This window comes from Triticum aestivum, chromosome 1D (genome assembly GCF_018294505.1).
Source record: "Triticum aestivum cultivar Chinese Spring chromosome 1D, IWGSC CS RefSeq v2.1, whole genome shotgun sequence".
Taxonomy (NCBI): Eukaryota; Viridiplantae; Streptophyta; class Magnoliopsida; order Poales; family Poaceae; genus Triticum; species Triticum aestivum.
In genome coordinates, this window is record NC_057796.1 from 250,087,009 (window position 1) to 250,159,097 (window position 72,089).

Genomic DNA, 72,089 nt, shown 5'->3' on the forward strand with positions numbered 1-72,089 from the left:
ATAGAAATTTGCAAAATACATACGGATCTGAATGTGGTAGACCCGTTGACTAAACTTCTCTCACAAGCAAAACATGATCACACCTTAGTACTCTTTGGATGCTAATCACATAGCGATGTGAACTAAATTATTGACTCTAGTAAACCCTTTGGGTGTTGGTCACATGGCAATGTGAACTATGGGTGTTAATCTCATAAAGATGTGAACTATTAGTGTTAAATCACATGGCAAAGTGAACTAGATTATTGACTCTAGTGCAAGTGGGAGACTGACGGAAATATGCCCTAGAGGCAATAATAAAGTTGTTATTTTATATTTCCTTACATCATGATAAAAGTTTATTATTCATGCTAGAATTGTATTAACCGGAAACTTGATACATGTGTGGATACATAGACAAAACACAGTGTCCCTAGTAAGCCTCTACTAGACTAGCACGTTAATCAAAGATGGTTAAGTTTCCTAACCATAGACATGAGTTGTCATTTGGTAAACGGGATCACATCATTAGGAGAATGATGTGATGGACATGACCCATCCGTTAGCTTATCATAATGATCGTTAAGTTTTATTGCTATTGTTTTCTTCATGACTTATACATATTCCTTTGACTATGGGATTATGCAACTCCCGGATACCGGAGGAATAACTTGTGTGCTATCAAACGTCACAACGTAATCGGGTGATCATAAAGATGCTCTACAGGTATCTCCGAAGGTGTTTGTTCGGTTGGTATAGATTGAGATTAGGATTTGGCACTCCGAGTATCGGAGAGGTATCTCTGGGCCCTCTCGGTAATGCACATAATGATATGCCTTGCAAGCAATGTGACTAATGTGTTAGTTGCGGGATGATGCATTACGGAACAATTAAAGAGAATTGCCGGATTGAACTAGGTATGAAGATACCGACGATCGAATCTCGGGCAAGTAACATACCGATGACAAAGGGAATTACGTATGTTGTCATTGCGGTACGACCGATAAAGATCTTCGTAGAATATGTAGGAACCAATATGAGCATCCAGGTTCTGCTGTTGGTTATTGACCGGAGAGGTGTCTCGGTCATGTCTACATAGTTCTCGAACCCGTAGGGTCCGCACGCTTAACATTCGATGACGATTTTGTATTATATGAGTTATGTGATTTGGTGACCGAATGTTGTTCGGAGGCCCAGATGATATCACGGACATGATGAGGAGTCTCGAAATGGTCGATAGGTAAAGATTCATATATAGGACGATAGTATTTGGACACCGGAAGTGTTCCGGGGGTACCGGGTACATATCGGGTCACCGAAAGGGGTTCCGGACTACCCCCGGCAAACTATATGGGCCAAGAGGGGAAACGCAGCAGCCAACATGGGCTGTTGCGCCCCCCTTGCTGGCCGAATAGGAAGGGGGAAGGAAAAGGGGAAGAGAGAAGTAAGGGGAGGCAATTCGCCCCCCCTTCCTTCCCTCCTCTCTCTCCCTTCCTTCCCTCTCCGGAAAATATGGTAATGGGGGGCCGAATTGGACAAGGCCCCCAAGTAGGATTCCTCCTACCTGGGGCGACCCATGGCTGTCCCCCTACCCCTCCCACTTATATATATATGTGGGGAGGGGGCGCCTAGAACACACAACAAACATTGTTAGCCGTGTGCGGCGCCCCCCTCCACAATTTACGCCTCCGGTCATATTCACGTAGTGCTTAGGCGAAGCCCTGCGCGGATCACTTCACCATCACCGTCACCACGCCGTCATGCTGACGGAACTCTCCCTCAACACTTTGCTGGATCAAGAGTTCGCGGGACGTCATCGAGCTGAATGTGTACAGAACTCGGAGGTGCCGTACGTTCGGTGCTTGATCGGTCGGAACAAAAAGAAGTTCGACTACATCAACCGCGTTGTCAAACGCTTCCGCTTTCGGTCTACGAGGGTACGTGGACACACTCTCCCCCTATCGTTGCTATGCATCTCCTAGATAGATCTTGCGTGAGTGTAGGATTTTTTTTGAAATTGCATGCTACGTTTCCCAACAGCATCTAGATCAAACCCTAGCTGCAGCTCTGATCTAGCTAAAGGAACAGAGAGAAAGGGGGATTGAACTCACAGAGGCCATGGCTGCAGCTCGAGGACAAGGGGGGGGGCGGTCGTGGAAGATCAACGCCGGCCGGTGAAGGAGGGCCGACACCGCGGACCGCCGGCCGATGAAGATGCGCCAATTACCTGCTCGTCGGTGCCGATGCACGTCGGCGGGAAAGCTCGAACGGAGGGAGAATGGTGGCGGGAGTTGGGGCGGTGAGGGAGGGGGCTAAATAGGTGTGGACTCGGCGGGAGGTGAGCCGAAATCCTCCCGCCGATTTTTCGGCGACGCGGGCGAGCTCGCACCATCTCCCTGGTCGCACGAGGAGAGAAGCGCGTCGCCCTCCCCCAGTAAGCGGAGGTGGAGTGAACAATGAACCTCGGATTGCCGATACTGCAGAGCAAATTTATGCGCCGACTGCCGGATTAATATTTTTTTTGCGATCAGATATGTAAAAACTATGCATACTTATCTCTTTTTAGTTTGATCGGGTGCATTTGAATTTCAATTGACAGGACCTAAACGGACATTTAGGATACAGTTTTGGATGGCCAGCTCCCATATCAGTCTGTTAACTCATCCCAACCAATCTTTGGACAGATACGTTGTTGTCCGATTTAGGGATCAACGTTAGAGATGGCCTAAAGCTGTTTTTATAAAGAGAGAAAGAGTTACGGAGTTGTTTTCTTCGAGGCGGTGACTCCGGCTCCGTGTTAAACTGTTAGAGCATCTACAGTTACATATGACAAATCCGGTCCCTCAAAAGCCCGCAGACGCGCTCAGGCGCATCCGTGGCAGTGACCGAGCACACCTTATATTTCATTTGTTGCATTCGGATATCTCATACTCGATTCTTATATCCATACAAAGACAAGACATGTGAAAGGAAAATAGAACCTACGTACTACGTCAATCCTACCTACTCCTCGTCGGAGATCACGATGATCTCCGTGCCCAGCTCCGGTAGCATGGGTGGCAGCTGCAGCTCCGGCTCCTCCGGCTGCTCCGCTCCGGCCTCCTCCGCGTCGAGCTCGGACTTAGAAAATGCCGAGCCGGAGCTGCTTGGCATTGAGCCTCCGAAGCCGTCGGGCCATCGTCTCCGCCTCTGTCATTTTTTTAAACCTGGACCATAGAACAATCATTCTACGGTATTTTCAATGTATTCAAATAAAAAGTTGCATATACAAGTGAGATTACAATGGGAAAATCATCCAATTCTAGTTCTAGGCATCATAGATATCATTTTATAGCTGCTGAACTATCCAACTTTCAATCTGTTATACCTTGGCTTGTTTAGCTCTTAGTTTGACGTTCTAAAGGCCTTCCTTGAGATAGAAGTTCCAAGAGTTGAGGTGTGGTGGTGCAGATCTGAAGATTTTATCATTTCGTACCATCCAAGTACTCCAGCAACCCATGATTGTTATCTCCATAGCAATATCTTTGGGAAGTTTGCAGAAGGTCAGAAGGATCTCATCATATGCTCATATGCCTCATTGCTTGGTGGGTATTAGATGTGACCAACATCTGATAGAAAATGGGCAATTCCAAAACAGATGGATCAAAGTTTCTTCCGTTGCATCTGTGCATAAAGCACAGTTATAGTCCTCCAAGTACATATTCCTGTGCTGCAATAAGTTCCTTGTACTCACTCTATCATGCAATAAGAGCCAAAAGAATATCTTGTGTCTGAGTCTGCAGGCAGTGTTCCATAGCAGTTTGAAGATGAAATGAGCTTCATTCTTCCCACAGATGCTCTTGTACATCTTCATAGAGGAGTATTGGGGAGAGGTCCATGAATATGTCCATCTGTCATTGTCTTCAGTAGATTCTGTGCTGCGCATTTGGTTCTGAATGGAAATGTATTATGTGTAAGCCTGTTGTGAAAGTGGCATGTGGAACAGTTGACTGAATTCCAGTTGTTCCAGAGCTTTAGCCAATGTGATTTCTTTGTTGATAACAAATGAGAATAGCTCAGGGGACTTGTTTTGTAGAGTCTTCCCCATCCCCACTTATCTGTCCAGAAAAGTGCAGTGTCCCCATTACCAGGCTTACATATGGCATGTTTCTTGAAAGTGGGCAGAGTTTTTAGAATTGCTTTCCACCAAAAAGATCCCACCATTTTCTCACCTGAGAGACTGTTCTGATAATGAGCTTCCCAGATGACCTTGACCCAGGGTGTATTCTCTTTGTTGAAGAACTTGTGTAAGAATTCATGAGCAGTGCCTGATTATGTGCATGAATATTCAGAACCCCAAACCCCCTTGTGTTTTTGGCTGACAAACCTTGTCCCAGGAAATAAGAAAATGGTGACCGCGCTCGGTGGCATGCCCACTCGAAGAGACGGCCTCCTCGTCGAGCACCCGGCGGTGGTGGGCGAATTGCGCAGACCCGTCGGACCCGCCCGCCATCTCCCTAGCCCTCTGCCTCTCACGGCGGACAGCTCGTGCCTCCGACTCCGGAGTCCGCATCCGCGGTGTCGGCTGAGCGGGCACTAGAACCCAGCGCTGCCCGCGCGGAGCAACGGCCGGAGGTGGAAGAGGCCATCAGGCGGGAGGGGCAGATCTGGCAGGCCTCGCAGATCCACGTGCGGGGCGGGAAGGGCCGGCGCCGGCATCGGCGCTGGCGCGACGGGCGACAGGGGACATCGCACCGGACCCGGAGCTGCCACCCGTGTCAACCCTCGAGCGCGATACGGAGCGCCAGCTCTTCCTCGTCTCTGGAGCTGCCGTCGGAGTGGCTGCCAGTGCTGGACATGCTCGCTGGTGCAAAGGATTTGGCAGATTGGGGAAATGGGAGCGTCGAGAAGGGAAGGGGAGGGGAGGGGAGCGGAGCGGAGTAAGCTAGGGTTTTTGCCGGATGGGGTTTTTTGTGGGGTCGGGGTGGGCCAGCGATGGGCCGGGCGCGCCTGGGCGTGCCCGGACCTTATATCTGCCCTACATTTGGGACGGACATGAGGGTTATCGGTCAGCCCGGACGTTTGAGGCCTGTTTGAGATCTCCGGTTGAGTCGGTATTTTGTGACCGGTCAGTGACCAGATGGCCTGCCTAGATGTATGAGACAGATACAGGACGCCTGGTTGTAGATGCTCTTACGCCGACGAGACCATGGAGTGGAGTGCTGGACTATACCTTTCTGTTTGGGAATATCACACGGAATCGTCGTGCGCGTTGTTCCACTGTGCAGACCATCTTTTAAGGAGACTTTTGTTATTCTTTGGCACAAGATCTCTGTTTAAAAGTATAGCTGATCTCTGCCTTATACTACTATAGCTCAGTGAACTGGGAGGAACATGTACTATGTTCTTTTGCTCTTTCCTCCGAGCACAGCTGCACTGATGTGTTCTGTTGGCTTTTGATGCGAGCACGTCTTCACGGCATGACGTGGGCTTCCCTTTGCCCGATGGCCAACCTCTAACAAAAGAGCCATCGACCGTCTAAACAACGGTGGTTGGGTGATACGGCCGATTAGTCAAACATGTGTAGCCGAAGCTTCTCATGATGATTTTGCAAAAAGAAAAAAAAAAGAAAAATCTTCTCATGACTTGCATTAAAATGGAACAAACCTTAGAGCATCTTCAATATATGATGTAGATGTAGAAATAACTATTTTTTTACACCACGAAGGCTTCCACGCTCGTCGCTCCACCGCCGCTGCTCGAGGGCACCACCGCGACCGTGCAAGAGAGAAAGAGGGGCTGACATGGCCGTCTTAGTAATTGCGGAGAACAAATTTATGGTGCGGCTGCCCTATTTTACATCTCTATTGAAGCACTAGTCTCTATTTTACATCATTTGTAGGAGTTGGCACTTTTTGGTGATCCAAAAAAAACTTTTGGTTGATGCAAATTTTACTCAAGCACAAATTGATGATGTATTTTACATCATCCATTGAAGATGCTCGTACACCATCTAGATTATTTAGTACATATCTTTTTATATTTTGCACAACGTTGATCTAGTAACATCGATGCACCGGCGTTGATGGAACTAGATGCACGGCAAATAAACCAAATTTCTCTTAACCCAAAGTTTACCGAATGGGTCTCGGTTGCCAGCACACCTAAATAAAAAAAATGGCAAAAAATCAAAAGTTTTTAATAATCATGGTCTAGTATTATACTCATGTGAAATGTTTCGCGACCAAGCGGCGAGTTTGGTAAGCTACCAACAAAAATTGCAAGGAAAGGTTCAATGAAGAATGACTTTCGTGGTATTTTAGATGAAAATAAAATAAATTTGATATTGTTACTATTCACTTTTTTGTGCTTGTATTTTTTTGGGAAACGATAATTTTCAACGGATCGATATTGTTACGCGTCACGTGGGCCACACACACCGTTTTTTCCTTTCACTCCTCAAGCTTCTCTCGTCCACTCACGTGGGTGAAACCCTTGGGCCGGCTTCGACGTGCTCGACGAGCATGTCTTTTCGTAGATCAAGAGGTGTTGGGGGGCCAAGAGGTGTTGGGGGGCCGGTGAGAAGCTCATCACGGAGAAAGCGGTTGCCGGATATGTTTTGCCGCTGCTTGCGCGATATTGCAAGCATTTTGCGGCATAATTTTTTAGGGGGGTTTCGGTATACAATTTTTTTTTGCGGTTTTGATTTTAGCGGATCTTCTTGAGATGCTCTTAGTCGCTCGAAATTACTAATTAAGGAGTACCTCTTGTAAAGGTCACTCTCATCTTTTCAGGTTGCGACAAGTGACGCACTGCATGTGCTTCATATGTTGTAACCGGTGAGTTTTTTTCATAGATTCGTCTATTCAAAATGTTTATCTCTTAAACCGTGCGCCTAAATCCTGAACCGTTTTCATCGTTGAATTTCTTGCGTCGAGATTTATGACACTAGATCCCATGTTAATAGGTTTCGATGGATTTTTTTTACGAAAAAATCCGTAAGACAAAAATGAGCTGGAAGCACGGGTTTTCCCCATTTTTTTTCTCCCGCGGGAGCAAAAAAACACGTCTTTTTTTCCTTTCCGAGAGGCATTGTTGTGGCTCTCGCGAAAGCAAAGTTGTGCCTACACGAGAACAAATTTGTGCCTCACGAAAGCAAAGCTGTGCCTACACGAGAACAAATTTGTGTCTTACGAAAGCAAAGTTGTGCCTACACGATAATTTTCCTTTCCAAGAGGCACAGCCGAAGCAAATCCTTGCCTCTCTGTCGGGGATATCGTGCGACATATGTCAGGGGGTGGCTTATCATGGATGCGGACAAGAGTACATCGCCGGGCTCTAGAAGCGGGAGTGAGCGAGACCGCATACACCTGCGAATCTTACCCAGGTTCAGGGCTCTCCTCGGAGATAACACCCCTAGTCCTGCTTTACGGGGTCTCCGCATGATCACTATGTCAACAAAGTGGCTACAAGGTTGCTCCTTGAGCTGTTTGGCTAGAGGAGGAAGAAGGGCAAGGATAGCTCTACTCCTCTCTCTACGTGGTGTGTCTGATCTCTAAGGTTGTGAACCCCTTGCATGAGGAAGCTTGGGGGGTTTATATAGGCCTACCCCCCAAGGGTACAATGGTAATCCGGCCGTCAGTGTCTCTGGTCGCCGGCTTCTCCGCCGACTGCTGGAGCCCGCCGCCTGGTGGGTCCTGCCGACTGCCGTGATCTCGGCCGACCGGTAGGGCCCGCCGCCTGCGGGCCATGTTGATTGCTTTACACTATAGCCTCGCCCCTGATGACGGAGGCTTTGTCGGTGGGAGCGTGGCTACAGTCCCGCCGCCTGGCGGGCGCTCACTGTAGCCATACCCGTCTCATCTGGTTAATGGCGCACAGACTCCAAGGGGGAGAAGGGCCGCCTGCTAGGAGTCGGCCCACCCTCGTTGCCGCATGCTGGGGGTTCGCCGTCTTCTGGTGGCTCGCTGACAGGTAGGGCCGCCTGCGGGCCGTACCGACCGCCCGTCGTGGGAGCATGGCTCCCTCTGGCGCACGTGATGTCATGGGCGGCGTGGCAACAGTGCCACGCCGGGCGAGGGGTATCCGCCTGGTACACCGCATTGTGGCCACGATCCGCCCTGGATACGGGGGTGGCAGGTTGCACTGTAGTCACGCCCCGTCTCATCGTGGTAACGGGGTGCTAACTTTGAGGGGACGAGGGGCCGCCTGCCAGGAGTCGGACCCCTCGTGGCCGCCTTCTGGGATCTTGTCGCCTTCTAGTAGCCGGCCTCTTGCACCAGCCGGCCCAAGAAGGTGTTCGTGCTTCCGGGAGGTGTGAGAGGCGCAGTTAGCCCCGATGTCTTGAAATACCATGGGGGCTGATGAAGCTACCTGTGGTCATTTACTCCGACACTCTCGCAGAAGCAAAAAAAACGCGCGAAAGCAAATTTATGCTTCCACGCGAAGCAAATCTGTACCTCTCACGGAAGCCAAAAACACATGATTTTGTGCCTCTCGTGGAAGCAAATTTGTGTCTCTCACAGAAAAAAACATGTTTTTTCTTTGATTTTTTTCTCGAAAACCTATGAAAAACCGGGCAGAAGCCGAAAAGCCGAGAAAACTCCAAAAAACATCTTGAAAATGCGTACCAATAAAGAGAAAAACTTAAAGGAGCGTCCGGCAGGTATGGGATACCCCTCGTTTAGTTAATTTTGTATGTCATTGAATGGCGACGTGTAGTTATATTTTTTTTAGGTGATACATGTAGTTATATGGGCCAAGACTTTGTGGTGTTCTAGCTAGTAGGCCGTCAGCACGTGTCCATCCATCAGCTACGTCGGCCAGGTCTCTTCCGGCCCACATACTCTCTCTTCTCCCCTCGTCGTCTCTCATTTTCCAATTTCGGATTCCAGGTCCTTTTCGAGGGCACGAGACGATTCCCCACCACGGGTCTGCCGGAGAAGGGGTGGTAGGTGGTGAGGCGGGGCCTGGGGCGGTTGCCGGCGAGGAGGTCGCCACCTAGCCTTCGCGTCGGCCCGGCTGCTGGCGGCGGCAGATTCTGGGCGCTTGCGTCGGAGGCCTCAGACAGTGAGGAGGAGCCGGAGGAGGGACGTGTCCTCGTGGCGCCTTCAGGCCCTAAGGTAAGTGATTTTGTTTCTTTTGCAGCGGTGCGGCCTGCTGGTGGTGGTCGGTGTCGGCGTTTTGCTCTGGGAGGTGGTGGCTCGCACGCGGTGACGGCGCATGCGTGGCGTCCGCCGGCTGCTTCGCCTTCGAGTGGGGACGCTGCGGGGGCGGTGGGTGTCACTATTCGGGCCCGTGCCGCGGCTGCGCTGACGACTCCGGCAGCCCAGGTCGGTGCAGTGGAGGAATGGCCTGCTCTGGCCTCCCTTTCCCCCTCCTGTTCGGCAGCGATGGCGCAGCTGCCTGCGGGCGAAGCGCAAGGGCGACGAGATCGGGGTCTCCGTTGCCTAGGGTTGTCGCAGCAGGGGTGCCGGCCCAGGTGGGCCTTGATGGGCCACAGTGCCAGGTGGGCCCCCCTTGTGACGCCCCCAATTTGACCGTACACTAATCATGCACGCAAATGTGTACGATCAAGATCAGGGACTCACGGGAAGATATCACAACACAACTCTAAAACATAAATAAGTCATACAAGCATCATAATACAAGCCAGGGGCCTCGAGGGCTCGAATACAAGTGCTCGATCATAGACGAGTCAGCGGAAGCAACAATATCTGAGTACAGACATAGGTTAAACAAGTTGCCTTAAGAAGGCTAGCACAAACTAGGATACAGATCGAAAGAGGCGCAGGCCTCCTGCCTGGGATCCTCCTAACTACTCCTGGTCGTCGTCAGCGGGCTGCACGTAGTAGTAGGCACCTCCAGTGTCGTAGGAGTCATCGTCGACAGTGGCGTCTGGCTCCTGGACTCCAACATCTGGTTGCGACAACCAGGTAGAAAGGAAAGGGGGAAAAGAGGGAGAGAAGCAACCGTGAGTACTCATCCAAAGTACTCGCAAGCAAGGAGCTACACTACATATGCATGGGTATATATGTAAAGGGCCATTATCAGTGGACTGAACTGCAGAATGCCAGAATAAGAGGGGGATAGCTATTCCTGTCGAAGACTACGCTTCTGGCCATCTCCATCTTGCAGCATGTAGAAGAGAGTAGATTGAAGCTCCAAGTAGCATCGCATAGCATAATCCTACCCGGCGATCCCCTCCTCGTCGCCCTGTTAGAGAGCGATCACCGGGTTATATCTGGCACTTGGAAGGGTGTCTTTTATTAAGTATCCAGTTCTAGTTGTCATAAGGTCAAGGTACAACTCCGGGTCGTCCTTTTACCGAGGGACACGGCTATTCGAATAGATAAACTTCCCTGCAGGGGTGCACCACCTAACCCAACACGCTCGATCCCATTTGGCCGGACACACTTTTCTGGGTCATGCCCGGCCTCGGAAGATCAACACGTCGCAGCCCCACCTAGGCTCAACAGAGAGGTCAACACGCCGGTCTAAATCCTATGCGCGCAGGGGTCTGGGCCCATCGCCCATTGCACACCTGCACGTTGCGTACGTGGCCGGAAGCAGACCTAGCCTAGCAGGCGTTCCAGTCCAATCCGGCGCGCGCCGCTCCGTCGCTGACGTCAAGAAGAGCTTCGGCTGATACCACGACGTCGAGTGCCCATAACTGTTCTCGCGTAGTTGGTTAGTGCGTATAGACCAAATGGCCAGACTCAGATCAAATACCAAGATCTCGTTAAGCGTGTTAAGTATCCGCGAACGCCGACCAGGGCCAGGCCCACCTCTCTCCTAGGTGGTTTCAACCTGCCCTGTCGCTCCGCCACAAAGCAACAGTCGGGGGCCGTCAGGAACCCAGGCCCACCTCTACCGGGATGGAGCCACCTGTCCTTTCAGCCCCCTCATCAGAACCACTTGCGGGTACTCAATGAGCTGACCCGACTTTAGTCACCACATGTGTCATGTATATAAAGTATATAGTATATACCCGTGATCACCTCCCGAAGTGATCACGGCCCAGTAGTATAGCATGGCAGACGGACAAGAGTGTAGGGCCACTGATGGAAAAAAACTAGCATCCTATTCTAAGCAGTAGGATAGCAGGTAAGGGTAACAACTGTAGCAACAATGGCATGCTATGCAGCAGAATAGGATTAACCGAAAGCAGTAACATGCTACACTCTTCTAATGCAAGCAGTATAGAGAAGAATAGGCGATATCTGGTGATCAAGGGGGGGCTTGCCTGATTGCTCTGGCAAGGAGGGGTCGTCAACAGCGTAGTCGGTCGGGGCACCAGCAGCGGCGTCGGTCTCGTAGTCTACCGGAGAGAAGAGGGGGAAGAAACAATGAATACAATGCAAACAGATCTATAACGATGCATGACATGACAAAGCGTGATGCTAGGTGTGCCCAAACGCGGTAGTAGGTGATACCGGCGAAGGGGGGGAACATCCGGGAAAGTATTCTCGGTGTTTCGCGTTTTCGGGCAGATGAACCGGAGGGGGAAAGTTGCGAGTTCGATATGTTAGGGAGGTGTGGCGAACGAACGGACTGCATATCCGGATTCGTCTCGTCGATCTGAGCAACTTTCATGTACAAAGTTTTTCCATCCGAGTTATGGGTTATTTTATATTAATTTTAAAAGATTTAAATCATTTTTAGGATTAATTTAAATATTTTAATTCAATATTATCCAGAACAGTGTTTGCTGACGTCAGCATGACGTCAGTAGTCAACAGAGGTGTTGACTGGTCAAACTGACGTGTGGGTCCCACCTGTTAGTGACACATTTTAATTAAACACATTAATTAACCTAAACAGGATTAGTTAGGGGTGGGCCCCATTGTCATTGACTACTTAATTAACTAATTAACTAATCAGGTTTATTAGGTAACTAATGTGTAATTAGTTTAATTAATTGTTTAATTTAATTAACCAAAATTAATTAAGTTAATTGTTTCTTTATTTAATTAATTATTTATTTAGTTTTATTTTTATTTTTATTTACGTTCTGGGGGCGGGGCCCCCGTGTCAGTGGCTAGGGGGGGTAGCGGGCGCTAATGGGCGTCGAGCGCAGCCCGATCTGGCGCAGCGGACGCCCGCCTGAACGGGCAAAATCGGGGCGCGGGCGGGTGGCTCGCCGGAGCCCGGCCACGGACGGCACCGGCGGACGGCGGCGGGTCGGCGAACGGCAGCGATGCTGGGTAGCGCACGGTGGGCGCGCACGGGAAGGAGGCCGCGGGCGTGCCCGCAGGCGAGGCGCAGGGCGCGGCCACGCTCCGGGCGCGGACACGGCGAATAGGGGCAGGCCCGTGGCGCGAGGCTTCGCGATGAGCAGGGGGAAGGGCGGGGGAAGACGGGCACGGCCGGTCGGTGTAGCGCGTGGCCAGGGCGCAGCCGGCCGCGGTGAGCGCGGTGACGGAACGCGCGAGGCGCGGCGACAGTCGCGGGGGGGGGGGAGGGAGTGCGAGGAGAGGGGGCGGGAGCCCGGGGCCTCACCGCGGGTCCGTAGGGAAAAGGGCAGTGGGCTTGGGGAGGCGGACGGAGACGACGACGACGCAGGGGAGGAGGCGACGAGGTCCGGGTGGTGGTGGTGCTCCGGCGACGGCGGGTCTTCGGGCGGCAGTGATGGCGAACGGCGACGGCGCGAGGTCACCGGTCGGGGTGGAGATGAGGTCGGGGCGACGGGGACGAGGCAGTCCGGCGATGGTGGCGGGCGGCGCCGGACACGACGAGCGGCGTCGGCGCGCCGGGGTCGGGGGTAGCGAGGTTCGGCCCCTGGGCGCGGGCGAGCGTCCAGATCGAGCGGGAGGGTGGGGGCGCGTGAGCCCTGATCCGAGGTGGATCGGGGGAAAGGGAGAGGGGGGAAGTGGGTGTCGGTGAGGGGTTAGGGTTTGGGTAGTGGGGGTTATGGGGAGTGGGGGTGGCCGGTTCGGCCGGCCTGGTGGCCAGCTGGGCCACGGCCCAGCAAGGGGCTTCGTTTCTCTCTCTTTTTTTTGTTTCACTTTTCTGTTTTTCTATTATAGTTTCATTTATTTTAATTTTATAAAATACCAAGTTAGTACCTAAATTAGTATAATTAATATAGGCCACTACCCAACCTAGTTTTGACTCAAAATAAGTTAACTTAATATTTTTATAATTTAAAGAGCAATTAAAATGTTATTTAGCCACTGTTTTTATTATTTTAGTGTCTTTAATTATTTTATAAAAATTTGGGTTCTCCACCATTATTACTAAGGATTTATTGGTCACATTTAGCACATTTTAGGTTTTATGTTCGAAAACTTTTATCGTTTGACTTTAATTCAAATTTGAATTTGAATCGGTTTCGAACTAACGCGAGACTAACAACAGTAACCGAGGTGACGTGGCATCATTAAAGTATGATTACTGTAGCCTAATTATCCGGGCGTCACACCCCTGGTGCCCGTGGGTGGTGCCTCGCCTGGTGGGTCGGTCGAGACTAGCGTCTCGCGTGCCATTGGGCCCAAGGCAGGCCGCCGGCCCATTCTGCGTCGCGGCTATATATGGCTGCGCAAGGGATGCCGCGACCTGCCTTTAGGGTTTCCCGCACCGCCTCGCGAGGTGCGGCGACTGTCCCATTTGGCGAGCTCTATCCACCTACTTCCTCCTCCTCCTCCTTCTCTCTCCATTTCCTTCGCGGCGGCGGTGACGGGGGAGCAGAGAGCGGACAAGCGACCGATGGTGGCGGGGGAGCAAGAGGCGGAGCTGCGGCGGGAGAAGGCTCTCCGTGAGAAGGCCAAGCGCGCCATGAGCAACAGACAGAGCGGGCAAGATGGCCGCGAGGAGCGCGAGGCGCGCGGCTCCTCGGCGGCGCAAGAAGGGCGCAAGGGGGATTGGGGTCCCCCTCCCCCTTGGTGGATCCAGCAGCAGGAGCGGAAGCGGTTAAAGAAGGCGGGGCGCAGGCAAAGGGAGCTGGAGCGGAAACCCATGGCGCACCCCAACTGTGGTGGTGGCCATGGCGATCCCTTGGCCAAGAAGCCACGGGCCAATGCGGAGCCGCTCGTGGTGGCTCTTCCAGCTGCCTCCAAAGGTTCGGCCGACGCACCCATCCCGGTGGAGGAGATCCCTGATGTGGAGTGCTTCAAGTGCGGTCACTTGGGGCACTACCAATCCAAGTGCAAGAACAAACCTCTGTGAGTGCTGTGCAAGGAGGAGGGACACGCCTCGGCTTACTGTCCATCACGTGGGAAGGCTCTGCACTTGCAGATCATGGGCATTGCTATCTCAGGGGAGGGCTTTTTCTGCCTGCAATTCGAGGAGGATGAGGAGGCGGATGGAGGCACGGATCTGAAGATTGACAATGCAGCTATCATCTTTGCTGATCCGGGTCGGCTGTCGCTCCGTATTCTCAAGCAATAACTAAAGCACATGGTGGCCGACGATTGGGATTGGCAAATTGCCCAGGTGGGGGACAATGACTTCTTTGTAATCTTTGCCTCGGCCGATCTGCTTCATATGGCCAAGACCAGTGGAATGACATTACAGCAAGGGTGAGGGAGTCCCTACATGAGTAGGTTGTTCCACTGGTGATGCCGGAGGCATGGGTTCGGCTCCATGGCATCCCAAGGAAGCACCGCCATGTGGAACGCCTGATGAAAGGCCTGAAGATACTGGGGCAGCCCATAGTGGTTGACGAGCTATCCCTCATCCGGTTGGGGCCGGTGAGAATGAAGCTAGCATGCAAATCGCCGGACAAGCTTAATGGATATGTGGAGGTGTAGTTCAATGGAGAAGGGTACCAAATCAAGGTGGAGGTGGAACGGCTGCCGAAGCGTATGGGCGAGGCTGGCCCAAGTGGCGCGGGCTCATTTGAAGCAGCCGCCTCCATCCTCTGACAATGCTGGGAGGCCAAGGGAGGCTGGCCCTGCCCCAAACCAAGTGGTGGTGGCAAGGACTCGGCAAAGCAGCCGACGGGCAGGGCGCCCGAGGCGGCGATGCCCCAAGATGTGGAGATGGGTGGACATGAGGACGAGCTTGATGATAGTATCCATGATACCTCGATCGATACAGAGACTTGGGACAAGCTTGGGATGCTGAACGGGGGCTCAATGGCGGTTGCTACGCAAGATACGGCTGTTAGCCTTCCCCCGCTGGCCCGTACTCTTGCTGGCACGTTCGATGAATATGGTTCTTAGCTTGGGTCGTCAGCCCTGGTTCCCATGGAGGTTGATGTGCTCTCTAGCGACTTGGGTGCTGCGGCCCCTCGTTCCCCGGTGGCCACTGGCGGCGTCGACGCAGGATGTGTGCTTAACGAAGACTCTCCTCCCACTCCATCCTCGGGACGCAGAGGCTCGGATGGCTTGAGCAGGCCCCCCAAGAAGACGGCGGGCAGGAAGCCAGCGACAAAGGAGAGTGCGACGAAGGAGGTGGAGCCGATCCGGGGAGACCTGGGCGCGGCGCTGGCGTCGGTGGGTGTAGGTGCAAAGGCAAAGCGGTCCAAGGCGACCCCGGTGCCGCTACGTGCCCCCAGCGCCAGATCCAAGGCCAAGTTGGGAGACCTGTCCTCCCTGGAGAGCGCCAAGATGCGCACCACTGACAAGAACCTGGAGGTCTCAGGTAATCCCCTCCCCTCTTATCGCATTCTCAATGCTTTCTCTGATGCCCATCTGTCACGCATTTTGGTTGATTGTGGTGTGGTCTCGTATATCCCTAACGGCGAGATCATCTGACTTGTGCGAGCTCGTGAAGAGGCCCAAGCGGCGCTGGCCGAGGCTGCTGCGCGTTATGTGCTTGCGAGCTCGTCGGAGCTGGCACCAGTAGGGGCTGGTGCCACCTCCTCCTGCCCCGATGAGGAAGCCGAAGCAAGGGTTGCTTCTGGGCTTCCTTCTTCCAGCCGTGCTACGGCCCGAAAGCGTGTGGCCAAGGCGGTGACATCCCATGGGATCCGCCTGCGGAACCGTATTATTTAATTTAATGAGATACATGTTTTGGAATATAAGAGGTTGTGGCCACGAGGGACGGCGAACACTACTTAGGGAGTATATGGCCATAGAACGAATAGATGTAGTTGCACTTCAGGAAACGATCAAAGTTGATTTCTCTTATCGTGATTTGCTGGCTTTTGATCCCCTTAATCGTTTTGATTGGCACTGGTTACCCTCGTTAGGATATTCGGGTGGTATCTTGATGAGTTGTAATCACGACATTTGCGAGGTCCTTTCGTGGGAAATAGGAACATTCTTTGTTGCGGCTACCATTAGGCACAATATTTCTAGGCTGATTTGGGTGGTGGTGGTCGTTTACGGGCCTGCCGACCACTCGCGAGCGGCTTCCTTTTTGGAGGATGTCACGGCCTTGGTTGGGGACAAGCGCATGGTAAACCTGCCCTTGATAGTAGGTGGTGACTTCAATTTGATCCGCTCGGGTGCGGACAAAAATAACGACAGGGTTGACTGGGCAAGGGTGTCTATGTTCAACAATGCTATCGCGGCAGTTGCGTTGCGTGAAGCGGCTCAGACGGGGGCTAGATATACTTGGACTAACAAGCAGTTAGCCCCGGTCCGTAGCGTTCTAGACCGTGTGTTTTTCATGCCGGAGTGGGAGGCCCTCTTCCCACTCTGTATCCTTGGTGGCGGAGACCAGAATTGGTTCAGACCACGTCCTGCTCATTTTCTCTTCAGGGGAAGAGAGGGCTCAGCGTAGTAAGCGGTTTTTCTTTGAGTCGGCTTGGTTTGAAGCAGAGGGCTTCATCCCCATGGTGCAAGCGCGTTGGTAGTTAATCCTAGCCCAGCAAGGGACCCAAAGGGGACCGGTTGAAGGTTGGTCGGTAGCTGCTGCGGTATTGAGAGCCTTCCTGCGTGGGTGGGGGGCCAACCATGGCAGTGACTCCAAGCAAGAGCGGGGCGGGCTCTTAGAGGTGATCGCTGATCTTGATGCCCAGGCAGACGCTCGGCCGTTCTCAAAAGCTGAGTGGGCCCACCGGTATGACCTAGAGCATAAGGTTCTGGCGATCCTCCGTGCGGAGGAGGAATACTGGCGTCGTAGGGGCGGCATTAAGTGGGTGACTAAGGGAGACGCAAATACGGCATACTTCCATGCGTATGCCAATGGCAGGAAGCGTAAGAGCGCGATTCTTTGCCTCCAGTCGGAGCAGGGCCTCCTTCTCTCCCAGGGAGACATCTCCCGCCACATATATGACTATTTTGTGGGTCTGTTGGGCATGGCCGACAAGAAACATCTCCGTCTCCGTGAGGATTTGTGGGATCCTCAGGACCGAGTGTCGAGTCAGGAGAATGAGAGCTTGGCGCTTTCTTTCCTTCCTGAAAAGGTAGATGCTGCCCTGATGGGTATGAAGAAGGGCACGGCTCCGGGGCCAGACGGCTGGCCGGTAGGATTATTTTGTAGATTCTGGCCCATGCTTCGGCCCATCTTCTTTGATATAGTGAATGGGTTCGCCCTGGGCACGGTGGATATCTCCCGCTTGAACTACGGGGCTACCAACCTTATCCCTAAAGTCGAAGGGGCTGACAACATAAAGTTGTTCAGACCAATCACTCTTATCAACGTCCCCTTTAAGATTTGTGCCAAGGCTTACGCGACTCGGTTGGCCCCGGTGGCCCAACGGGTTATTCTAAATAGCCAAACGGCCTTTCTTAAGGGTCGTAATATTCTGGAGGGCCCTATTGCTCTCCATGAGATAGTCTAAGAGCTTAAAGTTAAAAAACAGCAAGGGGTGCTGCTCAAGCTCGATTTCGAAAAAGCCTACGATCGTGTAAACTGGGAGTTTGTACGTGAGGTCCTCCTCAAAAAGGGTTTTGAGGCAGGTTTTGTCCACCGTATTATGAATTTGATTAACTGTGGACAAACGGCAGTTTCAATTAATGGGGAATTGGGTAGGTTCTTTCGCAACAAAAAAGGCCTAAGACAAGGAGACCCGCTGTCCCCGCTTGTCTTTAACTTTGTTGCGGATGCCTTGTTGGCTATGCTAATTAAGGCTCGGACGGCTGGGCACATCAAAGGGTTGGTGCCCCACCTGATCCCGGGAGGTGTGGCACACCTCCAATACGCGGATGACACGATGTTGCTTTTTGAACCAGATGACACTAGTATCGCTTCAATCAAGCTTGCTTTCGAACTATTATCTGGGCTCAAAATCAACTTCCTCAAGAGTGAGGTTATAACCATGGGGATGGATAACCTAGAGAGTAGGAGAGTGGCCAACCTACTAAACTGCAAGCTAGGGAGTTTGCCTACCAAGTACCTGGGCCTGCCCGTTTCACATAACAGGCTGTCCATTAAGGAGTGGGAACCCCTTTATGGTAAGGTTGCGGGTAAAGTGAGCCCATGGAGGGGGAGGTTTATGTCTTCTGCGTCCAGGCTAATTCTAACTAATTCTAGCCTCTCCTCTCTCCCTATGTTCACAATGGGAATGTTTCTGCTAGCGGATGGGGTGCATGCTAAACTTGACACGCCGCGATCTCGCTTCTTTTTGGAAGGAACGGGCATTAAGCGGAAGTACCACCTAGTCAAATGGGCCGCGGTTTGCCGGCCCAAAAAAGTTGGGGGATTGGGCATCGAACTCCAAGTTAATGAATGTGGCGCTTCTATCTAAATGGTGGTGGAGGCTGGCCCAAAATGAGTCGGGGCTCTGGGCTGATTTGCTTAAGGCAAAATATTTCCCTAATGGCAACGTTTTCTCGGCAAAACGGTCGGGCTCCTTATTCTGGAACGGGATCCAGGCGGTGCGGACCGCTTTCGCCCTAAGGGCGAAGTTCCAAGTTAGGGATGGTAGGTCAGCTCGGTTCTGGCTGGATTCCTGGCTTGGTTCTTCCCCCCTATGGCAGAGCCATCCGGCGATTTTTCAAGTTGCCTCGAACACGAAGTTAATGGTTGGTGAGTCTCTCAGATCCTCGCCACCTTCGGTCAACTTCCTTAGACCCCTTCTCCCTCACGAGGCAGATGGTGGGATGAGGCAAAAACCTTGATTGGTCATCGAACTGTCAGTATGGGTGCTGACGAGGTATCCTGGAAGCTATCCTCTTTCGGGTCGTTTTCGGTTAAGTCGTTGTATAGCAAACTAACCGAGGGCGCTGTGCTGGACATAGCTCAGGGGCTATGGAAGGCCGGCCTATCGCTGAAGATTAAAATCTTCCTATGGCAGATGTTCCAAAACCGTTTACCAATGGCGGATAATGTTGCAAAACGTAACGGCCCCTCTGATGGGACATGCGTGCTATGTGGTAACATCGAGAATGCCAATCACGCTTTCTTCCGATGTCACTTAGCCAGATTTTTCTGGAGTGCAGTCAGAGCCGCCTTCCAGCAAAATTGGAACCCTGCATCGAGTGCTGACCTACTTGATATAATCCGCACGCAAAAAGGGACTAGTGCACGGATTGTTTGGCGTTGCGTAGGGGCGCTGCTGTGGTCTATCTGGAACGTGCACAATAAGATGACCATTGAGAAGAAGTTCCCTTCTCACCTGGCTGATATATTGTTCAAATGCCACCTTTTCTTGCAGACCTGGACACCATTGGGGAAACCGCGTGATGAGGAGCGCATGATTGGGACGATGGCGAGGATCCGCAACATTCAGATGGAAGCGCAATGAGACGTTGTTCAAGAGTGACATCTTTTGCCACTAGTTATGCTTGTTTCCATATCGTAGACTTGATGTGTGGCCAGCCTACGTGCTGATGCTTGCCAGCCTGTGTGCTGATGACCGTGAACCTTGGTTTTATTTTGGCTGATCTTGTAATGCCTCAGATTGTATGCCGCCTGCTAGACTTTGTGACTTTGCCTTGTTGGCTTTATTAATTTAAAGCCGGACGCCTTTGACGTCTTCGTTTTATTTTTTTTCCAATTTCCATACCCACTCAAAAAAAATTGCCTACAAAAAATCCAATTCCACAAGGGCACACCATAGCACACGGCCGCCCACGACCGAGCTTGGCGGCTCCTCCCCTCCCGGCCGGAGCAGGGAAGCCGGAGAACTAAGTCGCAGGCTACCGGTGCAGCGTCGCCGTCCTACCGATGCCTCTACGGCATGACCGGCGCTTCCCTGCAGCGCGCCTGCCCTCGGTGAGGACGCATTTTGTGTGTGCCTGTGTTCCCTCCCCTCCAAAGCAGATTTACTCATGTGATAGGTGTTCGATTACTCCTCCGCATGGTACTGGGCATGAACGACAGTACAGTTTATGGTCTACATCGCACAGTCGTACTCATGTGCACTGAGTTGCATATTAATTTTGCAGCACCAATTTGCGTCGGTACTGTTGCTATGCATAATGCTAATTCTGTTTGAGTTAAGGACTGCAAGTACTGGATGTGGTATGGTATTTCTTTCATAGGCTACAAGTTTGCCGATTCGCTGCGCACATTTGACATGGCCACATGTAGAGCTCGCCCCTCGCCCCTCGTGTCGCCCCCGCGGGCGACCGGGGGGAAAACCCTAGCCGCCACCCCTCGAGTCTCCTCCTCCTCTTCCCCCCCCCTCGCCACCGTCCATAGCGCCGCCGGGCGAAGCCTGGCCGGCTGGGCGGCGGCGGGGCCTCTCCCCATCCTCTCCGTCTTGGCTGGCGCGGGACAGCGGGATCCAGAGGAACGCCGGGCGAGCGTGGGGTCCGGCGGCGCGCCGGGCAGGTCTCCCATCGGCGTCGTGCGTGGCGCGGCGGTGGCGACCTGCGTGTCGTGAGTGGTGGCTGCGTTGGCCTGACCGGTGGTCGCGGGTGCCGCCGGATCCAGATCGGGTCCATCTGGATCCTTTCTTCGGACTCCGTCGGCCGCCGCGGGATGGTGATGATCGTCGCTGGCCACGTCGGATCGTTGGATTCGGCGTCTGGAGATCTACAAGGAGTTCTTCTCCATCCTCCTTTCTGGTGGGTTGAGCCCCATGGCTCTTTCATTTTCGCGGGTTCCGGATCGTGGCTTGCCGGATCCGGAGTACACGGAGGTTTGGTGGCATAGGATGGGGACCGGAGGAAACTTTGGTCGGCGTGTTCGGCCCGGCATCGGCGACGTCACTTGACGCCGTTACCCTTCCTGGAGGCGAAGCCGAGGTCCCCCCTATCCACCCCCGAACCCCTCCCGGACGAAAGTCCAAAATTCAGTCTGGATTGGGCGGCGGCGGTGTCCTGCGCGTCGTATCCTCCATGGAGGCGCCGTCTTGGGAGGAACTGCTGTTCGGGGGAGAGATGTTGTGAATGGTGGGCTCCGAGTAGCTCCAGCAGTGGCGATGGTGTGGAGGTTGCCAGGTGGTGCGGCGTTGTATCTACCGCGTCATTGACGACGAGTGGTGGCGGCATGGTGCAGCTGCATATCGACGACGGATGCGGCTGGATGGACGAGCGCGGGGTGGTCGAGCTGTCTGGCACCATGGTGGCGCCAACGGCAGGCCTGGCAAGGTCTGTGCGTCAGTACCTGCTCTGGAGATGGATCGATGGAAGAAGGCGGCGGCAGCCTCGGTGAGTGCGCCGGACCGGCGTGTGACCCAGTCCCGGTATGTGGCTAGGATGGGGCATCCGGCATTATATGTTAGGATTTGGTGCGATGTCTGTTTGGTATTAGGCTCGGACATTCGGCACCACTGCATCAAGGGGGTAGGAGTAGCGACAGATGTTGCCTAGATGGTGGCTTCAGGCTTACTGATGTACTACTTTGTAAGGTCTTTTGTGCTTAATAATTAATAAAGTGGCCGTATGCATCGTCCAGATGCAGAGGCCGGGGGTGCATCCTCCTTTTCTAAAAAAAAAGGAAAGCCTTTTTCAGCAATTCCTATGCCACTTGATTTTTCTAGGCATGGCTAAGCCACTGTTTTAACTTTACGTCTAACGTGATGTCCCTTTTCTTGGTTCCTTAATCCCATATTTTTTATAAACGGGAATAGACTGAACTCTTTGTATTTTGCTTTGCTATTTGGCTTTCTAATAAAACCCATACTATGAACGGGCCGCCTTTGCTCTGAAAAAACACGGAATTTGCTGCGAGAAAAGACTTTATTTGGGGGTTTGAAATAATATTCTTGGAGTCCCATTTGAAAGAAAAAGAAATTAAGCCTATAGGGAAACCACCTATTCTTAGTACCTTTACTGACTGGACTAGTGTTATGACATTATTTTTCGAACGGTAGTGGTATGAGTTATGACATTATTTGATTGTTTTTTCCATGCAATTTGTTGCGGTGCTCAGATTAAGTAGATGGCCTTGATGTGTTCATAGGGTTTCAAATGAGTTGTGATTTCTGATGCCAGACCAAATAGTTGTATGGTTGATTGACCTGCTCGATGGGCCAATAACAAGTATTGTTAACCTATCAGACTGTGAGTAGAATAACTGGTACTGTGGTACTGGTATATATAAGTGCAGCGCCCAAATGCATATGTTGTCTTCAGTTTCAGTTAGCAATTGTTGTATTCTAGTACAGAGGACACATGCGATTGGCTACTCTGGCTCTTGTTAGACGAAGAACAATTTTGGACAGGTGTCCAAAGATGTACTCCCTGCGTTCCATAAGATCGTTTTTCAAGCTATGTTACCTTAAAAAACGATCTTATATTGTGGGACGGGGGGATTATCTCTTAAGGTACTTCTACAGTACCTTTTGTTATAACATAAAATTTCTATGACACCTGAAATTTACCGGCATTGTCTGGTTCTCTTCGATTTTTGTTTTTGTTTCAAATAGCTGAACTGTTCAAACATCTGAAACCTAAATGAGCTTTCACCGCACAAAACCACAGTCATTACTAACTTGGTAACATACAAAATACTGGTGCATCACCAACTTCTTAACATGCAAAATACTGGTGCATTATTTCAAGTAGTAATTTATTGCTAATACAGTAGCACACATAGTTTTGGAAATTAACGAGTACACACTTTTCTTGGGATAGCAAATACGGCTTATTTGCTCCATCGCCAAGATTATCATCACACACACACACACACACACACGCCATATGGTTTATATAAGTGAGGAGCACACAGTTCCCTTGTGTATGCCTCTAAGTATAGAATAGCACGACATTGCCATGGTGCAGCTCAGAGCTCACACATCAGACCAAGTGACCTTGAATTCTCCGATGTTCTCGTTGAGCCCCAGCGCCTTCCATACCGCTGGCGACCCGTCCACGATGTTGTTTGCACATGGTGGCTCAAAGTTGTGTTCCTTGTCACAGCCATGCACCGAGTCACACTCGTCGACGACCTTGGCCAGCACGGACCGCCTGTTCCCGCTAATGCGGATCATCTTGTTGCACCGACGTGTGCCGTCGAGGCGCAGCCACCCAGTAGACAGCGCCACCACTAGCTCGCTGTCCTTGTGGTAGCGATCGTCACAGAAGGATGGCCCACCACCGTCGCCCCCGCGGGCAAAGCTGTTCAGCGTCAAGGTTGCCGTTGTCTTGGAGGACACTGGGGGCGAACACCTGAACTGCGGGTAGCAGTGGCGGGGAATACAGCAGTCGGAGCCATTCTCCTTGTTGCACTTGCCAGCCTTGCCGTAGAGGAAGCCGCTGATATGGCAGCGGCCACCACTGGGCTTTGGCACGCGTTTGTTGGCTGTGGACGATGCGACACCATGGATATGGAGAGTGATTACCTGCAAGAGCACAAGCACAGCTAGTAGCTTCGGGTTAGCCATGCTATTTGCCACCTTAAGCTTGTGCAGCTTTCGATTGAACTATGGCTTGATGCTCAAGTCGTATGGGTGGGTACTTTATATAGAGCTCAGAAATCAGCAATTGCTATGCAATTTCATGGGCGCCAAGCTCTTGATGATTGGCTGCACATATTTGGCGTGCTATCATATAGAGCTCTGGGCAAAACATTTCAGCAATCACTATGCTACCGTGTGTTCACCGAACTATACCACTGGTTTAACTAGGCATGTACTCCTAACATACTGTCCCTTTTCTTGGTTTGTCAACTCCAAGGTTAGTTTCTGAGCTTGACAAGAAAATTGATGTGTAATTGTTCCATCGTCGTCACATTTTTTCCCGTGTTTGTAATGTGAATTACATTATTACTCAGTAGTAGCTTAATGAGTCGTATTTCGAATAGAATGGTAGTTGATCAGTTGCGAGCAAATCATTTTGCTGGTTGAAACTGGCATCGTATGGTTTCTGTAAGTTTGTGTTGTTTCACTGTTAAAAGGAGACTTTTGATGAAATTAGAAAGGCTTATTATTTAAAAAAGAGACTAACAGATGGAACATAAAATAAATGGAGAACTGAATGTATAACTGAACATTTTGGCCCAAAAAAGGCAGCAGGTTTGTCCTGGTTTGATCAATTATACTGGAAATATGGTCTGATTATTTGACTGTCTCAGATTTCCTGGACACTGAAGAATTGAGAAAAGCCGCATCCAAGTGCGTGTTTCTGGATGATTTGGCTTCCGGGATTGTCTCAATATGTCTTGCTTTCTACATCCTGTGTAGTCACTTAATTCTTTTTCTTTTCAGATAAAGGCATTGCAAGTTTGGGGGTTGTCTGTGCATCGCAAATTACTCCCATAGAAGTAGCTCTAACATATTGAGCACAAATTACAAATATCATATTTACAGGGACAATGCATATTCCTATTTTAACTCTGTACATGATATATATCACTCACTTCTCTTGTATGCCTGCTACGCAGTTCTGCTGTTTACTCTTCCGACCAGGTGATATCCTCCATGCCGATGTTCTGGTCGAGCCCCAGGGCATTCCACACCGCTGGTGAGGCATCAACGATGTTATTATTGCATGGAGGCTCGTAGTTGTGGTCGGCGTCACAGCCATACACGGAGTCGCACTCGTCCACCACCTTGGCGTACACGGACTTGCCGTTAGCGGTGATCTTGATGCGGTGACCGCAGCGTGCCATGTTCTTGAACCAGCCGGTGGAGAGCGCAACGACCAGTTCCTTGTCGCTGTGGTAGGAGTTGTCGCACTCTGACGGGCCACCGCCATCCTTGCCCTTCTCGAAGCTGTTGAGCGTCAGGACGGCCTTGGTGGTCGCGGTGACCGGCGGCGAGCAGTGGTACTGTGGGTACCTCTTACCGTCTTCGCAACAGTCCGGGTCATTGCTCTTCTCGCAGTTGCCGGACTTGCCCGGGAGATAGCCGCTGGCACGGCAGACCCCTAGGCCGGGGCGAAGGGAGGAGGCAATGTGGGACGTGGAGAGCGCCACCAGCAGGAAGACCGCGGCAGTGGCTAGAGCTCTGAAGTTGGCCATTTCAGTTACCCTAGTTTGTATTCTCTCTGTTATGCTGATTCCTGGTGTGTTTGGCCTTGTTTTTGGAATTGCTGTGTGCGCATCGGCTTTTGTAGCACCCTTGAGGTGTGAACATTGTCAGGTTGTTTGCTACGGCAATTTTTGCTGTGTTCAGATTATGAATACTTGATGTGTGGACGTACCGTACCCTCTCGTATGGGCTTGTGATTGGTGTTCCAAATATTATCTTGTCATAATTTAATAACCTGCTAAACGGGCCAAACACGTTTACTTGGTGTAGCCGATAACATGTTTTTTAATACAAGGGGTCGCCCCACACCTCATTGTTTGCACACGAACACGTCACTGTGTACCTTTGGCACCGGGAGCGCGATACGCAAGACATGCCGGTAAGGTCTTTTGGAAACCCGAAACCCCATACGCTTGAGGCACCCCTCCAGGGCGTGTAGTGGCTATGGCTGCCCCAGGTCGATATAATTGCCCCCAGGGTCTTGGGGATCATCGCCCTCCAACACAAAGAAAGAACGAAGAACAAGGAAGAAGAAAAACAAGGGAGGAGACAGCTGGATTTCCCGTAAAAAAGGACTTAGATCCCGTCAAAATCTAACCTAACTCGGATAGGCAGGGCCGGAACTTCTGGGCTCAATTTGTATAAAGTAGCCCTCTTCCGCCGATCGTGGGAGTCACATATTATCTCAGATTGCGATGATCCCCAAAACAAACTTGTTCTTCTCGTCAAGGTAAATAAATTTCATGTTCATCACTTTTTCATCCAACATCATCGTCATGGCCTATTTGTGCCTGCAAAACGGTAAAACAATATTGCAACTCTTTTTGGACGCACCGCGTGCAAACCTTCTGTTATCCTGGATGAAGTTAACTAATACGGATTTGCATAGATAAGAAAAGGCCACTGCATTTATCATGATACTTGTAAGGTGTCTAAGGCCCAGTTCTTAGAAGCTAAAAAGAACTGGATTTTGTCCCTCAGCTTCCTCCAAAAAACTTCCACAATTGTCGTGCAACCCAGAATCGACCTCCCCCCCCCCCCCCCCCCCCCCCGCGAAAAAAAAGACGCACACCACGAAGAAGCAATTCTGGTGATTACAATACCCCTCGGGCCGCAGAAGAAAAAAAGACGCACACCACGAAGAAGCAATTCTGGTGATTACAATACCCCTCGGGCCGCAGAAGAATATCCACAAAAAAAGTGAAGTGACAATTTCCAAAATAAATAAGAAACACAGACATTCACAACACAAGAATGAATTGAAAAAAAATGTTTAACTATACAGTTATTCAGATCAAATGTGACAGAATATGGATAGACACGTTGTAGGTGTTGCTCATTGTTCCATATGCTACAAAGAATGAATAATTCCACTCTTTTTGTGACGTGGATTTGGGAGGGTGAAGAAATTATTCCCAACCCAACCCAACCAACAAAAAATTGGGAGAAAAGACCACCTATCTAGGAAAGAATGATGATTTACATGGCACAACAGGACTGCAGGGCAGAAGGGAAACCCTAGGTTGAATTTACAACATTGATGAGGAAGAATACAGAGATCTGCTGGCGCAGTTCAGCAGAATATGTCCAAGGGAATGAACAGACCGCATCTTTGGAGGGCTCGATCAGCTTTTCAAGAATTGGGAGAGGGCCCTGTCAACTTTTCAAGAACTGGAAGGCAGACATTGCGACGAGTTCTGATGGTGGGGCCACGTTTTGAAATTCCTTAGCATCCATGGAATCTGCTATCTCCTCAAGTGATATCGGCATGCTGCAAGCAAACAAACAAAACCCAAAAGCCCAGTGTTTAGCATATCGTTGAAAGTATGCCCGGCATTGTAAAAAAACACATGTACCTTATTTCATCATCCAGTAAAAAGGCGCCCTCTGAAGCATTATGGCCCAATTCCTCTGTCATCAAAGTTCTCATTTCGTCAAGAACCTACAATCAAGAAGCAAATCAATAAGCCCCAGTTTTAGTTGCCTACCCAATGTCATATAAATGGATGAGAAGTCGATTAAAAGTTTGAAACCAGGATAACAGCACGAAAATGTACAAACGCTTTTGGAGTGATATTGGATAGATTAAAAATTTGAAGTGGCACTTCATAGCAATACAAACTTTTGAAATGGCACCTCGATAGGTTTGCATGAATGTTGCTTATATAAAGGCATACTGTGTTTTCAATCTTTTTTCAAAATATAAGACCTATGTTTTCAATCTTCTTTCAAAATATAAGGCTTGCGCGTAGATTGAGATTGTTTCCCTCTTTTGACCCCAATCATGGTTAACATGCATACTAATTATTCTCTCTCGTATTTCCTAGACAATAACACCATGGCTACCATGGTAATTTTCCTGTACAATTAATGGCTTCCATGACCCCCCACCCCCTACAGGCGTGCTAGACCAAGATACACCTAATAAAGTGAAAAATGGAGGGAGTCCATCCAAGCTGCATATAAGGTAGAATTTTTTGGGCTGGCATATTTGACTAATTTTCATAACTTCACAAATCACAGACTGGTATAAACCCAGGTTAACTACATTTAGGTGGAGTTGGAAGAACTGCCAGAACTATAGATGTGTTTTAGGGCTGTGCTGCTCACACCGAGGTGCAAATTTAACCTGACTATCACACTCTCCGAGCATAGCAAAAAACATGTGCAGGTTGTGCTCAGTTTGGTTATCTAATTTTGAGTACAGAGTGGAATTTTTAGCTGTTTGGGCTTTTGGGGTGCTTTACAATGTAGGGACTGGATATGAAAAGCTGGATGAACAGAGGAACCAATGTGGAACTATTTTGTAATATGGAGTAAATAACTGCATCACATTCAGTAGACAAAGAAGACCAGCTTTCATGATTATCATTTAAACATGAAAGCATTGGACTTTCTCCACTTACTTCTTCAGATACACTCTCTGTGTTATATTTGTCATCCCAGTACTGAGTGCATATTTTGTAGAGCTGCTGGACACTTAGCACCTGCATAATAACATAGAAAATGCAATGTCTAATTATTTGTTCCTGCCTATGTGACGTGCGCATGTCACCCCCAACACAGAGGGAGGGAAATAACTCACTGGGCAGAGATCATTGACTATCTCATCATATGAAATCCTGAACTTCTTGAATATGACCTGCATAACAACAAAAATATGTGCATTGACTATTTAGCATTCATGTCAAACTCCATGCAAGAGATGGAACATAAAATAAAAGCATCTACTGGCATATCAGGTTTATAAACAAAAGCCAGAAAAAAAAATCGCATCATTTTTTGCATCACCTTATCAAGCAGATACGATGACACAGTATTGCCAATTTGCTGGCTAGGGTGACATACCAAAACGGCCTAGGCTGCCCATATCTAGCATTATGAAATTGGTGCAATATGGATTTGGAAAATGTGTAATTTTATTAAGTTTTATAAAATGTTGCTTTGGTAAGTTAACTTTAGATCAGTTTTCGGAAAACACAATATAAATACTCAACCTAGAGCCAACTCCTGTCTCTATTTACATGGTACCCTCATTGTTCTTTCATGTGTCATAAAAATTATACCATCAGAAACTACATTTTACTATGAATTGAATGGTATAACTTTTGAAACATTGATATATTTCCTTTTCTCCCACTAAAGAAAGCAGTGTTACACCCTAGAAAACTAAGTATACTGATCACACTCGTACATTTGTACGGTACGGATCAACATCTTGAACTCTAAGACCACCTATGAACTGGATTTAATCCGTAATATGTTTTACACTGACCATAATTATCGAATGTGCACATTAGCTCTTGATATTTCTTTAACAATGTCCAGACTTTAGCTCTCGCAACAGCTTCACCATTTGATATGCCATATGCAACTTGGGGAAATGCAAGTTAAAGATAGGCAATGATAATACCGGGGAACTAGTCTAGTAATAATGAGTAGGTCTAAAAGCACATGTCTAGTAACATACCAAGAAACCAACAGCTTGCCTTATGTGCCTGAGTTCATGCAATGCAGATCCTGCATACTGTTAGCATTTAACAGTTAGGTTGGAGCAGGAAATAAAATGAACATCTTTATATTTTCGTGAGTGTTAACAATAACATTACTGGATCATGCCAATAATGCATTTTGTACCAGAATCTCAAATATATGCAGCAGTGTCATATGATTACCTCTGGTTTCACTTCTCCACACCACACCTCTAGTTGTGCCAATCCTTGTTTTACATATTCTCCGTTGCTAAAAGAGCAGCACTCATGGCGCACAAGAAGACTGCAGAGCGATGCATTGACAGATCAACCATTTTATGGATTGGGAAGAAAATGGCAAAGCTAATGCAAGAATCAGCAGATAATTACCTATTGAAAAGTTGAGCGTTGATAAATGAGAAAATCTGGGTAAATATCTTCCGAATAAAAATAGCAGGGACCTAAAATGTGAGAAGATGTTAAGAGTGCTATTCACTGGTTGCAAGGATTCTATGTATAGCAAGTAGTAAACACTTACACAATTTTCTCGCAAGATATTCAAGAGTTCATTCAAATTGTCAACTATCGCCAGCCAATAGCTACCTTGATTTGAAAATGAACGCCCCCTCAAACTTGATGACCCAAATGAACGTCTTACCATACTGGCTTTCATAATTCTCGGGACCTGCAGTTCCAACATAATCCAAAAATTAACCCTAAAAGTAAAATAGTACTCATCAATAACGCTCTTATATTATGGGACGGAGGGAGTAAAACATTGCAAACATGTGCAGGTGAATTCATCGAAATAGCAAAATTTTGAATGTAATGAAGGACAGCCTAGTCAACAAATAATGGGGGCTTAGTGAAAGAAATATGCATATCCTGAATGTGCAATATATGAGATTAACCGGCCAAGATCACATAGAGTACCTGAATAGCATGCAAGAGCAATGCAGATAATTCTTTCTTGACATTGTCACGGATCATTCCATATAAGCCTTCCACAAATGCTGTAAGTTGCTGCTTGAAAAGAAATGCAGGATACTTGGCTTCGATTTGACGCACAAGATCCATATCGACAGTAATGTTTGAAGTACGAAATACCTGACCATATAACACCAGCATAACAGCGCAGCTATCAAATACTGACCACCATCTGATCACAGGAAGATGTAAAACAGTAGTGCCATGCCATGCTAAGAGTCAGAGCACAACATGTCTTACTCATTTATATTGAAAACAAGATATAAGTATTGATTGGGTAAAGTGTAGCATCTCCAAGAGACTACCAATTCCACCCCCAATACCTAAAAACTGCCCAAAAGCCTACTTTTTGTGCTTCAGCAGACTACCAATTCCCCTTCCAGTAACTATAGTTTTTAGGGTGACACACTATATACTCACTTGACCCCCTCCATATAGGGTGTGACATCTCACACCCTAATACCAACATTTTTTTGGCAAGCTGAAATTTCCTCCAATTAAGCCACCCACCGCGCCACCCCAGACTCACCACCTCCAGGCTGCTGTTGCCACCACCAAGGGCAGCACCCGGCTGACACGGAGCCGATGAGCAGAGGTCACTGCAGCCAACGTCGTCACGCCAACCACTGCCTCCGCCGCTCCCATCTGGCCCTCGGCACCGCCACTCCTGATCCCGACCCAGTGTGGTAGGCGGCTCGGAAGACCACCACACGCAAGATGTCAGCGCCAAAGGCCACAGCACTCATCCCCCTCCCCTCTGTCCGTCACTGCCAGCTGCCGCGGTATCCCACGCTGGCGACCATATGTACATCTTGATGTTGATGAAGAGAGCGATAGAAGTAGCTCCCTGACACCAATGAGTAGACCTCCAGTGGTAGAAACTAGGGTTCTACCGGGTCTAGGCCGGAGGTTGTAGGGGAAGGAGGGAGCTGGTCGTGGACGAACACGCGGACGCCGGCGGCTGGGCGCCGTCGTGCGCGAGGAGGCGGCGGCTGAGAGGGAGATGGCGCAGGGAAGGAGGTGGCTAGGATTAGGTCTCCCGGCTCCCTAAGGAAGCCGAGCAAATATGATTGCTTCTTGCTTAATTCCAAATCGGATCCTTACACGAGTTTATATAATCCTCCTACTAAGATAATTGGGCTAAGCCCCTAATAACGATAAGATAGACTGGGCCACAACTAACTGGGCTAAGCCCCTAATATGCCGGTCATAACATTTCTCCCCGCTTGCACAAACAGCTCGTCCTCGAGCTGGAAGTCGGGGAAGCGCTTGCGGAACTCCTCGAGGTGATCAACCGTCGCCAAACACCTCCGCGGCAGCTGGGGCGGGCAGGTCGCCGAGCCCGGCGGCGGCGGCGTCCTCCTCAATGTAGTCCGCAGCCTCCAAGTAGAAGAGTCGTGGGCAGACGTGGCCGGGCATGTAGGGCTCGTCGCAGTTGAAGTACAACCCTTGGCGGCGACGCTCGAGTTGCTCGGCCAGGGTGAGCCGGCGGAACGGGCGCGTCGCGGTCGCGGCGAGGAGTGCCGCGAAAGCCTGAGCAGGCCGACCCTGCGCGGGAACGTCCGGCCAGGGTGGCGGCCCAGTGACCCGGGACGGTGACGCCTGCTGGATGGCCACCGCGTGGCGCTCGAACGCGCGGGCATAGTACATGGCCGTCTGGAGGTCCTGGGGTCCCCGCAGCTTCACGTCCACGCGGATATGATCCGGCAGACCGCCGACGAAGAGCTTGGTCCGCTGGCGAGCCGTCACGCCGGGCGCGTGGCACGCAAGGGCCTGAAAGCGGTCGGTGAAGTCCTGCACCCTAGAGGTGAAGGGGAGACGGCCCAACTCCGCCAGCCGGCTCCCGCGTATCGGCGGCCCGAAGAGAAGGAGGCAGAGCTCGCGAAAACGCTCCCATGGAGGCATGCCGCCCTCGTCCTGCTCGAGAGCGTAATACCAAGTCTGTGCGGCGCCTCGGAGGTGATGTGAAGCGAGCCAAGTGCGGTCCGACGCGAGCGTGCGTTGCCCCCGGAAGAACTGGTCACACTGATTAAGCCAGTTTAGGGGGTCCTCGGTGCCGTCGTAGGTGGCAAAGGCGAGCTTGGCGAAGCGCGGCGCCGTCTGGGTATGACCGCCGTGGGGGTACGGCTCGGCGGTGCGGAGCAGCGGCGCCGGGTCGGTGATCACAGGGGGGCCCCCGTGGAACGGCGGCGCGTCGAGGCCAACGTAGGGGCCCGCGGAGCTGGAGGACCCGCCGTACTGCGCCTGCTGTGACGGTACGTGCGGCGGTCCCGAGGCCATCGTGTAGACCGGCTGAGACGACGACTCGGTCAACCAAGCCGGTAGCAGGGACGGCGAGAGCGGGAACCGGACCTGGTGGATCGGGACTCCCGCCGGCGCGGTCGATGCGGGGACGGAGCTAACCGGCGGTGGCTGCTGCAGCTGCTGCGGCGGAGGCCGCCAGGAGTGGCGGCTGCCACTGCAGCCAAGGCGGGGCGGTGGTGGCGGTGGATGGCAGCTGCAGCGGCCAAGGCAGCCACGGCGGCGCGGTGGCGGCAATGGGCGGCGCAGCCGGGTGTGGCCCGTAGGACCCGGCCAAGAGCAGGCGGATCTCCTGGACCGCCAGGGTTAGGTCCCGCAGCGCCCCGGACACCTCCTCTGAGGTGAGGATGTCGGGGGCGGGCGCGACGGAGGAGCCCGGCGCGGGCAGGAGTGGGGCGACGGTCGTGGTGGTCGCCGGAGGCGACGAGGTGACCGGCAGCGGGAGAGACGGGTTGGGCGGCGGGAAAGACATGATCGAACCGAAGCTAGCTGATACCAAATTGTTAGAAACTAGGGTTCTACCGGGTCTAGGCCGGAGGTTGTAGGGGAAAGAGGGAGCTGGTCGTGGATGAACACGCGGACGCCGGCGGCTGGGCGCCGTCGTGCGCGAGGAGGCGGCGGCTGAGAGGGAGATGGCGCAGGGAAGGAGGCGGCTAGGGTTAGGTCTCCCGGCTCCCTAAGGAAGCCGAGCAAATATGATTGCTTCTTGCTTAATTCCAAAACGGATCCTTAAACGAGTTTATATAATCCTCCTACTAAGATAATTGGGCTAAGCCCCTAATAACGATAAGATAGACTGGGCCACAACTAACTGGGCTAAGCCCCTAATATGCCGGTCATAACATCCAGGGAGGAAGCAAGAGAAAGAGAAGTGGAAGAGAGGAGGACAGGGTGCTATCTACATTGTCGTTGAGAAGTTGAAGCTTCTTGAAACGTTGCTTTCGAGAAAACGCAAAGGCATTTGAAACGTTGTTAAATTGTATGTGGTACAAACATAAAAGTTTGAATTATTATTATGTGAAAATGGCGTTAACATGGTGTAGATGCACAATATATAGGAAACAGAAGAAAAAGGAGACATAGCGGTGGATTATTGGTAGTCCGCCAAAGCAGGAGGCCAAAAAGTGCTCCCCCTACAGATGGAAGTACTAACTATTTGTTACACACTCAAGACCTTTCATCCACTATACCCCCCTCCTACTCTTATCTTGATAATTTTCTTCAATTATAATGTTGCTGAAATTATCAAATATGAAATGGTGAAGGTAGTATAAACAAATCTACTAATGTCATTTCACATACTCCTTTTTATGAAAAATAGGGGTGAAGGTAGTATAAACAAATCTACTAATGTCATTTCACATACTCCATTTTATGAAAAATAGGGGCCATTCAGATACATGAGTGATCAAAATATTTTATTAAAATTAACGTTTGAAAAAAGAACAGAATCAGTATTGATAGTTTAGAACACAGGTTACTCCAAATTTCAAAGGCTTCCCGACCCATATGATCGATATGCTGATCCTGTAGTACATAAGCAATGGAACATACCATCCTCCCAAGGAACGATGACTGACTCTGTGGTCTTTTATGTGGAGTGGTTCCGGCTGAGCCAACAGCTTTTAGGCTCTTTTGTAGTATAATCAATAAAGTCGATGAGTTCGATAGCCAGTATGCAAGATCCTCGTTGCTATCATGATTCTGAAACACAAACGATGCCATGCTTTAAGAAAATATTGGTTAAACTGGTAGAGCTGCACGAGGAACAAAAATCTTGTGAAACAAGTCATTGTAAAAAATAGGATCAAAAGCATACCTGCATCGCAGAACCAAAAATTTGAATAAGCCTATCAAAAACAGATGTTTTTTCTGTTTCAAAGATCTTCCAGTGAACAAGACATTTGTATATGGTTATTGCAGCAACTGGTTTTCCTTCGCTAAAGCCAATATTTTCAGTAACACAGTTTATAAGTGCATCCACACTCTCCTGCAGAAAAATAAAAGGGCAAAACCAATCATCATAAGGTATATGTTTTTATAACTTCACTACGTTGTTTAAACATTTAAATATAACAAATTCAACGTACATGCTGCCTCTCAGAAAAGGATGCCCTTGGATGTGCGAAGTTCCCATAATCCTTGGGTGCTCGAGGAGTGCCATGAGGTGTCTGGGTAGAAATGACCAGTTTAGATTCAAACATAAAAACAAACAATGAGGTGACATAAGATATTGTATAAGATAATTTCTTCTGACCATCTGTTCCACATGGAGTGGGCTGCCATTAGTCGAATTCTGCAAAGGTGGAAGGCAATAGAAGTATGTCAGTAATAAAAACGTGGAAACACGTATAAATGAAAAATAAATACCAGCAGACCTATGTCTGTTCAAACACTTGCGTGTAAATAAAAAAAAAAGGCGCTATAATGAACAAGGATGGGACGGAAGGAAGCAGGGTTAGACATAGAGACCACGTACAGATTTGGGAGAAGTGTTCTCAGATATTGTTTTCAGACGAGAATGCAACAGCGCCTGCTGCCGGAGAAGTTGATTTTCAGCTTCCATATTTGTCAACTTTTCTTGAAAACTGCGGGTCACACAATAGAAAGAATATTGTGTAAGCTAATTGGAAAATCAATGCCTTTACAACATATATCCACATCGAGGTAACCTTAGCATTGTGTTGGTCAGTCCATTTATCTTTGACTCCGCATCTGTAGCTTTCTTCAGCAATTCTTCTCTGGCTTTCTTCATTTCTTCAAACTTCTGTTCTGTTTCATCAATTTTTGTCTCGAGAGAAACCACCAGTGTCTAAAAATATTAAAGGAAATTGTTTCAGTCATTCACTAGAAATAACAAAATATAGATATGAATAGGAGAAATTAATTGATAGTCACTAGGTTTACTGTAAGGACCAAGAAATGCTCGGGAACATATTTGATCAGAATTACTCGCTTGTCGAGTTAACTTTCCTTCAAGCAAATGGTGCAGGATTAGGATGGGTATTTCATCATGGTGCTTTTTTAGTTATTATTAAATAAGTTATGACAGTTTCTCAGGCGTCTAGTTAGTCTAAAATATGGGTGTATGAAGCCATGCAGAGGCAGCAAAACAATTGGAGAAGAAATGATTATTCACATAAAGCGCCAAGCAAATTAGCTGCTTTTAGAATGGATCCAAACTCTAACCACTTTTAACAGATCAAAGAATTAAATTAGAGAATGCATTTGTTCTCAGTTTCTCGTTTTCACTATGAAGTGACAAAGCTAATTTGCATCAATGGTAATCAAGCCTAATACCATGACTTCCTAAAATGATTAAAGTATTGTGTTAGCTCCAACTTATGGTTTTGCATGTGTAGTATGTTCATAAAAAATAGTTCAGAGAAAATATCCATTAGGACCTAGCAAGTGATACTATTACCATGGGATAATGTTTTCTACACTGGTCAAGGTGGCAGCACCATTACCAGCTAGAGAACCGTCATGCTTGGGGAGTATATTTGTCGGTTTCAATGTCCCCGTTATACCACATACAACTAGTTAGCTCATGCTTAAAGTTAGGCCATGAAACATTGCACTCTCTGCATTGTGCTTGAACTCTCATCACATATTGTGATGCATATATTGCCTTCAATCAACTCAGCGCATATAATGGCCTGACATTATACATTCCACTCAGGGCGAATGGTTTTGCAGGTTAGCACTTACCATGACTCCACCAGAGTGGACAGACTGAGAAACACAATGAAACTACAGCAGTAAAGATAAAAGATCATACTATCAGTATCACGGTCACCTTAAGATTCTCATTTTCAGCAGTAAGCTTGTCAACGTGAGTTGTATCAACTTGAATCTCTGGTACTAAGGCAGCTTTCTCCAATGCTGTTTTTGCATTTTCCTGTTCCCTTCTTAATATATCTTTTGTCTCCTTGGACTGGAATTGCAACTCCTGTAATTGTTGTTGCAACTTCTTATTTTCTTGCGTCTTGGCTTCTTCCATGTCAGTCTGCAGGCCAACAAAATGCATAAGGCACTTAAATAATGATTTAAAAGGGAAACTAGATTGAATGCTTATTACGACCTAGGTTGTGCCAACAGTAATATCCATTTTACTCCCTCCGTTCCGAATTACTTGTCGCAGGTATGGATGTATCTAGATGTATTTTAGTTCTAGATACATCCATTTCTGCGACGAGTAATTTGGAACGGAGGGAGTACATAGTTAGACACTAATTTAACTTAATTGTGCATTAGGTTAAGTGTGAATTTTCAGTTATTGTGATATACCGTGGTACTATTACTTTTATAATGGACTACTCGATTGACATAGTGTGATTAGGTGTTCGATACTAGGAACAAATATAACAGTCGCCAAGATGTCCAGATCAGATGCAAAGAATGACTACGATAAAAGTATCACTATAAAGAATAGTTGCAATTGACTCTAAAATGGACTGGAAAGGATCTACATTCATTTAGCAATTCACAGTTCAAAAATAGGAGAATGGTCGTGATGCGCAGACATTCTTTAAATGTATTCACGTGTTCAAGCAATTCATATGAGCAGCAGATGGAGTTGAAAAAAATAAGTAATCGTTAATTTGGAACCGCAAGAGTGACCATGATAAAGTATCACTATAAAAAAAATTGCAGCTCGACTGGAAGGAACCTAGGTCCATTTAGCAATTCACAATAAACCATATGATGCTAATAAATTGCAAACGCCTACTCAAATGCATTCATGTGTTAAAGCAACTGCATGCTTGTCTAGATGCAAAAGTGAGTGATGGTTCATATGGCCATGTAACACATCATTATGCAGCATAAAACTAAAAAACATTGTTCATGAAGTATATCATGCTCTTGGAACCATATTAACTTTAATCGTCTCGTAAAAGTGCTTGTTGTTCACATTTTACTTCTAGTGTTACTTATTTTCATTTGTTTGGGGGAAAACAACACCTAGAAAACAAAATTCACCAACAAAATGCACAAGTTGTGAAATTCAAAGTTCTGGGGAAGAACAGATGCATTGTCTAGAGAATGTACTTGCTATGCTTTCAAAACACATTGATTGAGCTCTTGGTCCCAAAACTTATACCGCATTCACAGGCATACCCACAAGGCCATAACTACCAAAATGCAGATTTACCTCCCTAATTCCGTCTAAGGCTGTGTTTGTCATTGAGGTGGATATTATAATCTGATCCAACTTTTCCAACCAACTTTTGCTTATACTTTCGTTTCTCTAACAACCATTTTCTTGCTTCTCTCTCTATTTCTCAACAGCCGGTTATAAAGTAAGTTTAGCACAGAATAGTTTAGCAACCGCAAACGGAGCTTAATTGGGTCATTACTATTCCCAAGCAAGCCGCTGTGCTGATTTCAGCAAATTGCGTCCAACCTGGCCGCATAATTAAAAGTAACCTCCTCCTTGAGGATAAACCTGGTCATACCCCGTGTCAGGCCGGGATTTGCAAAACCCGACCTGAAAGTGCCAAGCCCGGCCAGGCCCAAGGCCTGGAAAAACACTGATTTCATATTAAGAAAATATTAAATTATTGTTTGGGGATAAAATAATGTAGTATTATAGCTAATTTCTAGGGGGGGAAAGACTCCTCCCAGGCTTTTTTGGGGTCTCGCGTATGGCTTCTGGCGGAAAAATGAGGCCCAAGCCAGCCCGGGCACCGGGCTTTCAGGCCAGGCCCGTCGAGCGAGTCTGCCCATGCACAGCCTGGACTGGGATAAGTTCGAAGGCCAAGCTAAATCACCTCGATAGAACGACAAGATGAAATGGCTACAACAGCATTGTAGATTGTACATGTCATAGAATTAGAAGCTAGTGGCAGATTTACTATTACGCTTTCAAGAAATCTAATTCTTAACTGTGCAGCCTTGTGCGCTACAGAGTGGGTGCTCGTCGCTGCCATCCGATCTAATCAGGCGGACGTGAGCACACGCACGCGTCGGTTGGTGGGGACCGGCCAATCTGTCCGTGGGGTGGAAGAATCACGATTGATGAGGGGAAAACGACAGGAGATGTGTTCACACAGAGTGAAAAGATCAGGCTGGCTCACATAATCCTGCCTTTTTACCTTTCGGGGCATCTCCTTTCTCACACACACAGACACATCCAAGAAACCAGGAGGGGCAGCACAATGTGAAGGCTAGGAGGAGCAGGCTAAATAGTACTGTAAGACAGTAAAGTATGTATGAGATAATAGTAAGACATCAGTTCCTTCCATTTGGACATGGAAACACTGATAATAGCTTATTGAGAAGAATAGCAATCCAGTATGCATGAGATTATAGCAAATACTCTATCAAAATAGGCATGTGCAACATAAATAGTAAGACAGTAAAGTACAGTAATCCAGTAGTTTACCCTCATGCGTTTCTCCAGTTGCAACCGCCAAGTGAGCTCCTCAACTTGCTTCTCCAGCTTATTCTTTGCAGCTTGCAGAGCACCACTTTCTTTTGCAGCCTAAAAATAATAAAGAAGAAATCATGTCAATAGAGCATGTATTAAACCCTTGTATATGCGCTCATTGATGATCCAGACTTCCAGAGTACCAGAAGTGTAACAGCTGTAGACATATTGGACATTAAGTGAGCTTGCAGGTAACAGGGTCTTATGAACAAGGTTTAATCTGGCATGGTGATATTTTCATCTATAGGAGGTAATCTAAGGTAGAATCTATAATTGGAGAATGTTCAACATAAATTAATGAAGCTATAAGTTCTAGTAGCACTGGTGAAGTTTCAAACTTTCAAATAGCATTGCTACATTAGAAATTGACCAAGTTTTGAACTTCCTGTGACCAACAGCAGTTCACAATGAGCAGTGGCAGCACAGCATGTTACTAGAGATAATTGATTTCTTATGGTACATTACTAATGAATCAAATAATACTATAACAACGGGCAATGAAAGATAAGGATAGCCGGGACATTTTTTCCTACCATTTTAAGTTTTCGAAGTTCTCTTCTGGCCAGCCTTCCTCTCCAAGCACATTGGGTTGTGATCGCTGCCTTCTTTAAGCCCATGTACCGTGAGCTTGCTAAATCACTACGGCAGCAACTCTGCGGTGAACAAAATCATTGAGATTAAGGTTAAGATAATGTAACACATATGAGGTTAAGAGTGAATGGTAAGAAAAGGGAGATATGCATATGCATAGGCTTGAGTATATCACCAAGATAGATACACACTTGAAGGAGATATTGGAAATGGGAGAATGTTATAGCAATTAAGACAAATGGCAGGAAGGTATAATTTGTTTAACATGAACAAAAGAACCATGATGCATGGGCCTCCTCTATAGTTTTCCATTCAGAAAAAAAGGATTCATGTATTTTACAAGCTAACAGTTATTACATCTAACTACGTTTAATATCTTACATTAATAAGATGTGGTTGCATCATATAATGTGTAGAGTACTTCCAATTAGACAAAGTTATAGTTTATCCAATGTGGCATTTAAGATATCACCTAAATATGCATGTTTTGTCGGGAGAACAAGTGCAACAAATACAACTTAAGGTAACAAAAGATTTTGGATACTGAAAAACTAACACCGTAATATCTAGGCCGTATTGGAGACAAACCTTGGAATCGAAAGGTTTTAGGCTTAGTAGAACTAAAACTGAGTACATGAGGTGCAGTTTCAGTACTACTAGGCGCGAGGAGGAGGAGGTTAGCCTTGATGGGCAGGTGGTGGCGTGGTGCCCCAGAAGGACACCTTTCGATATTTGGGGTCAATGCTGCAGAAGGATGGGGGTATTGATGAAGATGTGAACCATCAAATCAAGGCCGGATGGTTGAAGTGGCGCCAAGCTTCTGGCATTCTCTGTGACATGAGAGTGCCACAAAAGCTAAAAGGCAAGTTCTACAGGACGGCAGTTCGACCCGCAATGTTGTACGGCGCTGAGTGTTGGCCGACTAAAAGGCGACATGTTCAACAGCTAGGTGTGGCGGAGATGCGCATGTTGAGATGGATGTGTGGACACACGAGGAAGGATCGAGTCCGGAATGATGATATACGAGATAGAGTTGGGGTGGCACCGATTGAAGAGAAGCTTGTCCAACATCGTCTGAGATGGTTTGGGCATATTCAACGCAGGCCTCCAGAAGCTCCAGTGCATAGCGGACGGCTAAAGCGTACGGATAATGTCAAGAGAGGTCGGGGTAGACCGAATTTGACATGGGAGGAGTCCGTAAAGAGAGATCTGAAGGATTGGGGTATCACCGGTGAACTAGCTATGGACAGGGGTGCGTGGAAGCTTGCTATCCATGTGCCAGAACCATGAGTTGGTCGCGAGATCTTATGGGTTTCACCTCTAGCCTACAACAACTTGTTTGGGACTAAAGGCTTTGTTGTTGTTGTTGTTGTTGTTGTTGTTAGAATTATGATCCAAAAAAATTACTCATATAAAGAGCACCACATGAGTTTGAGTAGCAAAAAGAACTTGACCATTCTATTCTGAACATCTTATTACCCACGATAACATGAGACCCGAGAACACACCTGAATAGTCACTGCCGCTTTTGTTTGCTGACGGAAATGGAATTCGTTGCGAGCAGCCATACCACGAAGAGCTGATTGTATAGTAGTTGATGCAGAATAGAGATCTTTGTAGTTTTTCCTTGCAAAGTGCATACGATAGTAGGTCTGAATTTTTAATGAAGCAGCCTTCCTACGGAGATCTTCATAATAATGCCTTGCAATTTGTCCTTCAGTTATCACAGCTCAAAAGTCATTATCTCCACAGAAAAATCAAATGCTGAAATGTGGTACTACTTGCCACATAAATCGAAGAAAATTTACCTCTGCACATTGCCTGAAGCTGAACAGAAGACATTCGCAGCTGAATGAAATTTCTGCGAGCCAGGAACGACCGAACTTTTCGCTGGATTTTACTAGCAGAATAGCTCAAGACCTCAGTCCTCCGAGCATCTAATTCAGCCATCTGACCAGCACGCAGAAACACTTTTGTTTTCCCTATCTGTAGATTGGACATCAGACCATAGGATAAACCAAAAGGGATTAAAACCAACATCAGCATTAGAAGTATAGACGAAATAATTTGTGAAGATAGGGATGGTGATACCGCATTAAACTTATTATCCATCCTACCAATAAATTTGATGGATCTATTGACAGAATATGCATGAAACTCTGTGGTCAGTGATTCAACCTTTCTGGGATGATTGGTAATACATTTATCGTAGTACCACACAAGATCCTGTGTCTGAATTGGCTTTGGCCAAGTCTGGTTTGCAGTCAACTAAGAAACTACAATAAGACTGCTCCAAAAGAGTAACCTCTGTGATAGAATAATATGATATCTACAACATATATCACTATTATTTTAGGAATCTGCAGTAACTCTCGTAAAGGCTGAGTTCGCAAACATATATACAGATAGACCATGCAAGATGCAACTTAAACTGCTTATCTGACTGGCATGTTTACAATATGGAAAATAGGAAATAAATTGCAGCCTTGACATTATAGGAAAACATTTGAGAAGCCAAAGAAAGACTAATCTTGTACAGCTGGAACAGGATATGGATTAAACTGAACACATCACCACCACTCATTTCAGTACTTAGTAGTCACCTGATAACCTGTGAGATTTACTTTCTCAAGGAGCATGTTTGTGGCAGTAACTTCATCATAACTGCCAATGAAGGATTAGTTTAGAGTGCTTAAACACAGAAAAAACCAAGAACTTGAATCAGAACACCTTAGAGTTACCGTAAACCAAGAACTTCTGGTCGTAAAACACTAAAGCGATCAACAAATTCTTCAAATGTCCGCCTTGTCGGATATCCTAGACAGCTTATTCTTATTGCCTCTAGCACCCCCTGTATACAAAATATAACAGTGTCGCTCTCAAAATGCTAGCTCTTAGAAAACTGCAGAAGGCCCAAATTTTGGCATAGTGGCCCCAATGGGGGTCGATAGCAAAGTTTTCATAAAATTGGCCCAAATTTGTGGAGCACAACCTCACTGAAACCCTAGGCCCGCACTAAGCTACCCTCCCAAGCGAGTGTATTGTTACATCTCATTCCCGATAAGTAATGCCTCAATTCTCACTGCCCACTCTCCTGCATGTACCACACGATAACACAATCCAGCAGTTGAAAATCCCCAATCGCGACCTTGCTAGGCTGCAAGGGTAGCCACTCCCTCCCCCCAGGCTCTGGCCAACATAGTGTGCCAGTTAGTTGCACCTTCAACTCTTCCAATGCCGGTGCTTATGCTTCCTCTTGGTTCTCCACCTTTCCTCCTATTCTATTATAGAAGTTGTATTTATGTTTGTGAAAAGAACAGCTACACCAAATGTATACTTCTACACCATGTAGAAGATTTAGGGATGGATGGTAGCCACTACCCAGCTTTTGTTAGTGATGTCGATGGGGATTTGTTTTTAATTACTCTCTGAAACAAGACCAGTATATGTATATATGCATAGCTGCTGTAGTGCCTTTTGTGGACATGGTGACTGACAGAGGAAGTTGGCTTGTGTGCTTTTGCTTGTCGAATGAAGATCCAATTGAAATGCAAAAAAAGAACGGAAGAAAATAAACAGTTTAGCTCAGTCCAAAGCACCTCATATATCCTAAACTGCAAAGCACACTTGGCAGCTGGGACAAGCAGCATCAAAGGAACAAGAACATGGTGGTATGTTTTGTATTAATTTATTTACCACTCAAATCATTTGTGACTCCGATTTACCGTTTATTGATACTACATTGCATATGCAGGTTGATATAATGGTTTTCTAATCTCAAGTGGATAGATCATGGTGCCAATGTAGAGTGGAGACATGTCACGAGCTTTGGTAGATCAATCTTACTTAATCAGTATCTGCCTAGATAGAATACATCATTTCATAGCATTTGTCTATTTTCATTTCTATATTTATATTGGTGTTTGTGTCAGTGGTGTAATTTGCTTTTGCTATAATTTAAGTTAACTGCAATCTAGTGAAATTTGCAAGTTAGTAACCCTTTGATTCATTTCCAGGTTGACCAATGGTATGGAATACTTGTATACATAAACAGATGTCTTGATGTTCTCTTGGACCTTGTATAAATATCAGTGTATACACTGCAGTAAGAAAAATAAAATCCAAGTACGTACTTCCAGTAAATAACTAAAAATGGTATAATTTCTTACCCCACATCGAAGTTGCTGGAGAACATTACTGTTCTCAAAAATTGCTGGCTTGAGAACATTATTAGGCTTTATGCAGCGCATGTAATGTGGTTCTGTTCCGCTGAGAGTTTCCAACAAACCTTGTAATTGTTGCTGTTATGTTACAGATAAAAAATATAAATTGTCATAACAAAGCTAGTACAGTCTGAAATAAAACGAGCAATGATTCTTTACCTTAAAGCTCGAACCTATTGATGTGAACTTTGTGGATTTACTCGATTTAGTCGATTCTTCAGAAGGAGGAAAAAGACTTGAAACGAATGGACATGTAGAAGCATGTAATAAATCTTGATGCTCGTTTACAGCATAATCTATGTTCTTATCTAAGAATAGATCCGTTTGGTATGTAACCTACAAAAGAAAGAAGTTTTTATTACATAAGCGTGTCAATCTCAACTGTAGAGACTTAGATGTGGTGGCACTACCTTGCCCAACTAACTAATCCAACACCACTGTAGAAGTACAGATTCTACGTTGTACGATTGTTTTGGGGGCTTTTTTTACAGCATTGATTATATTATAGTTGATGTCCAAGCGAAAACAGATGAAGAAATAACTGGAAAAGGTGGTCCGCGTACTATCACAAATACTCCCTCCGTTCCAAATTAATTGAAGTTCTAGCTTTGTTCTAAGTTAAAAAAATAGATTTGAACAAGTCTAAAAAAATATTAACATCTACAACACCAAATTAGTTTCATTAGATTGATAATAAAACAGGGTGTGACTAGGGCTCATTCGACTTAGACTTGGTTAAGTCTAAGACGGCAGAGATCAGCATGCTTTTTTAAGTAATTTTTGTATTTTATGTTTTACTTTTTTCAATTGCAAGTGAAAAAATTAGGAAATAGAAAGTCATGCCCGCAGCACGCGGTGAAAAAGAAAAACCCTAGTTGCACGTATGTTAGCGCACTTGCAATTGCGCGCAGGGTGCGCCTCGGTGCAATTCTACGCGAAGGGGCCAGCAGTGATGAATCTAGTCTAGGAAGAAAATGGAGGGTGGGCTCGAAGTTAACAGCGGGAAAACTGAACGCCTTTTTGAAGGAAAACAACCATTACCTCCTATGTTGTCCAAATAAGCTCAAAATTTCCCAGATTATAGTACTAGAAACACGTAGTATTTGCTGGAATTTTTCTGGATGTTATGAAAAATATTAAACTTTAAACAAAAAATTGAATCTGTCTAGCGAAATAGCCATTATATGCTAATCCTTTTATCGAAACAGGCTCAAAATTTCGCACATTACTACCTGGAACATATAGTATTTACTAAAAAAAATTCTGAATGTTTTGAAAAATATCAAATTTCCAATCAAAATTTAAATCTGTCTAACAAACTAGCCAATATTCCCTTTGTCCAAATATTTTGATTTTTCCTTTGCAAAGCTTGCAGTAGTTGACTTAAAATTAACTGGGACAGCTTCAGGTTCGACAGGAGGACTGCTTAAGCTACTCGTATAAAAATTGTGCATATTCATATTCTTTCTCTTCATTTTTGTAAAACTGCAAATAAGTTGTATTGAACGTCAATTAACAGTTCATGAACTAGTTAGAGATTCGGCCATCGGCGCGTGGGCGTGGGCGCCGTAGTCCCAGGCTCACTAGCTGAGTGCTAGGGCGCGGGCGCGCAGCACTCCCCACCTGCCAGGGCAACCAGTGGCGCTGCCTCGCAGGTCACCGGCTGCAGCTTGCCCCGCGTCAGCTCGTTAGGGTTGGAGCTTCCTGTTTGATCACCGCGTCCACTCCTACTGGTGGTTGTGCGTGTGTGAAGCCGTGGATGGCACGGCATACTACACAGGCTGGGAACTGGCCTAATGGGCTGAGCAAGAACGGTATTAGTAGAAAAGTTCGATTTATTGGAGGGCAGGCTTCAGCATGTTGAAGCCTGCTTTAGTAGACTAGCATGTAGGGGCCGGTGTGCAACTGAAAGGAATTTTTTTTTAAATGGTTGCATGTGCATGTTGGTGTCGTGTCCATGGTTAAAAAAATAGAAAGCAAAAATAAAAAACAAACACCAGTTGCGCATGGAGGGCGGCGCATGCAATTCAGTTGTACGCGTGCGTGCAACTGTAGTTGCGTGTGGGCAGCGGACGTACAACTTTAGTTGCGCGGGGATGACGGGCATGCAAGTGTAGTTGTGCGCGGCCAGACGGGCGTGCAACCATGTTTCCGGGCAGAAAAAAAAAACTGAAGTAGGAAAATGATAAAAAAAGAAGGCATAAAACGTGTACCAAGGAATGGAAAAACCAGAAACAACAGTTGCACACAGAGCCGACGAACGTGCAACTGTAGTTCCACTAATGGAAAAGAAAAAAATTGGAATGGAAACCTATAAAAGAAAGTAAAAAAGACGTAAAACGTGCAACAAGGAAAAAAAGCAGAAACCCCCAAAAAGAAAAAAACATCACACGAATCTCCGCGTAAAATCAGACGGTTATTTGGCATTCACCATGTTTTATAATCCAACAATGTAACTTAATATACCAGATCCACCGCAAAAAAAAAAACTTAATATACCAGAGGGCAGCACACAAAACTTTCTTTAGCTGACATCAAGCTTTGGGAGTTCAACTTGATAAATTCTCATTATAGGGCAGAAGTATGTTTATTTGTTGTTGGCTCTCGGTTATGTAGAGCTCCAACTGATTCTGAGCTATTTCATTCAAACTGGTATAGTCTGAGATTCCCCGTTTTGCTGTCACTACTCACTACGATGAATGCATCAGCAGTACAAATCAAATCCAACATGTGCTTTACACAACTGTGCAATTGTGTATTCACTAAGACAGACTTGAGAAATTTGTCACTTACATTTCCCGCATAGTGATGAATAGTAAAATCAGACCGTGAAAATTTTGGCCTGCTGAAGTGTGGATTGTCCTTGAATTTTTGATATAGCTTTTCAGCGAATATTTCATGGTTCGAATTTCGCAACATGCTGAAGTATAAGATAAGGTATGTTAGAAAGAATCAGATAATAATCAAACAGAAAAGGAACCTACACCATTACTTGTACATACCAAGTCTCATCCAGTAGAGCAATTATCCCCCCTGGTTTCTGCATTGCAGGAAATCAGAAATCAGACATGAGATCTCATAGCATGGCTCAACCTCATTGGAACCAATCAAAGGATTCTATGTAATCACTATAACTGAGATAGTCTAGTCTGTTAACTAATTCTGACCAAAAGCCAATTTCACATCCAGTTCTGGGTTTTACTACTTCTATATAGAAAAAAGGTCAAAATGAGAGGTTAGTGTGTGCCAAGAACAAACTATCAATATAAAAAAGTGTATATAGATAATAGGAAGATGTTGCAACAAACACCAAAATGTTGTAGCAATTGGGCCTCAGATTATTTATTATTGGGCCAAAAGGCCGGGATATGCACATGTATAAGAGTATGGCAAAAATGCAAGTAACACCATATGCAAGAGAGAAACTACACAACTACAGTAGTACGACTAGTATACTTAACAACAGTTCACCTTCTCAATGAGATCAAGAATGTCTTGGTTGTCCACAAACTGGATGTAACTCCAATCAATCTCTTCTTTTGTATATTCTTCTTGCTCCATCTTGAAAACATGCTGCTCACGAGAAATTGTAGAATTAGTGTAAAACTTAATTGACCATAATATAACGTAAGTAGAACATTTTATCAGTTAGACGTCAACTCCCTAACCTGATTAAAGTGTTGCTGGAGCTTCTCATTAGTTAAGTTGATACAGAACTGCTCGAAACTGTGGCATAGCAAAATATCAACATACAGAAGGTATCATCCCCCATATCATGAGCAGATAGTTTCATATCAACTGGTAGTAATTACTAATTAGAGAATTATTCTGCAGATAGCATCGAGTTGAAAATATTAGAGTGGTTTATCTCTACACTATTGTATTTTTCATGCCTAAAAGCAAAAGCACGCTTCCCTAATTTTGTTCCATGTTCACGTGCTTTCACAAGTTTCCTCTGAGGCACATGCCTGGTCTACTATTTGTACTGAGACACACACATCATTTTCTACTTTTTACGGCAATCAAATGGGGGCTCTTTCTTGCCCAATAAACACCATCAATAAATCTAATCAATGCTGGTTCAGTTTCGTTATACAGATACCCGGCCAAAGCATAATCGCAAGATCACACTCAACCTTTCGTAGCAGCAGCATGTGTCCGTGCAACTGAGCAAATGACTATATAGCAGCTTGCTTTCCAAAAAACAATGACTATATAGCAGCTTGTAGCAACAGCATGCAAAGATGTGAATGCTAACATCCAATAATGAGATCTTTCTAAAAATGCCAATACTATATTAGCAACCCTGTTGTTGTGTTGCTACTACTAGTTGCAACAGAACATCCATGTAACTGCAAAAAAAAGAACACATATAACTTCGAGCCTACATGATTTCCTCATTAATGTCAGCTACACAATGTTTCCATCAAGGTTTTCCTCTTCGGAGTAATGTTTTACAGTAAAACCGTCCTGAAATCTTAACTATGATTCTGATTCTGCATATATAAGTCACTGCATACGTTTAAAATAATAGCTATATCTCATTTGGTGGAGTAAGCCAAGTTTCTCTGCTTTGCAGAAGTACAACCTAAGCAGTGAAGTTAGTGAGATATTTGAAGTACAACCTAAGCGGTGAAGTTAATGAGATATTTATATAATGACATTCCTGCTGACTCAACGGAACTCAACTAATAAAATGAATACTTCTTTGCAGCAAATACTCTAGTTTATTGTTTTATTAAGATTAAGACTGCATTTAGCATAGTGGTGGATGTGATAATCTTATTAGACTAGCCAGTTTTTGCATATTTTATGTTGGCTAACCAAATTATGTTTATTTTTGCGGCCATTTTCCAACAGCAGATTATAAACAGTTCAGCACAACACAGTTCAGCAACCACAAACTGAGCCTAACACAGGGCCAAATGCAAAAGCGTTCCAGACAAGTACCTGTTTGTCTTGAAACTTTCAAATCCATAAATATCCAGCACACCAATCAAAAGCTTTGAAGTAGGATCCTGTCCTATTGTAGTATTGATCTTATTCACAAGCCTAAAGAACAGAAGTGCAAGTTATTGTTCTTCCAATGGCAGTGCAACAATTACCTTCTACACTAATGTTCTGAAACTTACCAATCAAACAAACGGGAGTAAACGATTCTGGCCAATGCATCTCTACTAAGAGCTGCTGCTCGTGAATCCAAGTTTCTTACAATACTCTCACCACGTGTTACCATAACACGCTTACATAAAGATTCCTCCAGAGACTTTTCATCACACCTGCAGAGTGTTGCCAAATGCATGTCATGTCAAAGATGACCGAAAAATACTGTGGACAGAACCCTGGACCAGGATTATTACATGAAAAGCTCCGCAGCTGTCCGGAGATGGAACTGGGATTTGTCATCTTTGGGTACAGAAGAATCTGCTTCGCTCCCTTCTGAAAATTCCACATTGCCCAGATGAAGAATAGCAGCTACAACTCTGAATATGGCATCCTGCGATGCAACAGAAATCCTAAGCAAAGATGACCTTTCTGATGAACTAAGCTAGTTTCAAACAAAACCTTGGGCTTACCTGCTCATCAGAACTAATGCCTACAATATCCATTGCTCTCCTGGTTGCTATATATTCTGAAGAATCATCCATTCCATCAAGCTTAATGCAGTTAGACTGATTGAGATAGTGAAACAATGAGGCATCTCCCAATTTATATCTCTCACGGTCCTGAAACACAAGTATTTGAGTACAGATCAGAAGTTGTAGTTAGTGTGGTTCGCCAAATGATAAATGGCAACTAAGAGCGCAAATTATAAGGGCTACCTTACTGAAATAGGTAAAGCAAATAAGAGGCAATACCAACACAGTGTATTATATATTTTATGCTTGCCGTTAAACGCCTGAAGAACTTAATAGCAAAGAACTATTTCCTACAGAGAAAGTAATTTAATAATGTGGCATCCCAACTGATTAAGTGTATAACGCGATATCTCTGATGGCACAGATTATGTACAGATGGTATGTTTGTACCCAGTTTGCAGTTTTCTCTTACACAGATTATCCAGAAACATATTCGTATCATAATCATAAAAGCACACCTTCTGATGGCTTGCAGAAACTTAGAAAATATAGTGATTCCACAAATTTTAGTTACAGTATCTTACACATTAATTTAATCGTGACGGCCATGTTACCTCTGGTGGTGCAGCACATAGCATGTAAAAGCAGTGATAATTTCTTTCTGGGTCAGATATTTGACAGACACGAGATCTTTCCAAAAGGTAAGTCCTTATAGCAGCTCCTGAGATCTTCCCATTCTGATCAAACTGGAGCTCAACAAATTTGCCGAAACGACTGTATTATGAGGCACAAGAAATGTGTAGAGTCATATTGTAAGAAGAAAAACGTAAACTTCTGCTAAATACACAAATACTATCAAGGAAAACAAGGTAAAGTAACAGAATCATAGTTCCGTTAAAGTTCATTACCTCGAATTATTATTCCTGACTGTTTTTGCATTTCCAAATGCCTCGAGAACAGGATTGGACTGTGGTAATCGAACAGGTAAATTGGAAAACACAAGTCAGTGATATAACATTATCTTTAATTAATGAAATACGAATTTGATGCAGTCCTGAAGAATGAAGGGATGGATTACAAAATAGTAAAAAATGATAACCCATAATCCATGTACCCACTATTTCATGGTTTTTAAGAGAAATAGAGCAATAATGAGGGCCTCACCTCCAGCACTTGTTGTTGCACTGACCTCCCACCAGATTCAACTTTGCCACCCATAAAAGCAAGATATTGCATAAGCATTTTAGTGCTTTCTGTCTTACCAGCTCCACTTTCGCCGCTCACCAAAATGGCTTGACTGATACCATAATTCATCATAAGCCTGCACCATGGGTATTTTAAGATATATATATATATACAAATTCAAGCACACAAAAAAAACTCAAAAGCTCGTTGTTTTCTGAAAACACACCTATATGCACGGTCTGCCATGGCAAAAGGATGGGGACTCAGCTCACCAAATTCGGCTCCTTTGTACATTTCCATCATATGATCATTATAGAGGTGAGGAAGTCTTTGAAACGGATTTACAGCTATCAGTATGTTCCCAGTATAAGTCTGGAAGAACAATTAACAACTACAAATTAGGGCAGGTCAAACACAAATAGTGTTGATAAATTCCAAGTTCCATAATTGTACAAACTACAAACACTAAATAGTAAACACAACTACACAAGTGAAATGTTGTAGACTAAAAACATAGGAACTGACAATTTTACAGGTGTAAATTCATCAGATAATTCAACTACTAGCCTAGAGAAAATGTGTGCACTATCAAATATCAATAGCATAAGAAGAAATGATATGCTGCACCACTCAACTCACATATATTTCATTCATTCCATATCTTGACTTCAAGTTCCGGAGAACTCCTGGTTCATGTAAATAAGCTAGCCTTGTCATATCCTCAACACCAGAGCGTTTTACTTCTACATCCTTAGGATAGACACTTGACACATTGGCAGTAACCTGTAATAAGATAAAAACTTGAGAGTAAGTGCACAAGTGTCCGATTTTAGTTAGGAATTTCTTTCAGTGCATTACCTTACAATTAAAAGATACAGGCATAGGATTCTGGCACTAGCAAATTCACAGTTGGAAGCTAAATAATGATTAACTGAGATTCAACAATATTTCAGGAGAAAAGTGCAATAGCCCTGGTAGCATGAGTAGAAATGATCCACATTTGGTCTATACACATTCTTAAATTTTAATTTTCAAGAAAGAATGCAAGTTATCGAGAAACTGAGAGTACCTTCTTCCCAGAAGTGCAGTTTATTATTAATTCATCCCCATGGACCTCCTCCACCAGACCATCAATCCAAGCAACATCAGCATCCTCGACCCAAACATGAGAACCCACTGTAAAGCGGCCCATGGATGCCTACAATTGAATATTCATAAATGCGTGAGGAGGGCATGGCATTGTGAACCAATGATATTGTTAACTGACTGAATCATAAATTATAAATAATAATAATAACAATAAGCGCCAAAATATCACATTACTGACAAACAGAGAGTCGAGCAGTTATGGAATACCAAGTGCTACAGCCCCATTGTGTCAGTGTTACAACTAGTAATTACAAAATACACAACCTAAGTTCGTTCATCAAAGAATAAAACGTAAACTGGAAATGAAAATAAATTTTCAGAAAGCATCATGATACATTATCCCATTATTTAGGTGGACATTGATTCAAGACGAGGAACAGAAAAGAGAGTATAGAAATCCTAATTTTCTCAAGTGATGCTAGTCAGTAATATCATATAACCCCTATGTCAGTGCCATTAGGCTCAATTCCCTATGTAGAGTCCTAAAGAGAACATTTCTGCTAAATGACATTGTACTCATAAGACTTAACTAGTCAACTGCCCAAAGTGGAGAAGGAACCAGCTTCGGGGATTTGTCGCTTGTTGAGGTTGACGAAATGTCAGTTCTTTGTGGCTGCTGCGCGTTGTTTCATCTTTTTGGCACTCGTAGTTTGGGTTAAGGTGGAGTAGTTGGGAGGTCAATTGAGATGCATGTAAGAGCATCCTTGAGCTGGCAGTCGAGGCCTGGGAAAATGTTAGCTAGGACCAGTGTGTGTGGGATGTGTGCCAGGTACAATGTGGTGATGTTCGAGCTGACTTGGGCAAGGGAAGAAGAGGATACGGAGATGTTACCCAGTTAAATATGTGTTTGGCGGGGGGCAACACCAACGGTAATCAGTTACCGACTGGATCAAACTAAAGTAAGAACTACTGCAATATGTATCTGATTCAAGCATTTCAGCTCTACACTGAACCCACTCGCTCTGTTTTTAAGCTATTACAGCCAAAAAAAACCAGAAAATTCATACCAAACCAACAGCTAGTGTCATGGTCAGACCATCATACGATGAAACATATGTATCAGAAAATGCACTATTGGTGCCTTTCTTCCTCTTGAAGCATACAAGCACGGTTATCGGAATGTTCAGACCACCGTGGAACCCCGATCCCGGACCCTGCTGGACTGATCCAGATCGGGGCTCGAATTCGCTGATCGCCGCTCGCACAGAACAGAAGCAACGTACCATGTGTGCCGCCGAAATCCTCGTCAATACCGCCGCTCGATCATGCGGTCACGGTCGCCGTCGCCGCTGGATCACCGCCCTGCCGCCATTGACGTCGTCGTTGACGGAGGGCGGCGCAGCGGGGAGATGTGCGGGTGGACGGTGGGGGCGGGAAGGGTCAGCAGGGAGGGAGGCGAGCTTTGGGGGAAGCAGGAGGCGGCGCGCTGGGAGGAGCAGGTGGCGCGCGAGGTGGACGGAGCACGGTGGAGGCGGCGTGTACCCAAGTAGAGACGAGACGACGACTGAGGCCGTGACAGGCTCGGTTTTTTTTTCTTCTTTGGTACGAGTAGCGTGCAAAGTGGAGTGCTGTCGAATGAAGAATGCAGCCAATCAGAGGGGAGATCCTCCCCTAATTAACCTTTTGGCCCATGTCTCGACCTCTTCTTCGCTTCGCCTCACCACCAGTCGAGGGGGGGCACGTGCGGCGACCGAGCAATCCACTAGCAGCCCGGCCGAGTTCGATGTTTCGCACGTGTGCTTGTATGCCATGCAACCCGCAAATTTCCTTCGCATTCATCCGCGGACAGGGGATCGACATGGATGTCGGAAAACGTCGTACAACGCTAGCTGCATACATTTCAACCCGCATTTAACCGAACAAATTTCATGCAAACACGACGGATTTCATTAAAATTTAGAGATAATTTACATAAAATGGCCGTCGACCGTTTAACTAAAAAACTAAACCCTATACCGGACGACCACCTCGTACGCGTGGCCACCCTGCCCTGCCGTCGGCGTCCGTGTCGTCATTGTCGTCATCGTCCCTCCGGCGTCGGTATGTCGTCGGAGAGCCGCGGCATCCTTGTCCGGCGGCTGCCTACCGCTCGCACAGGAGCCTCTCCGCCTCCTGCTGCGCCGTGCGGAGGGCCGCCGCGGCCACTGCCGGCGTGGCCTTCGGAGCCCTGGCGGCGGCCTTGCCGCGACCGGCGTTCGCGGAGTAGTCGCTAAGTGACCACTTCTTGCTGATCTTGGCGAGCTCGTCGTCAAGGCGGCAACGGCGCCTGGCGGCCGTCTCCACGGTGGTCACGGAGCGGTCGAGCGCCTACGCAGCAGCGAGGTCCGGGTCGTTCCGGATCCATTATGGCGCCACGTTGCTCTTGGCGAACTCAGAGCGGTGGCCAGCATTGCACCGGTCGTACCTCGCCTGCCACTGCACTACGCGCTTCGCCTCGGACGCCACGGCCCGAGAGCCGAAGGCGCCGGCTTAACCGCCTCCTCCGAGGTAGTGGAGGATGCGGACCCGCGCCTTCACAATCATCGGCGGCAGCTCCTCCTTGACGTCGCGGCGTTGGAGGCATAGCGGTGTTGCGTACCGTGGTGGGGACGTCGGCTCGTCCTTGACGCAGCGCCCGATCTAGATGCCGTGGTTGCGTGAGGGTGGGGGCGAGGACGGCTCGGCCTAGACGTGGCGTATGATCTGGACGCCGCGGTTGCGCAGGGGCAAGACAGGCTCGTCCTTCACCAGATGGAGCGACTGGTTGGGTGATACGTCTCCAACGTATCTATAATTTTTTATTGTTCCATGCTACTAAAGTATCATTCGTGGATACTTTATACTCAATTAGTAGCAACTTTATATCATTTTTTAGACTAACCTATTGACATAGTGTCCAGTGCCAGTTGTTGTTTTCTGCTTATTTTTACTTTGCAGAATATCAATACCAAACGAAGTCCAAATGCCACAAAACTTTTTTGGTCATTTTTTCTAGACAGAAGACACCCAGGAGGCCAAAGAAGTGCACCAGAGGAGGCCCGTGGGGCCCACTAGGCACCAGGGCGCGCTAGAAGGCCCATGCGCCCCCTGGTGAGTAGTGGGCACCACGGGAAGCTTCTCCACCGACCTCTGCCTCTATAAATACTCTAAAATTCCAAAAACCCTAGGGGAGTCGACGAAACACAATTCCATCCGCCGCAAGTTACAGAACCACGAGATCCAATCTAGGGGCCTTTTCCGGCACTCTGCCGGAGGGGTCAACGATCACGGAGGGGTTCTTCATCATCACCCTTGCCCCTCCGATGATGCGTGAGTAGTTTACCACAGACCTACGGGTTCGTAGGTAGTAGCTAGATGGCTTCTTCTCTCTTTTTGATCTTCAATACAATGTTCTCCTCGATGTTCTTGGAGATCCATTTGATGTAATGACTTTTTGCAGTGTGTTTGTTGGGATCCGATGAATTATGAGTTTATGATCAGATCTATCCGTGAATATTATTTGAGTCTTTATTGAACTCTCTTATGCATGGTTGTTATAGCCTCGTATTTCTTCTCTGAAACTTTGGTTTGGTTTGGCCAACTAGATTGATTTTTCTTGCCATAGGAAGAGGTGCTTTGTGATGGGTTCGATCTTGCGGTGCTCAATCTGAGTGACAGAAAGAGACATGGCACGCATGTATCGTTTCCATTAAGGATAAAAAGATAGGGTATATTCCTACATGAATAGATCTTGTCTACATCATGTCATCGTTCCTATTGCATTACTCCGTTTCTTTATGAACTTAATACACTAGATGCATGCTGGATAGCGGTCGATGTGTGGAGTAATAGTAGTAGATGCAGGCAGGAATCAGTCTAGTACTATTGGACATGATGCCTGTATACATGATCATTGCCTTGGATATCGTCATAATTATTTGCTTTTCTATCGATTGCCCAAAAGTAATTTTTTTACCCGCCGTATGTTATTTTCTCGAGAGAAGCCTCTAATGAAAATATACGGCCCATGGGTCTATTTCCTATCATATTAAAAACCAAAATACCTTGCTGCACTTCTTCATTATTTATTTTATTTTGTGGTTTTTGCTAGATCTATTTATCAAATCTCATACAATTTAATCTATCTCAATACCGAGGAGGGATTGACAACCCCTCTTACGCATTGGGTTGCAAGTTTTTTGTTGTTTGTGTGCAGGTGTTGTTTACATAGTGTTGCTTGTTTCTCCTACTGGATTGATAACTGAGGAAAATACTTACCGTTGATGTGCTGCATCATCCTCTCCTCTTCGGGAATTACCAACGCAGACACAAGCAATCAGGAAGAATTTCTGGCGCCGTTGCTAGAGAGACATTATCAAGATCTATCAGGTTCCTACGCACAAACTCTCATCTCCTTGCAATTACTTTATTTGCCATTTGCCTCTCGTTTTCATCTCCCCCGCTTCTAAAACGTGTTTGCAAAAATATGTTTGCCTAGTGACGATGTCTCAAGAAAATACCAAATTGTGTGATTTTTTCAATACTAATAATAATGATTTTATTAGTACTCTGATTGCTCCTCCTACTGCTAGTGTGGAGTCTTATGATATTAATGTTTCTTTGTTGAATCTTGTTATGAAAGAGCAATTTTCCGGTAATCCTAATGAGGATGCCGCGTCCCATCTAAACACTTCCGTAGAATTGTGTGATGTGCAAATAAAAAAGATGTGGGCAATGATATTGTGAAATTAAAATTGTTTCCTTTCTCTTTGCAAGATCGTGCAAGATTTTGGTTTTCATCTTTGCCACGAAATAATATTGATTCTTGGGATAAGTGCAAAGATGCTTTCATCACTAAGTATTTTCCTCCCGCGATTTTTTCCCTTAGAAATCAAATCATGACTTTTAAGCAACTTGAGCATGAACATGTTGCCCAATCTTGGAAAAGAATGAAGTTGATGATAAGAAATTGCCCTACTCATGGTTTAAATCTATGGACGATCATACAAATTTTTTATGCGGGATTGAACTTTGTTTCTAGAAATCTTTTAGATTCCTCCTTGGGTGGGATTTTTATGGAAATTACTTTGGGTGAATCCACTAAATTGCTTGATAATATTATGGCTAATTATTCAGAATGGCATATTGAAAGAGCTCCTACTAGTAAAAAAGTGAATTCTGTTAAAAAAATTAGTACTTTGAGTGAAAAGGTTGATGCTCTTATGAAATTGGTTGCTAGTAAAAATGATCCTATTGATCTTAATGATGTGCCTTTGTCTACTTTAATTGAGAAAAATAGTGATCCCGTAGATGTGAATTCTGTCTCGCGAAACAATTTTAATAACAATGCTTATAGAGGTAATTTCAATCCTAGGCCTTTTCCTGAAAATTCCTCTAATAATTATGGCAATTCCTATGGTAATTCTTCTTCTTCTAATAATAATAATAATAGTAATAATAGGATGCCCTCTGATCTTGAAAGCAATATTAAAGAATTTATCAATGCTCAAAAAGTTTTCAACACTACGATAGAAGAAAAATTGAGTAAACTTGATGATATGTCTAGGAACATTGGTATAATTACACATGATGTGGAAAATCTCAAGATTAAATTTTTTCCACCCAAGTTGATATTAATGAATCAATTAAAGTTTTGTATGTTTCTATGGATGAAAGTAAGAAAATAACCGCTATGCTCAGAGCTAAAAGAGAATTTTTAGAAAGAGCGTTTTCGCCCGATTGCTTTCATAGTAATGATGAAGATCTTAAGCTGATTGGTGTTTCTTCTATTGATTCCTTGTTTAGTAATATTAAAATTGATGATAAGAGGACTGAAGAAGAGTCAACTTTAGCTAGAAAGCGTCCTCATAATTTGGTGGGTGAAAATCTTGTTGAAAAAAATTAATAAAAGTGGGTTTGGAGAGGTAAAAACTATAGCTAGTGATGTGCCCACTCTTTTGGATTACAAAGACTTTAATTATGATAGCTGTTCATTGGTTGAGTGTATTTCTTTGTTGCAATCCATGATAAATTCACCCAATGCTTATGAACAAAATAAAGCTTTTACTATACATATTGTTGAAGCAATGATGAAAGCTTTAGAAGTAAAGTTAGAACTAGAGATTTCAATTCCTAGAAAATTATATGATGAATGGGAACCCACCATTATAGTCAAGATTAAAAATTATGAGTGACATGCTTTATGTGATTTGGGTGCTAGTGTTTCCACAATTCTGAAATTTCTATGTGATGTACTTGGTTTTACCAATATTGAAGAGTGTTCTCTTAATTTGCACTTGGCGGATTCTACTATTAAAAAGCCTTCGTGAAGAATTAATGGTGTTCTCATTCTTGCAAATAAGAACTATGTGCCCATAGATTTTATTGTTCTTCATATTGATTGTAATCCGTCTTGTCCCATTATACTTGATAGACCGTTTTTACGAACTATAGGTGTCGTGAAGAAGGGAATATTAAATTTCAGTTTCCATTAAGAAAGGGTATGGAACACATTCCTAGAACTAGAATTAAGCCACCATATGAATCAATCATGAGGTCAACCTATGGAGCAAAAACTAAAGATGATAACACTTGAATCTATGCATTATGCCTAGCTAGGGGCATAAAACCCAATGAATAGAATATGTTTTTCTCTTTTCCTTTCTGTTCTTGTGTGTTTACACAATTATGCTACTGTTATGATTGTGTTTTTATGTTTGGATTAGTGTTTGTGCCAAGTAAAGCCTTTAGGATCATGTTGGGTGATAGTTGATTTGATCCTGTTGAAAAACAGAAACTTTTGTGTCCAGTAACAGAATTGTTAAAATTCTCCGGAGCACGATAAAATCCTGAGGTTTGTACACATGATTGATATACAAATTGCCTATGTTGTACTAATTTTTCTAAATGTTTGGAGTTACAGAAGTATGGTCAAAGTCCGGATTACTACATATTGTTCTGTTTTTGACAGATTTTGTTTTCGTTGCCTTGTGTGCTTATTTTGATGAATCTATGGATTTTATCGGGGGGTATAAGCCATGGTAAAGTTATAATACAGTACTTAAAGTGGTGATTTGCTTTATTATACTAACGGATCTCATGAAGGTTTTTGTTAAGTTTTGTGTGATTGAAGTTTTCAAGTTTTGGGTGAGATCACGATGGATGAAGGAATACGGAGTGAAAAGAGCCTAAGCTTGGGGATGCCCATGGCACCCCAAGGTAATATTCAAGGATAACCAAGCAACTAAGCTTGGGGATGCCCCGGAAGGCATCCCCTCTTTCTTCTAACGACCATCGGTAATTTTACTTGGAGCTATATTTTTATTCGTCACATATCATGAGTTTTGCTTGGAGCGTCTTGTATTATATGAGTCTTTGCTTGTTTTGCCTTTTAGTTTGTCACAATCATCCTTGCTGGACACACCTATTTGATAAATCCATAGTGATGCTATGATTTGTTAGAATTGATTTATGCGCTTCACTTAAATTTTTTGAGCTATGGAATTGCTCTAGTACTTCACTTATATCTTTTTGAGCATGGTGATGCTTTAATTTTTAAGAAATGCTCTCATTCTTCACTTAGATTATTTTGAGTCAGTAGAAATTTAAAGAAATATCCTCTCATGCTTCACTTATATTATTTTGAGAGATGAAAATTTTGAAATATTTGTGCTCCTGCTCTTCACTTAAATTTGTTTGAGAGCTTGTTCTAAGCAATGGTAATATATGAAACCAGTCTACACCATATCTATAATTTTTTATTGTTCCATGCTATTAAAGTATCATTCTTGGATGTTTTATACTCATTTATGAGCAAATTTATATCATTTTTTGGGAGTAACCTATTGACATAATGCCCAGTGCCAGTTGCTGTTTTCTGCTTGTTTTTTACTTTGCAGAATATCAATACCAAACGAAGTCCAAATGCCACGAAACTTTTTTGGAGATTTTTTCTGGACAGAAGACACCCAGGAGGCCAAAGAAGTGCACTAAAGGAGGCCCATGGGGCCCACTAGGCACCAGGGCGCACCAGAAGGCCAAGGCGCGCCCTAGTGGGTAGTGGGCACCACGGGAAGCTTCTCCACCAACCTCTACCTCTATAAATACTCTAAAATACCAAAAAACCCTAGGGGAGTCGATGAAACACAATTCCAGCCGCTGCAAGTTCCAGAACCACGAGATCCAATCTAGGGGCCTTTTCCGGCACTCTGCCGGAGGGGTCAATGATCATGGAGGGGTTATTCATCATCACCCTTGCCCCTCCGATGATGCGTGATTAGTTTACCATAGACCTACGGGTCTGTAGGTAGTAGCTACATGCTTCTTCTCTCTTTTTGATCTTCAATACAATGTTCTCCTCGATGTTCTTGGAGATCTATTTGATGTAATGACTTTTTGCGGTGTGTTTGCTGGGATCTGATGAATTGTGAGTTTATGCTCAGATCTAGCTATGAATATAATTTGGGTCTTTGTTGAACTCTTATATGCATGGTTGTTATAGCCTCGTATTTCTTCTCCAAAACTTTGGTTTGGTTTGGCCAACTAGATTGATTTTTCTTGTCATGGGAAGAGGTGCGTTGCGATGGGTTTGATCTTGCGGTGCTCAATCTGAGTGACAGAAAGAGACATGACACACATGTGTCATTGCCATTAAGGATAAAAAGATGGGGTATATTCTTACATGAATAGATCTTTTCTACATCATGTCATTGTTCTTATTGCATTACTCTGTTTTTCCATGAACTTAATACACTAGATGCATGCTGGATAGCGGTCGATGTGTGGAGTAATAGTAGTAGATGCAGGAAGGAGTCGGTCTACTAATCTTGGATGTGATGCCTATATACATGATCATTGCCTTGGATATCGTCATAATTATTTGCATTTCTATCAATTGCCCAATAGTAATTTGTTTACCCACCGTATGCTATTTTCTCGAGAGAAGCCTCTAGTGAAATCTACGGCCCCCGGGTCTATTTTCTATCATATTGTTTTCAGATCTATTAATCCAAAAATACCTTTTTGCACTTTTTCTTTACCTATTTTATTTTGTGTTTTTGTTAGATATACTTATTCAATCTCATACAATTTAATCTATCTCAATACCGAGGAGGGATTAACAACCCCTCTTATGCGTTGGATTGCAACTTTTTGTTATTTGTGTGAAGGTATTGCTTACATAGTTTGGTGGATCCTCCTACTGGATTGATACCTTGGTTTCATAACTGAGGGAAATACTTATCGTTGTCGTGCTGCATCATCCTCTCCTCTTCGGGGAAATACCAATGTAGATACAAGCAATTAGGAAGAATTTCGGGAATCGTTGTCGGGGAGGATCAAGTCCAGATCTATCAGGTACCCAATCACAAATCTCATCTCCTTACAATTTGCTTAATTTTCCATTTTCCTCTTGTTTTCATCTCCCCCACTTCTAAAACATTTTCAAAAAAACACAAAAATATTTGCCTTTTTATTTGCCTTCTTTTTCGTTTGCCTTTTTTCGTTAGATCTCTTATTTGCTTGTTTGCCACGTCGAACCTTTCATCATGAGTGACTTTGTTATGGCAGAAACAGATGATGGAAGAACTCGAAAAATGGACGTTCTGGTAATCCGGAAGCTAAAACTTTTGTTTTGGGACAAGGGAATGTTATGGGAAAATAAGCCATCCAAGAATTCTTTAATTATGTTGGAACTTTGACTTGTGATGATGCTCCTATACTTAAAAGAACTAAAACTTATGCGGAAGCTATTTCAACACTAGTTTTGAAACTTGAGAACAGATTTATCCGTACTCATCCTAGCTTGCAAGGATTGTTTTATGAATTACTTGTTATAAAAGATCCTAGAGCTAAGAAGATAGCCACCCTTGTTCTTATGAATGAATTTGACCGCATAGTACAGGAAGCTAGGGATATCTTTGATTTTTATGGAATGAACCGTGAAAAGCCGGTGATAGATGAGATTCTTTACAATAGTGATTATGTTTTACGACATTTGCTTGGCAATGATAAAATCTTTGATGAGAACCTTAAAAAGGAAATTCCTGTTTTAGATATGATCCAACAAGTTTTCAATGATGTTAATCAACAATATTCTTGGATCGTAGCCGGAAATCAAAGGGGATTTGCAAATGAGAAACTTGATAATGCTAAAATTTCTATGGATAATGTGTTTCAAGTTATATTTGAGAAACCTCCTACCAAAAACACATCTATGGGAAATAAGAAGAAAGATGACAATACTTGAATCTATGCATTATGCCCAGCTAAGGGCATAAAACAATAATGCTTGTTGGGAGGCAACCTAATGAATCAACAATAAAACATTTGGTCTTCCACAATACTTCTTGTGAGTGTTTGAGTTTCGAAGTTGCGGTTTATACGTGTCCTAGGGTGTTTCGGCTACTTAGGCGCGACTTGACTTCATCATCACCGCCACTCGCCATCGACTCAGACTCCACATCGACTTTGACCACTTCATCATCATACTACCGTAAGCAAGGACGATAACCTCGATGACATCCTAACATCATACCTTGCCATTACCTTGGTAACCTCGAGCCTCTTTTGTGTCGCTTATGCATCGAGACTAGCAAGTTGAGAATTGCTGGGCCATGCTTTTAGTGCATCGTTAGTGTTACATCAATCCCGTGCATATGACACTTGTTATCTCATATTTTGGCTCGCATATCAAGCATTGCGGCATAGTTAAAAATAGATTTTAAGCAAGAGAAAAAGAGAAGCAAAGAGCTTGTAAGCAATAACATTGAGCCATTTTGCATAGTTCCATCATCTTGGTCAATACATACATAAGCATACTTGGGATAGTAGATGGCCCGTTTCTCTCTTAGGTTGGTGCACTAGCTTATGTAGCCCATTAGAGCAATCGAGCTAGTGTCTCTCTAGTATCCGTACAACAAGAGCATTTCGCGTGGTTCCACCTCTTAGAGCTCACTCCTTGGTTGTGTGGACCCCATCTATCTTGTGTGTGTGTGTGTGTGTGTGTGTGTGTGTGTGTGTGTTCCTAGTGATATTCTTGGGTTTGATCTATTTGTCTTACTTGTAATTTGTGCATCTTTTCAAAAAAATTGACATCTTGACTAACATTTGCTTGAATTATTTGTGCCACTCCCTAATCGAGATCCTCCATAAGCCTTTTACTTGTAGGTGTGAGAAAACAAAACTCGGTACCAATTCTCCTATTATAGCATTCTGTTGGGTGATACTTGATACATCCACAATCTTCGGAAAAGGTAACTTTGATATTGTTCTCTCATTTTCCTACTCACCACCACTTCCACATGATGGATAGGCCTACTTCTTCGGTGAACCCACTCTTCGAGGATCAAGATGAAGAACACGACTTTGTCACCAAGAATCACTTCTTCATCTCACAATGAGCTCTACATCAAGAAAGTGAAGCTTTGGGTGCGCATCGAGCAAATCACCACCGACCTATGGCAATCGAAAGCAAGAAACCGGGACTACCTCGACGCCAAGCTCTCCAAGCAAATGGAAGAATTCCATAACATGATCGTGAGCCGCGCATCTTCCTCAACCTCTTCCCCAAGACGGTGCCACTCAAGTCGTCACTCGTTGACCTACTCTTCTTCCGATGCAAGTCCCCCTCGCGCTCGGTCTCATCAACGAGACGGCCACCAAGGTCGCCAAGCTCAAGAAAATCCATTCCATGACAATGGGTTGGAAGACCGAGTCCGAGCACGTGAACGAGCGAGGCAATAAGCACAGCCAACATAAAATATCCAAATCTTGGGAAAATGTAAGTATTTATCGAATTTCCACGTGGTCTATTGCACTTAATGGTTGGCTCAAACTGATTTTTGTATATCTTAATGCAGCCTAACATTTGCTTGAATGTACGGTGTCACCGTGTTGGCATTCCAGTGGATCCTCTATGTAGCGCAGCCTTACAGAACCTTGGTTTTTATCAAATTGCAAAAATGAAGAAAATCAATGTCGACAAATATTTGATATTAGCATTGGTCGAGCGTTGGCGGCCTGAGACAAATAGTTTTCATTTACATGTAGGAGAAATGACCGTTACACTACAAGACATGAGTTGTTTGTGGGGGTTGCCTATCCATGGTAAACCAATTATTGGTAAAGCTGATGCTTCATGGTCTGGATTGATTGAGAGGTTGCTTGGGATTCCCATAGATGAACAACACATGAAGCAAAAGAGAAGGCGGAAAGATGATGACAATATTGTTGTGAAGAATTCACAGTACTCTTTAAAATTAGGTAAATTGCGAGAACGCTTCGAAGTGATGCCGAATAATCCAGTGGATCGAGAGATTCATTGGCATGCTCGAGCAGTTGTTCTAGAAATCCTTGGCTCCACGGTGTTCATTGATACATCTGGAGATGGAGTGCCAGCTATGTATCTTCAGTTTATGCAGAATGTTGTGCAACCAACAGAGTATAATTGGGGAGCAGCTGTTCTTGCTATGTTATATAGACAGTTGAGCATGGGGGCTGAGAAGGAGAGATTATAATTTTTTTATACTCAACTCCAGGTCATCCTTTAGTGCTTCACAAATCACATAAGCAATTATAGAGGCTGATAACTGAGGATGGTCAGTTCTATTTGCTGGTGCACGACAAGTGTGAGAGTAAGGACACTTTCTTATTTGCAAACATGAACCAATTTTTGTTGGTGTTGCATACAACCTCCACATGCAACTATCATTGATACACTCTGCTATAAGTTTAGATTGGCTGCTTGTGCTATACTTTACTTCCAAGTTCATGTTTATGTGAAATTCACCAATTGCAATTTTAAGGTGCTCTTTCAAATAAAAAATCTGAAGCTCCGACAATGGACTCGTAAAATATTTCTTACAACCAAAAAAACTTTTTCATCCGTTGTTGTCTCTCTTAGTACAGATATGTCACTAAAGGCTCTCACACCATTCTGTCCGGAGCTCCGCATGAACGGAAATGCATGGACAGTATGCACATGCCTTAGTTCTGAATCATCATCCGAACTTTTTCTAGGTGCACCATCAGAATCATGCTCATCATCATCATCAAGCTCTCCTATCAAATCATCCTCATGGTCGGTATCCTCTTGATAATATGGGTCATCACCAATGCTTGTTTGCAAATCATTTGTTGCATTAACATGACTTGAAGGTGGAGCATGTGACATGTTGAGATGAGGAGCACCTGTGCTACATTCTGGAAAATCACCGAGCGAGGTTTGATTTAATGAGCAATGCATTGCACTTTCATACGTTCGTTCTTGACTTTCAGTTCTTGGGACGTTGCTTGCAGCATTGACTTGGTTCAACATGTATTTATTTGGCGAAATGTTAACATATAGCTCTATCACTTGCCATGTTGTTCGAGACTTAGTCTTCTCAAAAATCATGGTCCATCCTCTTTCCTCATATATTGGAACTAATTGAAAATAATGTGGTCCAGGAGCTCCAATATCCAAGCGAGCTTGCATATTCAGGTTGTACTGATCATCGCTAACTCCAAGTCCTCGACATATCTCACTCTTGACATCTTCAAAAGTGGTTTCCTCAGATGCTGGAAAAGTGACTTTGGGAGGAACACTATAATACACACCTGTGGATCCATGTTGCACTTCACCATCCACATATGCCAGTACGATTAACATGTACTTATCTTCACCTGCTCACATGAACATGCAAGGTGTAAATATGACAACCTTATATTGATCTGCTATGTAAACTTGAATTTTTGCAACCTATCACTTCTCTTTAACATACCAATTTGCAACTGTACCACCATATGAATATAGAAACCAAATATCTAAACATTGTTTGCTTACAAGTCACTGAATCAATTGGACAAAGAACTAACAGAGATGCAAGACAACCTTACCACAAATCTCATGTCCCAACCAGGAGATAGATTCAAGGATCCTAATGGTGAGCGGGGAACAACAGAGATACAGATCAGATGCGTCGAGTGCTGGAGGCTGGTTAGCACATGGTGAGGTCCACGAGCGGCGATTCCATGCGTTCTAGGGTTTACAGCCGGCAAAACTTCCGTCTGTTTGAAGAGAACGACTCGGTTAATCCTTTTAACAACAGTAGATCGGGCCAATTACAGGGACGTTGTTCACAGTGGCGTTCAGGTCTGGACGCTGTCCGCAATAGAGTCCAGGTCTGGACGCTGTGCGCAATAGAGTCCAGGTCTGGACGCTGTAATGCCCAGCATCCTTACTATTTCTCAAATTTAGACCAATCCTTTCCCAGTATCGTAATTACGTGATTATTAATTACTATTAATAAAAAAACTGGAACGTCAAACGATTCTGAAACCTTTTGTACTGTCTTTCTACACAATTTTTTTATTTTTCCTAATTGTTTCAGAATTTTTAGAGTTAAAGAAGTATGGTGGATGTTCAAATCTTTATAGACTGTCCTGTTTTCACATATTGCTGTTATAGCTTCATTATTTGCGTATGTTTGAATTCTTGTTGAAGCCTCCTTGACTTAGGGCCATAGAATTGTGACAGCATACAGTGGGTAATGTTTGTTTATAATTATACAATAATGTTACAGCAGTACATGATGGGATTTCATTGCCATATTCACTAACCCCGCCATTAGAAGTTCGGTTAAGTTTTGTGTGGATGAAGTGTTCGAAGATCGAGGAGGTCTCGATGTGAGGAGAAGGAGGAGAGGCAAGAGCTCAAGCTTGGGGATGCCCAAGGCACCCCAAGTAAATATTCAAGGAGACTCAAGCGTCTAAGTTTGGGGATGCCCCGGAAGGCATCCCATCTTTCTTCAACAAGTATCAGTATGTTTTTGGATTCGTTTCGTTCATGCGATATGTGCAAATCTTGGAGCGTCTTTTGCATTTAGTTTTCACTTTTGTTTTATGCACCATGCTGTTATGAGATAGTCCATGGTTGATTTATAGAATGATCATTGCACTTCACTTATATCTTTTGCGTACGGCTTTATACATGTGCTTCACTTATATCATTTGAAGTTTGGATTGCCTGTTTCTCTTCACATAGAAAACCGTTGTTTGAAGAATGCTCTTTTGCTTCACTTATATTTATTAGAGCATGGTCTTTTGTAGAGAATTAAACTCTCATGCTTCACTTAGATTTATTTAGAGAGTCAACAGGAATTGGTCAATTGCATGGTTAGTCATAAAATCCTACATAAAACTTGTGGATCACTGAATATGATATTTTGATTCCTTGCAATAGTTTTGCGATATAGAGATGGAATATGTGGGAGGTACTAGTAAATGGTTGTGTTTAGTAAGAATATTGGTGTTAAGGTTTGTGATTCCCTAAGCATGCATGTATAGTCTCTCGTTATGCTATGAAGTTGGAGCATGATTTATTATTGATTGTCTTCCTTATGAGTGGTTGTCGGGGACGAGCGATGGTCTTTTCCTACCAATCTATCCCCCTAGGTACTTTGCTTCGAGGGCTAATAAACTTTTGCAATAAGTATATGAGTTCTTTATGGCTAATGTGAGTCCATGGATTATACACACTCTTGCCTTTCTGCAATTTGCTAGCCTCTACGGTACCGTGCATTGCCCTTTCTCACATCGAGTCGTGGTGCAAACTTCGCAGGTGCATCCAAACCCCGTGATATGATACACTCTATCACACATAAGCCTTATTATATCTTCCTCAAAACAGCCACCATACCTACCTATTATGGCTTTTCCATGGCCATTCTAAGATATATTGCCATGCAACTTCCACCGCTTCCGTTTGATGACTTGAGCATTCATTGTCATATTGCTTTGCATGATCATATAGCTGACATAGTAGTTGTGGCTCAGCCACCGTTCATCATTTTCATACATGTTACGCTAGATCATTGCACATCCTGGTACATTGCCAGAGGCATTCATATAGAGTCATACTTTGTCATAGGTATCGAGTTGTAATTTTTATTTCTTTTGAGTTATAAGAGCAACTCTAGCAGACCCCGCATCCCGCCCCGGCCCGCAAAATAACCGCCAAATTGCGGATCGGGGTGGGAAAAACAGCTCGATCAGACCCCGCATCCCGCCCCGGCCCGCAAATATTTTTGCGGGGCGCGGAAAATCTTCTCCCCCAACCTCTATCTTCACGGGCTGGGAGGCCAACCCGAGCTCAACCCCCATCCGCAGCGAGATTTGGCGGGAGGGACATTTCCGCGCGCCCTTTCCCACTCCCCCACCCTCTGCCACCATTGCCCCGCCTCCGCACTCTCCGGTGCTTCCTCCTCGGCCGTCCCTCGCCGCCATGGACGACTCCCTGATGTCCCCCGTCACCGTCGAGGTTGCGCACGCTCCTTCCCCTCGGGCGGATCTCGTCGTTGGCCATGTTGGCCCCGCCACCGTCGCCCAAGCAACCGCAGCGCCTGCCCGCAAGCGGCAGGGCAACGTGGTCGTGCAGGGCGGGAATCCGGTTGCCCCCGCTGTGATGCCCCGCGCTCAGGGCACCAACGCGGCAGCGTGACCCCGGCCAACGACGGAGAAGGTCACCAAGGCCGCCGGCGGCAAAAGGAAGAGGATTTCGACTACAAAGAAGCCACCTTCTTCATCCTCTCACTCCAACCCGGATAGAGGTGCTCCGGCGATGCCGTTCAACGGTGCCCCCCCCCCGCCCCCCGCAAACGAGGTGTTCGACGAAATGGCTGGAAGGTATGCGTCTTCGGTGATGGCTATTTCCTTTCATTTTCACCATTATTCTCGATAGCTCGTGACTTGTTATCGTTCACTATAGCGGTGGTTCAAACAATGCAACTACCGAGTTCATGAACTTGTTGGACACGAATGTGGTGGTTCAAAACATGGCATGATATGGCAAGGAGAGAAATCTTGAAGAGGAGAATGGTTGCGTCGGCCGGTGCGTCCCACAGTTCCGGGGATGTTTGGGATGTTTTCTCTGCTCCATATGGTGGCAATGTTGATGATTTCGGTGCGGGAGTTGGAACAAGCGCCGGAGGTGGATTCAGTGGTGGTGATGAACTTCAAGATGGACTCAATGGCGCGGAGTAAAGATCGACCAAGATGGTGCCGGACATGTGCGCAAACTTTTGCAAGGCCATGTTTTGCGTTTGCCGTACTGAACTTGGCTTTTATTTGGGCGTAAAACTGTGTTATGTCGTTTGAATTTGAACTTGTTTGTGAAACCCTATGTCAAATGCGAGAATTGTAGTTTTTCTGTTTGCGGGTCGTCGCGGTGGTGCCCGAGCAGAACCCATAGAACCCGACCCGGAAAAAAGCATATTCCGTGAATATACTTTTATGCGGGTCGGTTTGAGGGGTCTGCATCTGTGGCCATCCGCGCCGGCCCACAAAAGCGGTTTTGCGCAAACTGCAAACGCGTTTTCCGGGCCGACGGGATGCGGGGTCTGCTAGAGTTGCTCTAAGTAAATAGAAGTGTGATGATCATCATTATTCATTTTTAGAGCAGTGCCCCAGTGAGGAAAGGATGATGGAGACTATGATTCCCCCACAAGTCGGGATGAGACCCCGGACAATGAGAGAAAAAGAAAAAGAAAAAAAAGAAAAAAAGAAAAAAAGGAAAGAAAGAAAAAGAAAGAAAGAAAAGAAAGGAAAAAAATAAATAAACAAAGAGAGAAGGGGCATTGTTAGTATGCTTTACCACACTTGTGCTTCAAAGCAGCACCATGTTTTTCATATGGAGAGTCTCCTATGTTGTCACTTTCATATACTAGTGGGAATTTTTCATTATAGGATTAGATGCACACCCACTTAGTTTTCATATTGAGCTTTCATACACTTATAGCTCTTAGTGCATTCGTTGCATGGCAATCCCTACTCCTCATGTTGATATTGATTGATGGGCATCTCCATAGCCCGTTGGTTAGTCGCATCGATGTGAGACTTTCTTACTTTTTGTCTTCTCTATGTTCACCCCAATCATCATATTCTATTCCACCCATAGTGCTATATCCATGGCTTGCGCTCATGTATTGCGTGAGGGTTGAAAAAGCTAAAGCGCGTTAAAAAGTATGAACCAATTGCTCGGCTTGTCATCGGGGTTGTGCATGATAAATACTTTGTGTTAAGAAGACAGAGCATGACAAGACTATATGATTTTGTAGGGATAGCTTTCTTTAGCGTTGATATTCTGAAAGACATGATTGTTTGTTGGGATGCCTGAGTATTGATGTCTTTATGTCAAATTATAGACTATTGCTTTGAATCACTTATGTCTTAATATTCATGCCATGATTAGATATATGATCAAGTTTTTATGCTAGGTAGCATTCCACATCAAAAATTATCTTTTTATCATTTACCTACTCGAGGACAAGCAAGAATTAAGCTTGGGGATGCTGATACGTCTCCATCGTATCTATAATTTTTGATTGTTTTGTCTGGGAAAATGACACCTATGCGACCCCGAGGACCCCTACTACGGTTGGCGGGGGTAAAGAGCTGTGCAAAGAGCAGGTCTAGCGATCAGCGCGAGGGGATTTTACCCAGGTTCGGGCCGCAAATGATGCGTAAAACCCTAGTCCTGCTTGTCTGTGTTTATCTTGTGTTCTTCAGTTCTTGGACTAGATACCATGCGTGCCCAATCCAAAAAGTCTGAATCCATTCACAATACGCCTCGAGCCTCCTTTTATATGTCAAAGGGGTCGCCACAGTGGCACACAGGAGGTGGAAAGTATCTACAGTGTACAAGTTTATTACCTGACACCATAGGACAAACACACTTAATGCGTTGTCTACATGCCCTCTTGCTTTATCGGGGACGGCAACAGAGCTCGTCCCGTCCGTCGTCGCCTCACCTTGCTTCGACGCGCGTCCAAGCTGATGAGGCATGTAGCGCCATGCTGGCTGGCTGGTCGCTGTGCTGGTGCGGTGACAGGGCCTTCGCTAAGATCTGCATGCCACCACGCAGGTGCTTTACTAGTTGGCCTAGAAGCTGCATGTCGCTACGCAGGCGCTTGCCTAGTTGGTTGGCTGGTTGCCATGTCGGAACGACCGCTGGGCAGCGGAGCTTTGGTAGGTGCGGGCCTGGCCACGGCCCCGCAGATGCCCCCGGCAAGGGTCTTGTCGGGGCCTCGCGGCCGTCCCCGGCAAGGATCTTGCCGGGGGTCTTCATCTTCTAGTTCTTATGTAGACTCGCAGGCCTTTGGTCTTCACAAAGATCTGCATGCCACAACGCAGGTACCCCTAAGTCTTGGTTTTGACGTTGCCGATGGTGTCAGAACTCTCAGGCTCAAGGGTGGCAGCCTTGCTGGTGTTGGGCAAGTCGCCCCGACAAGGTTCTTGCCGGGGCTACGTAGGCCGCCCTGGCAAGGGTGTTGCCAGGGGAGGTCCATCTTTCCCTCTTGCTCTCCATGCCTCTGGCTTGAGTGCTGCCTTGGCAGTCTCGTACCTTTCCTTCCTCTACCCCACCAAGCATGGCCGCAAGTGTGGCTACGACTGCCCGTGCACAAGTAAAGGGGTACAGAAAGGCCCCTACTTTTGTACACCGATAGGAGCCCCCGGGCCTGGGCTACATATAAGCGCGAAGCGTTGTCAGGCCAGGCCCAGAACGGTGCACGGGCACGCATGGCAGAGTTTGAACCGCGGTAATTTCTTCGCCAGTTGCGCTTCCCCATGATCCGCATGGAGTGCATGACGTGGGGGTCGTGAGTGGAATGGTTGCAGCACGCTTACGTTACCTCGCGGTGAACAGTAAAGAGGCGGCCCTCGTCTTCCCCATAAAAAAGAGGAAACCATAGGGGCGCTGCTCATTTACCCTCCGCGCCTTTTCCAATCTTGGAATCGTTGTTCCCTTCTTCTTCTTCAAGCGCAAATCGGAGCTTTCACCTCTGCTTGCCACCGCCACGCCCCCATTGCCTTTGATCCCTCGCCCCCTCTCAGCCGCCATGGCGCCCAAGGCAAGCAAGGGCAAGGGAGCGGCCAAGGACGTCGGGGGGAAGGAGGCGCCGGAGAGCGAGTTGGTGGAGCTGCGCACACGATACGCCCTCTTCACCCTGACGGTCGACGCGCTCACCCCCAGGGAGAAGTTTAGGTGCATGTGGGGGAGCGAGACGATAGGGCATCCCGCCACGTGCATCATCCCTGCCTCCTTTGCCAAGCCCGATCCAAATCGATATCCTTTCTTTGTCGACTACTTCTCCTGCGGGCTCTGCCCCCCTTTCTAAGATTTCTTCAATGACATCATGCATACCTACGGCTTCCACCTTCTGGATCTTATGCCGAACGCCGTGGTGTGCATGGACTTATGTGCTCACCTTTATGAGGGCTTCACCGGAGTGTACCCCAGCACGACGCTCTTCCGCCATTACTTCACCCCTCGCATCCAGCCAGGGGGTGCCATCTCTGGCTGCATCACTTGGATCCCGAGGACCCAGAGCAGGGGCACGTACCCGGAGGGTGCCCAGAAGGAGAGGTGGGATGAGTGACGAGGCCGGTGGTGCTGGATCGAGGAGACAGATCCGCAGGAGTTCCGCCAGGTCCGTCGGAGGCCACCGGTCCGTAACAAGGACTTGGGCGAGCTCGACGCCGACGAAGGGAAGCTCACGGTTGCCATCACCAGGATCCATCACC

General features: G+C 45.8%; 2 protein-coding genes across 2 annotated transcripts; both read right to left on the minus strand.

Moving 5' to 3' along the window:
* Positions 1 to 22,972: 22,972 nt before the first annotated feature.
* LOC123158801 (uncharacterized) lies at positions 22,973 to 25,192 on the minus strand. Its single transcript, XM_044576644.1, has 2 exons — positions 24,578 to 25,192; positions 22,973 to 23,459 (listed from the first exon to the last, which is right to left on the minus strand). Exons 1-2 carry the CDS (start codon positions 25,141 to 25,143, stop codon positions 22,973 to 22,975), a joined length of 1,053 nt encoding a protein of 350 aa, XP_044432579.1. The 5' UTR covers positions 25,144 to 25,192.
* Positions 25,193 to 26,408: 1,216 nt separating this feature from the next.
* LOC123181269 (myosin-8) lies at positions 26,409 to 53,141 on the minus strand. The gene is made up of 39 exons (XM_044593533.1): positions 52,796 to 53,141; positions 51,493 to 51,621; positions 51,063 to 51,206; positions 50,650 to 50,795; positions 50,403 to 50,559; positions 50,147 to 50,205; positions 49,853 to 50,012; positions 49,236 to 49,385; positions 49,020 to 49,156; positions 48,792 to 48,938; positions 48,610 to 48,711; positions 47,328 to 47,385; positions 47,131 to 47,232; positions 46,662 to 46,699; positions 46,453 to 46,579; positions 43,819 to 43,995; positions 43,606 to 43,737; positions 42,178 to 42,287; positions 42,040 to 42,100; positions 41,245 to 41,422; positions 40,945 to 41,150; positions 39,379 to 39,498; positions 38,801 to 38,899; positions 36,212 to 36,421; positions 35,085 to 35,224; positions 34,892 to 35,000; positions 34,670 to 34,708; positions 34,503 to 34,583; positions 34,232 to 34,402; positions 33,967 to 34,116; positions 30,058 to 30,231; positions 29,663 to 29,809; positions 29,515 to 29,585; positions 29,329 to 29,428; positions 29,124 to 29,180; positions 28,239 to 28,295; positions 28,060 to 28,140; positions 27,010 to 27,095; positions 26,409 to 26,924 (listed from the first exon to the last, which is right to left on the minus strand). The coding sequence occupies exons 1-39, from the start codon at positions 52,796 to 52,798 to the stop codon at positions 26,810 to 26,812; spliced, it is 4,530 nt and encodes a 1,509-aa protein (XP_044449468.1). The 5' UTR covers positions 52,799 to 53,141; the 3' UTR covers positions 26,409 to 26,809.
* Positions 53,142 to 72,089: the final 18,948 nt, after the last annotated feature.

Bases quoted from the DNA above. Each gene is read 5' to 3' on its own strand.
- LOC123158801 (XM_044576644.1), bottom strand. From the start codon at position 25,143: ATGGCCAACTTCAGAGCTCTAGCCACTGCCGCGGTCTTCCTGCTGGTG. The intron at 23,460-24,577 runs GTAAACAGCAGA...GCCAAAGCCCAG, and splicing joins GATATCACCTGGTCGGAAGA to TGGTGGCCGCTGCCATATCA.
- LOC123181269 (XM_044593533.1), bottom strand. The intron at 46,700-47,130 runs GTGAACTGTTGT...CCTGCAATGCAG, and splicing joins TTCTTGATCTCATTGAGAAG to AAACCAGGGGGGATAATTGC. The intron at 39,499-40,944 runs GTGTGTTCTCGG...TGTTCACCGCAG, and splicing joins AAGCGGCAGTGACTATTCAG to AGTTGCTGCCGTAGTGATTT.